Genomic DNA, 72,089 nt, shown 5'->3' on the forward strand with positions numbered 1-72,089 from the left:
TTAAAAATAAAAGTAAGAAAATAAATTTGTAGTTTACAAAATTAAGTTCTAACTTTGTTTGAATTCTATCTGATGGTGAAATAATGAATTATGATGAATGATCGTTTTAAATTACTTTAAGTACACAATATTTTCCAATTGCATAAATGTATAATACATGGTAATCAGAAAATATTATTATCTTTGTTCAATTTGCTGATAAAAGTATGAATCATGTGATGAATCAACAGATTTTTAAATAAATTTTAATTAATTGTTTTGTAATTCTGGAAATAAATACAAAAAATATTTATGTATATCTGCATAAATCTAATAAAGCCCTATACCACAGATTATTACACATATACAACAAATGACAGATGTCAAAACAGTAATATCGAACAGTATTTTGACCACTTTTCAATGATTGTGGTTTACAGAACCGAAGAAAACGTACAATTTTTAATAGGCAACGAGTGTGATATAAATTTGTACCTCATTCCAAACCACAACTATTTTTTATTGTTTGTTTTCTATAGCCATATAACTGAAACCAGCTGATTCATATCTGTATATTTTAAGAAATATGTTTTGAAGCAAGAGTCTTTAAATTATTTATTACACGTGAATTTAAACTTATAATTTCAAATAAATCCCTATAAAATTATAACACATTCTTAAGGGTACTGCTACACGTTCAATATATATTGATCGCGATCCATTGTAATGGATCACCCAAAATTATGTTATTCTGCGATTTATCAATACTGAATGCAACACGTTCAATAAGTATCGCCATACAGGTAGGTCTTTTCTGAAAGTAGAATTAGGTTTTTTTGACAGCGTTTCACTTCTAGGTATTCATTCATTGTTTGTTTCGTTGCTGGAAATATGAACTCAAGTTCTATGACAAAATTATAAACATATGCTTTGTTTATTCACAATTTGTATTAAAAAATTTAGAAAAATAAGAGAGAAATAAGAAGTGTTCTCAAAAATAAATATAAAAAGTAAAAGATCAAAAATCAAGGTGCTCTTAATTTATTCTCATTATTTTGAGAATGAAAAGCAAATGTGTTCCAAAACTAAACAACATTTTGTTTTACTACTAAATACTAGGAAATGTAATATATACTAGGAAAATATTTTCAAGCTAAAAGCAAGTTATAATATTTGATTCGGCTGTGCTGACTATTATATACCCACCACCAATATAATATGGACTGCGATTTTTGTGCTGGTTCACCAGATTTGGTTAAATTTATATTTTCTATTACTAGAAAATAACAATAATAAATTTCATCATGCTATATTTAAATCCCAAGATTTAAAATTTTTCTCTAGCATTGGGTCAAAGTCAAATTTTACAAAAAAAAATTAAATATTGAAAAAATTCAAATAAAAATAGATTTTATATCTATATACATATATAAAAATTAAATAGTCCATGTACGTAATGTCTTCACGTGAGAACGCTTGGAGCGATTTGGGTGATTTTTTTTTATTTGATTCGAAATTTTCAGAAGATGGTTTGTAAAGAAAAAAACTCGGGTAAAACTCGGAAATTCTTTTTTTTGTGAGTCCAGTCAACTGTAATAAAAAAGCTCTCTAAAATATGCAGTACAAATTTATATATTTTATTTGCAAATAAATAAGAACAGGCTGGTGTATGTGGGTTGGAGAAACTTGAAGAACTAATATTAGTAAATAGCTACCGGGCGAAGCCGGAGCGATCAACTAGTTTCATATAAAAGTTAACATAATTTTTCTTGATTCTAATAAATCCTTAGTGAGGAATAAAAATGCAAATCTTAAGGGTTGTACCTGTTTTGGTTATCGTTAGCACCGATTTGAAATTTAGCTTTTGGCCATACATTTTTAAAATTGAAAAGGATGGCTACCGATTCGAAACGGTTACAAAGCAACGGTAAAGCAAATTTGGATTACTTCGGTAATGATAATTACAGGAATTTCGGTAACGGTAATTACATCCTGAATTAAAACCATGTTTGTTTTCGATATTATCTTTTCCAAATCATTTATTTTCAACTGTTATTTCGGTCAAAATGGGTACCGAAAAAAAGTACGTGAAAAAGTAATTAAAACTTTTCAAAAAAATCCAATATGGAGTTTCAAAAAAATAGCAAAAGATCTGAAGGTTCATCGTCACACTGTTTCAAAAGCCATTAAACAGTATAAGAAAGACTTGAACACAGATCTGAATGCGGTAAAGAAGTTAGAAGAAAAAGAACGAGCGAAAAAATGTAGGCCAATTTTTATAAAAAAAATACGTCTGTTGTGTAATGGAGGATGAAACTTATGTACTGGCAGACTTTTCACAACTGCAAATGTTCAAGAACTTGGTCATTTGCAGTTGTTTCAAAAGATGCTAACATCAGGCACGATAAACACAGAAATATATATTAAGGAGTATCTAGAAAAACGGGTTTACCTATCTTAAAACCGCACAGAGTGCCATTTTTATATTTCTGGCCGGATTTGGATCATGCCACTATAGAAAAACGACATTGAGTGGTATTAAAACAATAATGTAAATTTTGTACCACGGGAGGCAAATCCACTCAACTGTCCAGAACTTCGGCCTGTGGAAAAGTATTGGGATCATATAACTAATAAAATAATTAATGAACAGATGAAAGATATCCTAGGATATGTCCGATTTTAAACGTAAGTGAACCTCGTCCAAAAAGGTAACGGAAGCAACTATGAAATCTTTAATGAGAGAATTTCCGAAAAAAGTGGATAATTCTATAAATACCGAGTAATATGTCACTATTTTAATGTTCAATGAATTTGTACAATATTTTTATAAAGTTACGTATTTTTGAGAATTTTTATATTAAATGGTTTATGTTTTATTAAACTTAATACAAGTATAAGTTTTTTCTGGATCACTCTTTGTAACATGTGGTTAAATTGAATTTGTTTTCCTTAAATTTTTTGTGAAATATTGCTATTTTGACTAAAACCTGAAACTTCAAATAAAATGTGCAACCTTTAAACGTTATCCCATATTGCTAAACATTGAAGCTGCTAAAAGCTCTAGAAATATAACATGCTAGTTTTGTTCGTTAAGATAAGATAAGATCATAGTTGTTAGAATAAAAATCAACTGAATCACCACTGTATTCTTGTACATTACCAGTGTTTTTGAAAGGTCGTAATGTATAAATAGAGTGACTTTTGAAATTGGTGTGTAAATTTAAATAAATGAAGAGTTGTTGCAAATTTTAAACGACTAAACTGTTTTTATTTGTCATTAAAAAAATACGGAATATTTAAAGGAAATAAACCACCGCTTTTAAAAGGTAAAAACGTAACAATATGTACATAATAAGTAATAGTATCTTCATTGGCATGTTCTTCTCCTTTAGAAACAATTTCACCTAGTCAAAAATAAAAACTTTTAGTTATACATATTTACATATGTATGTCAACGAAGAATTTGTTTACCTGTGGTACAGGGGATTGATGGAACCAATATTTAAAAATGGCTGATATCATCCAGGCCGTTTTGGAATTCTGATAATCCGTAGGACAACCAATTACACAGGTCAACAGGAAAAAAAGGCTTTACTAACCACTATATAGATTTGAACATCATGGTTACCTAAGTACAAAAATGGACAAATTTTTTAATTCTATTCTATTTAAAACCAGTTTTTTCTAAAATTGTGAATTTTTTTTAGATGTTTTTCCACATAATTTATGATAACTCAAAAGGTTTGTGATAAAGTAATAAATATAAACAATTTCTGCCGTTTTCGATTTTTCATGATTTTTTTAAAACAAAATAATTGGATATTTTTACATAAAAAATATATTTTTTGCTTCAATTTGTTATTATAACTCCGAATCTACTGAGCCGATTATAAAGCAATATATCTATATGTGAAAATTTGTACATAGCACGTGGAAAATGTTTTCGATATTCAATTAATCGAAAGAAGAACATTAACTACTCAATTTTATATATATCAAAAAAAAAAGGAAAATTTTGTGAAAATGAGCCAATTTACTTAATTGTTATTAAATTCGAAAGAAATCAATCGATTTTTATCCTCGATATCTCATTTTGTTGCTATTATAAGCGGCTTTGCGACAAAGTAATAAACCTGAACAAGTTCTGCCGTTTTCGATTTTTCATGAATTTTTTAAAACACAAAAATTTGCTATTTTCACGTAAAAAAAAATATATTTTTTGCTTTAATTTGTTATTATAACTCCGAAACTACTGAGCCGATTAAAATGCAATATTAAAGGTTATGTAACCAGATTAAAGGTTATGTAAAGTTAAACTTTTTTAAGTTTACTTCAATGGGGCTAACCCTTTTTGAGTTATCATAAATTATATGGAGAAACATTTAAAAAAATTAAAAATTTTAGAAAAAAAATTTAAAAACAAAAATTTTACCACTTTTTGTACTACTGGAACCACAATACATCAAAATTGTGTAGTGGTCCAAAAAGCCTCCAAAATTTTTTTCGATTTTGTTGCCCTGTATTATCAAAAGTTTAAGTCAATGTATTCCTGATGCATTTGGGCAGCAAAGGAACGTTATAAGCTGCTTCTCCGTCTTTGTACCGGGATCACATTTATCTTGCATTGCAACGTACGTTTCATCTGGTAAAAGTTTCCAGAATAAACCAGACTCATCAGCATAACTCCATTTATTAAATTTTCAGTTTTAGCTTAAATGGATCCACGAATTCAGGCTGCGATGAGAGATTTTCTCCGGATACTTTAAGAAGCCTAACTCCGTAACTTTTCTTAAATCGCTGAAAGCATCCGTCACTAATATTGAACACGGTTTCGTTTTCTTTAAGATTGGAATGTAATTCTTTAGTTTTTTCTTTTAACATTAGCCCACTTACAGCCCAATTCCTTTAACGCATTCGTATGAACCAACGGTAAATAGTTTTTTCCATAACTGGAAGTTCTGATGATTTGGTATGTGTTGTTTACACAATTTAAAATTGCGGAGGATACACACACATTTTTACACCCTACACCACCATAGTGGGGAGAGTATTATGCGTTTGTGCAAATGTTTGTAACGCCCAAAAATATTAGTCAACCCACCTTAATGTATACCGATCGACTTAGAATCACTTTCTGAGTCGATTATTTCTATAAAATTTGGTACATATCATTTTTTCGGCCCAACTACGAAGCCTATTGAAACTGGCTCAAATCGGTCCATTATTTCACCTAGCCCCCATACAAATGTCCTCCCGAAATTGGACTTTATCGGTCATATATGTTTAATTTATTTCTACACAAAATTCGCTCCAAATAAGTTTTATATATACAAAATTAATGTCACCAAATTTTGTTACGATCGGTCTGTAATTAGTCATAGCTCCCATATAGACCCGCTTCCGAAAATCACTTTAATGTGCATAAATCGCTTAAAAATTTTGGTATAAAAGAAAAATGTGTTTGCTCTTTTACTTAGTGTAGGGTATTATTATTACTTTCTTACTTGTTTATATAAGGAGATTCCCTAAACTTTAAGAATCGAATTTATGTATTTCATTGTTGTCTGCATGCTTAAAAACATATGCAGTAAAGCAAAATGTTTCACGTTATAGAGCCTTCTAAGTTTATTCACGTTGCAGAGTATTCAACGCAAACAAAAGCTTGTTCACGTTATCTCGTGCGCACTGGAAATATTGTTTGAATTTGAGAAGTTAATTTTAAAACAACCTGTTTTCAATACAAATTTAAATAATGTAACTATTTCAAAAACCATTATTATTATTCTAAAACCCATTTTCACTACATCTCACAGAGGGGCCAAAGGTGTTCATTTTTGTGGATTAATAGAGAAAACAAATTTCAAGTATCATGAAAACTGAAAGTACCCGCTTAACTTCACGTTATACTACATACAGCATAACAATCTTAAACTTTGTACTTACATCTGTACAAATTTATACAAAATTAGAATAAAAATTCAAAATTGTGGTCATTTATATATAAACAAATATGTTTGGACACCACAATTCCAAGAAAGAAACCCCCTTTGCATTACTCACCCCTTACATTTTTATCACTGCTTGTGTTGAGAGTGATTGTACCCGCTATTACTTCACCACTAAAATATGTGGCATTTGGTTTATTTAAATCAAATCTGCAGGTCGAAGGCATGTTTTAAGTTTGTTTTATTTATAAGTTCTTTAATAGTAATATGTATTTATTTATACAAAAATAATTGTTTTTAACTAATACATAGTTTATTTAATTTGTTGCTTTTTTATCAATTTAGTATTTACACAATTTAATTCTTCAAGACTCCTAAGTAAACTGACTGAATGTCCGACGATTAAACAATGTTTTTTTTCAAACAATAAAGTATGGTGGCTTGTATCGTAAGAATAAAAAATGTATCTACACATGAAATTTAAGAGTTTTATTTTATTAAAGAGAGCTTGTATTGGGTGATAATGACATCATCAATTTGTGTATTGGGTGAGAGCTTGCTGTTCTCAGTTTTGCTGTTGTTTACTTTTTGTGGTCTGTAAGCAGTTTGAAATGAAAGAGCTTTTTTCCGTATACATATTTTGTTTACATTGGCTGGGTGTTTTTTTTTGTTAAGTGTGGGAATCCCCTTCAACCAGCAGTAGCAGTAGTAATACTGTATGGGAATTATGTGCAATAAAAGCTGTATGCTTTCAATACTATATTTAAGATTTTGTAGTATGTATTGCAAACGTAAGTGTGTATGTTGGAAAACAGAATTTTTTAGTGAAAAAGAGCTTTTAACAAACACTTTTTTATTAAATTCACTAGTAAACAATATTTTTGCTTTTATAATTTTAAAACGTAATGAATCCCACAGTTGTTGTTTTTTTAATTAACGCATAAATTATTTTATTCTAATTACATTTGTTCAATTCTTGATTTTTAATTATAAATTATGGGGAATTTTGCAAAAAATGGTATTTTTACTATAATGACTCAAATTCTTATCAACTAAAAATATTACATTATTATTAGATTAAGCACTATCAACCACTTATAAATAAGTACAGCATGAACAATTAAGAAAAAAAATATTGTGAAAAAAGGTTTGATGAAAAAAAATGTTGGTGAACAATAATTGGGGTGAATTTTAATTCACTTAGATTATTTCGGATTGTCGAAATTGCACTATATTTATATATTTGTCCATATATGTATATCAATCCCGGGAATTCTTCGTAAAATTATTGTCGGGAATTCCCGAGAAAAACGGGAAATTTTAAATTAGATAAACTTTAATAGATTAAAATTTAACATCTATGTTTGATGAAGAGCTTGTTGCAAATTTAGAAATTTAAGGTAGCGTCACGCATTGTAAATATTTGCTCAAAAAAGCGTAACCACTTTTTTAGCACAAATTTGTTTGACGTGTTTGCTCTTACAATTGTTTTGTAAGATCAAACATTATCAAATAATCTAAAAATTATTTTTTTTTGTTTTGAATCATCCAAAGTAAAATAATTTTTTGGAATAAATAAAACAATTCAAATATATTTTATTAAGTGGTTATGTCTTTTTCGTCAAATATTTGTCATGTGTGACCCTACCGTTAGTCGATGTTTTAAACCCATGAAGGATGCAGTAGAATGGTGATTACAGTTTTTCGAAAAAAAAAAATATTGAACGAGTTTTGGGCGAATAATTTTTTTTTGGAACTGATATCGCCATCGTTTTTTTTTTATTTTTAAGTTTACTTGGATAGGATATATTTAAAAAATTTTAAATCATCGAATTTTTTTAACCAACCTACTAAAAAAAACTTAAAAATAAAAATACATTTTTTGGAAAAACTACTTCGCCGTCGTTTTTAGCGTACAATTTAACCTTGGAAAGATAATATTTAAAAAAAATTAAATCAGCCGATTTTTTTTATTACCTATTTAAAAAAACCTTAAAAATAAAAGTTGAGAATAAGAAAAAAATTAAATTTGGTCGTAGGGAACTTTTTTTCGGTCCACCCTGATACACATACATATAGGCAATTCCAAGATAATGACTACCACGACTGAAATCGCAGGAACCCTGGTAACTCTTTTTTCAAGATGATTTGAATAGGAGAAAACACTAAAATATTTGGATGCGTGTAACTTTTTATAGGAACAGCATGACTGTTAGGAAGTTGTTTTTATAGTATGCGAAATTTTATCGCGAATATAGGTGATATTTAAAAAAACAATTTCGAACCACCATAGGCCCGACATATCTAAAAAACTAAAAAAAGATGGAACAAATTTAAAAAAATAAATAAATAAACATAAATAACTCTTGACCTATATATATATATATATTTTTTTTTTGTAGATCTTCTCTAGGACTATTTATATTTTAAATATCAGCTCATTCGGATCATAAATAGATTTTTTGTGATTTTTTTAAAAAATGTGAGACCCAAGGTGGCGTGTAATCTTGCGAATTAAGCGTATTTTGGTGACCCCCACTGAAATTCTCCGGCAAATATTTTCGTAGTATATTTGAATCTTTAAATGTCCTTTATGAAAGGACTTTTTTCATTTTCTCGAGAAAAGGGTCAAACTGACCCCTAAGGAGAGGAGTTAGAGGGCTAAGATCTTCCACAAAAATGATCCCCATAAAATTCCACAATAAGAGTTCTCTTAGACATTAACTTACAACATTTTTTTCAGTTAGTATATTGCTCCCTTCGATCAAAAAATGAAAACATTGACCCACTGTAAAAAAAAATTCCGGTGGACTATAAGTTTATCCTTAAAAAATGATGTACTCAAAATGACCTTTCAGAATTATAGGGTCGCTATTCTGTTCCAATCAAAAAGTCTCAATTTGTTGGACAGTGTAATTAAAAAAATCATGGAATACTTTTTTCAAAAATATGACACAAAATGCTTTTTATTGAGTTTTAGCGAAGATAAAAAATTTTAAATTGAAATAAAATTTTATTTATGAATATTTTTTAATGACATTTTATAGTTTTATAGAGTTTTCTATTGAAAATGGAAAACTGGATACAAATTTAGTTTTTTTGGCTATAATATCCATATCAGAGTTGGAGTTATCGGAACCGTTTACAAAATAATTGAGAATATATTTAGCCATCTAAAATGGGTTACTATATTTTGATATCATCTATGCGATTTGAGAATTTTTGAACTAATATTGAATTTTACATACATGGATGGACCTTGTCCTCTCGGTATCAACAATTTTTAAATTTGTTTTCATTTAAAATGTTTAATTTAATGTTAGCTTTCAAAAAGTGTAAATTTCTTATCTTTAAAATTTTTGGATAACTGTGGACTCAGTCATAATTGTGCTCGATTTTATATATTTAATTTTATACATGTAATTTTCGGAAATTTAAAAATTTAACATATCCGAGGTTTCCTACTTTGGGGAATCCTGGACGCACACCAAGACTTCCGAATTAAAACCTGAAATTTGACAACACTTGCTCTTTGCGCATGTGAAATTTAATACAAACTGAACTAACTGTTTAGAAGTTACAGATTTATTTCCCTCTTTTTATACCCTACACCACCATAGTGAGGAGGATATTATGTGTTTGCGCAGATGTTTGTAACGCCCAAAAATTTTAGTCTAATATCCAACTAAAAGTATACCGATCGACTTAGAACCATTTTCTGAGACGATTAAACTATGTCCGTCCGTCTGTCCATGTAAACCTTGTGCGCAAAGTACAGGTCGCAATTTTGAAGATATTTCAATCAAATTTGGTACATATTATTTTTTCCGTCCAAGGACCAAGCCTAATGAAATTGGCTCGGTTCATTATTTCACCTAGCACCCATATAAATGTCCTCCCGAAATTGGTCTATAGCGGTCATAAATGTTTAATTTATGTATGTATCTTCACAAATTCCGCTCCAAATAAGTTTTATATACACAAAATTCATGTCACCGAATTTTGTTACGATCGGTTCATAATTAGTCATAGCTCCCATATACTCACAAAATTCAACATAAATAACTTTCATAGAGACATAAATAACATGATCTGATTTCATGGTGATCGGTCCATAATTGTTCATAGCTCCTATATAAGGCCCACTTCCGAAAATCACTCACGAATATAAATGATTGATATTTTAAAAGAAAAATGTTTTTGCTCATTTACTTAGTGTAGGGTATAATATGGTCGGGCTTGACCGACCATACTTACTTACTTGTTTTTTTCTGTAACACTGTGCGTCTGTTAATCTAGAAAAAGTACAATTCCACAAATTCATGGATACGTTATTATACATTGAACCAAAAGAAGTCTCAAATTCATAAAAATCAGGAAACAATATGTCGATATCGATCAAAAATTTAACACAGATTTGTTTCAAGTATGCATAATTAATATTACTGGATTTTGTGAGTAGTTATTGCTAATAGCCAACTTGGTTGAAGAGGTAAAAAGTGTTTTAAAACACATGCACTATGCATATTAGACTAATAATTTGAATTCATGAAACTAACAAGGTAAAATTTACCACTTATACATATCTGGTAAACCAGATGAATGTTTTTGTACAAAATGCACAAAAATCGATGCCCGTATTATATCGGTTTATATAAGATTCGGAACATTCGAATATAATGTTATTTATATAAACTATGATTTAAAATTTTATCACCAAATATTTTGCAAATTATTAATCGAAATTTTTTTTTTAAATGAAAAATTTTATTTATTCGAATAAAATATAATTTGTTTCACTATTATTCGAATAATTTTTGTTCGAATAACTAGTGTTGTAATTCTTTCAGAAATTGAGAAAAATTCAATTTAACATATGCTTTTTCTCAGTTTTATTTTGGCATGAATTATGTCTGCGTATGAGGAATATTAATTAATCATAGTAAGTATACTTGTTATATTCAGTGTTTAAAAAACTAGACTACAAGTAGCAGTAGCAGCGAAAAAACACAAGTAGTCTAGTTAAAAAATTAATAAAAACTCGGAGTCAATAATTACTACTACTACTGCTACCTTAACATTTTGGTAGCAGTAGTTGTAGTAATACTAATAAAAGAAAAATTTAAAAGTAGCAGAGTAATTTATTTTCTATTGCTACCTTAAAAAAGAAAAAGTTTTGATGTAGCAGTCATTAGTTTTTTATTAATTCTGATACTTTTAAAATTTAGTAGTAATAGAAGTAGCAGTTGAGGTAGTAGAAGAAGTAGCAGTTAAGTAGCAGTTGAAGTAGCAGCTTAGTAGCAGTTGAGGTAGCAATAAAATAAGTAAAAAATAAAAATCTTCAGCCAAAAAATTATATTATGTGTTGTTGTTGTGAATGTATATTTGTGTATGTTGGTCGTGTTGTAAACAAAAGTTCGGCTTTTTTGTTATACACACAGAAAACACGAACATCTGAGACGAATAAAATCGAATAATTCTTTCAAACTCTCTCAAAACAAAAACAACACACAGTGTTTAATTCTGTCAATTTTGGTGTTATGACTGAAGATTTTTTTTTTGACTACTATTATTGCTACCTTAACTGCTGCATCAACTGCTACCTTAAAAATTAAAACTCGATATAGAGCAGTAGCAATGATTTGTATTTTTATGCTACTACTCCATTTACAATTCATGTTTTATTACTACTGCTCTGTTAAGAGTTTTATATTTTGAAGGTAGCAGTAGTTTTAAAAAAACAAGAAAACGAAAAAAGACAAATGCTACTGCTACCGCTACATACACTTTTTGAAGCAGTAGTTGTAGCAACAGTTAAAAATTTGTTAGTTATCGTAGCTTTTTAAACACTGGTTATATTCACCTTCAAAAACAGATTGGGGTATATTGATTCTGTTATTCCGTTTGTAACACATTAGGGAACTACATTAGTATATATGTCCTCATAAGATTCTAAGCCGATCTAGTTATGTTCGTCCGTCTGTCTGTCTGTCTTCTTTTAAAAAACACCATAGGGCACAAACAAAATAAGCTAGCTTTGTGAAAATTTCGGCAAATACTCTCTGTTGATGAGGTTGGTTCTGTATTGAAAATGGGATATAATCCTAAGTACTCTAAGTACTCCAAAATTATATTTTTATGCTGGTAATAATCCGGAAGCATTTTGTGATTAGTCCCCAAACAAGACTCCCCTCAGAAAATTACTTGAACATTCATAATTGTCTCATAATATTTAATATTATGGTGAACTTGGACACAAACAAATTTTATAAGAACCTAAATCATTCTACAATTTTTTTTGAGGCTGGGTCCATAATTGACCCTATCAGAAACATATTTTATTGTCACATATTGATAATGGGTACACAAGATTCGTCACAACCGATTATAACTCTTATTTGTTCGTATTACAATTAACATAACTACAAGGCACTTGTTAGACAACTTGTGTACTTTTGTTATGTACATTATTTTCAAAACTAACTTCCTAAGCACGTTTCCTTTGCCCATTTATTTTAGCTTAAGATTTCAACATTTCTTAAAGTAGCTTTTTACTGACACATTTATAAATTTTATATAACATATAACTAGACCTTGAACCTTTTTTTTAATTTTTCACTCACCCGTAATATTGTTCAGTTGCTTTTTTATTTACCCTTTTCTTTTTTTTGCAATTGAAATTCTTACAAAACTTAATGAAAACATGCTTCAGGCCCTTAAGATGAAAATAAAACATCAAATGTCATTCATATTTGGACAGAAATTTCATTTTCTATTCAAGTATCTTGTTTTGTATGCATTTTTATTCCTATAGCATCCGTCGAGCTGAATGGCAGAGTAAGAAAATATAGAATGTAGAATTTGATCTTAATCACGCATGTGTGTTATAAACATAAAATTACTAAATAAAAAGTAGTTTGGGATGAGAGTTTGTGCTACATGTAGTTTTTGAATTGAAGACATGACCTACAAAATAAATTTTATTGTTGAGGGGGTAGCAACAAGCAATTGATACTAAATATAATTGAAATGGTGAGTAAGTTAAATTCCACTGAGTGGTAGGTTAAGAACGACTAGAGGGATGCTTTAAAAGGCAGCCAGTGATTTTAAATTATAATTTTTTAAGATTGTATCATGATTGGATGAAAAAAGTAAAATTTTTGTATAATTTCAAATTTCATTATGACTTCAATAATTATGAAGTTATAATGAAAATTACTACAGAAGCTCTTATATTGGATATTTTTGATGCTGTCTAGGTATAAAATAACTCTCAGCCACATAAAAATTAAATTCTGAAAATTTTAGCAAAGTCGGTTTTGAAATAATTAAAACTTTTTTCGATTTTAAGAAATGCTTAGTAGGGATTAAATGTGGAGATTTCAACGCTTGTACATATTATGGGTTAGCGTGAGGACCGATTTGAAATTTGCAGATTTCGAGGATATTTAGTTTTTGATCAATTAGCAAATTTCCTTGAAATCTGCCAATTTCAAATCGGTCGTCACAAAAATAAGATCTAAATTTTTGTAATAGTCATGTTTCAATAGAATTCAAAATTTTATCATAACAAACAAATTTCATGCATTTTATATTTTGAATAATTTTTAGTTTAGAGGTATAACTCTGAAGACATTTACAGATTTAGCACCAATTAAAAATGGGTTAATATCCCAGAAATTGTAAATTAACAACCTAAAGAAACAATGCGAAATTTATTTTTAGAAAATAGGCTACGAAACTAAAATTTCTCGAAATCAATTTGAAATTGGTGACCAATTAACCCAAAATAGTTACAACCGTTAAAATATTACATTCATTTTTTGAATTTTCGTTTGAAAATATAAAATTTGGTTCTTAAGCTATGAATGATATAGCATGTTTTTTTGGTATCATATCAGAAAACAAAGAATAATAACAAAAAGAGAAACGCTGTGAAAAAAAACCTAACTCTAAGTATGATGAAAGCTCAATAATGAACGTTTATATAGTGAAAAGCCACACAGATTTGTCAAACAAAAATTCAACAAATCATATGTCTGATACAACAACAAAATACATTGACTAGCATGTATTTTGTTGTTGCAAGAGTTAGGTTTTTGACAGTTATGTCTCGTTTCTATGTTACCCTATGAGTGTTTATATGAATAAAAAAATGTCAAAAATAAATATTCTTTTTTCAAATATACACAGGTTTTTAGATAAAAAATCATTTTATTTTTCAACATAGTCTCCTTTGAGCTCTATACAATTTGTCCAAGATTTTTCCAATTTTGTATCCCTTCCAAAAAATAAGATTTGTCAAGGTCATCAAAATAGGTCTTTGTTTGTGAGATGATTTCAGGTTTGTAAACAAGTAATAGTAACTCGGGAGGAATTTGAAGCCCAATCATTTGGCTTAACTTCCTCCATTGATTTTACCCTTTTGAAGGTAGTCAATGTGGATTATACTACTTTTCAAAAATGACAATTAAATAATTCATGGAATACTTTTTTGAAAAATATTACAAAAAATGGTTTTATTGAATTTTTGCATAGATACACATTTTTCCAATTGAAATTAAATTTTTATTTATGAATAGTTTATAGTGAAATTTCACAGTTATGCAGAATTTTCTATTTAAAATGGAAAAATAAAAACAAATTTTGAAATTTTTTATCAGTAATCCCGCAATTCCCAAAAAAGTGTTGAAAAATCCTAAAAATGGGAATTTTTAGTTTTTTTTTTACTATAATATTCATACAAGCGTCTGGGTTATCAGAACCCTTTGCAAAATAATTAAAAACCTATTGGGCCATCTAAAATCGGTTACTATATTTTGATATCGAATATGAGATTTGAGAATTTTTGCCCTAAAATTGAATTTTACATACAAAATTTACGTTTTTTGAATGGATCTGGTCCCCTCGGTATCAACAATTTTCAAATTCTTTTCATTTCAAATTTTTGACTAAAAGTTTGCTTTTCATAAAGTATAAATTCCTTATACATCCTCTTAGAAATTGTTTGCGATAACTTAAAAAGAAAAAAAGTACTTTTTTCCCAAAAAATTAGCGAAAAATCGCCTTTTTAAATTTTTTAAATTCGAATGCATTTAACTTTGAACTTAGTCATTATTTTTAAAAATTTTTTTCTATTTGACACACATATGTGTTGTTACTGCAATAAAGGACAATTGGAGAAAATCGGAAAATACTTGGATCCGCTGTTATGAAAAAACTGGTGTAGGGTGGTTAAAAATGTTGAAAATTTAATTTTCAAATGCGAATATCTCCTAAGCTATAACAGATAATTGATAGCTACAGATGATATAGATGTTTTATGTAGTGCTCAATGAAGACATTCTATATGTGTATTTTGAAATCGGAACACAAACGAAGAAATAAGATCGTTTTAAATATAATACAACCGAGGTGTCCTACTTTGAGGATCATTGGTCGCGCCCCTGTTGGTCCCATGAGGTCCAAGTTCAAAACTTAAACTCGACAACACTTTGTCTTTGTGCGTGTGAAACTTTATTCAAATCGGACTTACCGTTTAGAAGTTACATATTTATTACCCTCTATTTTTGTATATACCACTGTGCAGCGTGCATTCCAAAAAACGATTGTCATGACTTTATTGGCTGACAAACACACCCTCTCCTTCTTTGGCGCCGACTAACTCCGATAAACTCATTGTTTTGACTGCTGTTTGGTTTCTGGTGTATTGTGTTGGATCCACGTTTCGTCCACAGTTACGAAACGGCTCAAAATCTCTATTGCGGTTGAATAACGCCAAACATTCCTCAAAGTTGTCACATGATTACGTTTGTCAATTGTAAGCAAAGTCATCTTGTGGAAAGCTTTCTCATACCCAAGCGATAATTCAAAATTAAAACCACTAAGCCGTGTGAGATTTGTATGGCTTCCATAATCTCTCGTACTTTCAGTCTCCATATCATGAATTTTTTCTATTGTTTCGCGTATAGAGACCTCAACTAGGCGTCCACAATTTTAGGCATCTTCCCTGCTTTTATGGCCACAACAAAATTCAGTAAACCACTTTTTTACCATAGAAATTAATGGTGCTTTCAATGAATGTCAAACACAAACTTTATGACTCAGCTTGTTCAAACTTTGACAGGATTCAAATGACATTCCATTAAGTATGTTGACATTCCATGCATCTATCGTGAAGTCAATTGTCACTTTAGTGTCTCTAAGTAACCTAGAGTGTAGTCACTTTTAACGTTTATTTTGTTCAGCACTTTAGAAAGTGGTTACCAGAATTAATTTATTTGAGAGTTGTCGGATAGAGGTTTGTTGTATTGCAATTTCCCAGCAAAAGCTTTAGGTACTTACAAAATAAGCTGAAAAATAATGACAACATGACGAAAAGACTACTAATTGACTTGATGATGGTGGATAATGTTTTATTTTGTGGTTTACATTTGCTGGGTTTGACCCAAAACTCGAAACTTCAAATGAAATGAGCAACCTCTAAACGTTTTCCGATTTTGCTAAAATATTCAGCATTTGATTACTGTATAACCTAGAACAATTTTAGATCTTCCTAAAAGTGCAAACTTAGTGCCATCCAAGTCCATAAACTGAATTTTCTCGAAATCCGTTAATTTCAAATTGGTGCCCATGCTACCCCGAGAAAAATTTTTATATTTCATATTTAAATATCTATGGATAAACTAAATGCAAAACTATTTTTAATTCGATTTATTTTTGACATGTATTTTTGAATGAAATGTGCAAGCTCTAAAAGTAATGAGGGCCCCTACATTGGACCTTTTCCAATTTCGGTGCACCCAAGGTCTAAAATAGTTCGCAATCAAATGCAGAAAATTTTAGAAAAATCGGATACTGGGTTTTTAGATGACATAGAAAAATTTTAGAACTTAAGAGCAACGAAAATCGAAAATGTCCAATAGAAGAGCCACCTTCACTGTTTAAAAGGCGTAAAACCCCTTTTAAAGCTGCTCACTGCAATAAAGTCGTATAGGATGTCGAATATTCATACTTGGGCATTTATGTAGGGTATACTGTGTTAGTTTTTTCTTCAATGGCTACATCCCTGTAAAAAAATATATATTTATAGACAGGACTTTAAAGTTTTTCCATTACAATACCATTTCCTTCAACAAATACATCACTTTTATCACCACACTATCTGTTGCCATATTTTAGGGATCCAAGAAACAAAAAATAAAAAAATAGAATTTAATGTCCTGGTTGTAATAATTGGCAGGCGTTAAAGGAAATATATATTTTGGAAAAAAAAAAACCAAAAAATCGCCGTACATGTACCAATGAACTTTAACCGCATCGAGTGCCAAAAACAATTTAAAAACCCCAAAACAGACTTACAGCTATTTGGATACACAGTAGTTGCAAGTGATGTCATAGCAATGGCAATGCACAAAGCACATGTATATTCTATCTGTAATGCCAAAATAAAAATTGTTATGAATTTTATATTCAGTACAAAATAAAACTTGCAGGATACTAGATGCTCCACAGCACAGCACGAGTGAAAGTAAATGAAAATTTCATTTGAACAACTCAAATTCTATACTAAATAAGCAAACAAACTTTTTTTGTGTATGAAAAATAAAAATATAATATAAACAAAAGAAAAAAATAGTTAAACAAATAAAAAAAAATAAAAAATTATTATTGAAATGCCTTCAACTTGTAAATTTATTTTAAACAAACCAAATGCTGTATACTATAGTGGTGAAACTATAAGTGGCCAAGCCATTGTTAATATATCTTTTGTACAAGATGTAAGAAGTAAGTTTTGGTGGAAAAGTTAAAACCCAGGGAAATCAACAAAACCACTAATTATAATAATATCTCTCTAAATATATATTTTTATGTAATCGCTTTCCCAAGACGTGCGTATTTTTGTATTGGGTGAGGCCAAAATCAAGTGGTGCGAACATGCTGGTCGTCATACTACATATTATAAATCGCATGAAACTTATATTGACAACGGCACTAATTTGCGTATTGAGAATGTTCTACAACCGGGCACATACACCTATACTTTCGACATAACATTGCCACCATTATGTCCCACTTCCTGTGAATGTAAATACGGCTATATACGCTATGTACTGTCGCTGAAACTGAAAGGTCCCTTTGGTCTAGATAATTTTGTATTTAAAAAACCATTAACGGTTTTGCAGAAAGTTGATTTAAATTTACATCGTGATTCTAAGGTAAGTGAAGTGCAATTTGTTTCAATTGGTTGTGTGGTGTGTGTATGCAGATGTCTGCTTACATTGCAGACAATGGCTTTAAATAATTGAAAATAAATTTTTCATGGTATATGTTAATGCAGAGCTTAATAGTATTTTGTTCACAACAGTTGTTGGAATGTAAATATTTAACAATTTGCAGCTAATTTAGTGACATTGGTTTTAACAAAATTGTTTTGCAGCAAAAGTAAGCTGGTGAAACTTTAAAAACCATTAAAAATTGTGCAATATTAGTACATATTTTAATTTTAGTTATGCATAAGTAAATAGCATAGCCATTAAAATATATGAGCATTTACACAGCTATTTTGTTCCTTAATGGAAACTTATTAAATTGTCCCTTATTTTGCACTTTTTGGATTCCCAAATATTCAAAATAACGTATAGAGCTTCGAAATCTCGGTTTTTCGCGAACCGGTTATTTTAAAATTTTGATTTTCTGTTAACCGATTTATCTGGTTTATATCACTCGGTTAACCGGTTTTTAAAATTTGGGACTAAAATGAATAAATCTCAGGTTTTGGTGAATTGTTTATATTCATTGTGTATACAATTTTCGAATGCGAATATCTCCTAAGCTATAAGAGTTAAATGATAGTTAAGACAAGGTTTTTTTAGTGCTCGATGAGTATATTCTAAACATTTTTTTTCTTTTAAATCAGACAGCAAACGAAGAAAAAATATTGTATTAACTGTTTAACATACCGAGGTGCCCTACTTTGGGAATCCCTGACCGCGCTCTTGGTGGGCCCATGAGGTCCTAATTCAAAAATTTAATTCGACAATACCTCCTCTTCTCGCATGTCAATTTTCATTAAAATCGGACCAACCATTTAGAAGTTACAGATTTATTTCCCTCTTTTTTGTTCTACACCACTGCACAGCGCCCTCTAGCGTGAGTTTTAGGTAAAAATAAATAGTAAGATACCACAACTTTCCGGGATAATAAAAAGAAATAGGCATTTTTTTATCACATTTTTAATGATTTATTCTTGTTAATCAGCGTACCAAAATCACTAACTTCAAATGCGTGTAAAAAAAATCTAGCGATGAACTAAAACAAAGTCTTGAGGGTTTTGTTATCGATTTGCTTTTGGTTTTATCCCATTCCGATTCGAAAAGTTCGATTTTGTGTCACAGTGTAATTGATCAACCTATGAAAATTGTGTTTGGAAAGGGTTCTACGCCTACTAGGTGCCTACTTATGGGTTTACAAAGTTGTAATTTGTGAAAAAATCTATTTTATTTTATGTAATTTTTTATGTTTCCTTAAAGGCTTTTTTATGATTTAAAATTATTAGAGAATACATTAAAAAAATTGTTTTTATTTAATTTATTTTAAAATTTTTCGTAAATTATTGCTCACAATCCGTAAAAGAAGATACATATATCAAATGGGGTTTAACGGTTATATGTCATAAATTTATGAAATCATGTCTTATTTTAAAATTTGGCAGCAGGAAATTTTTGCATTATGTAAAGGAATAATCGTATTTTGAAAATACCTATTTTGAAAATATGTCAAATATAGAAGTTCATGTTTTTTTTTTAATTTCAATATTGGAAAAAATGGATAGTTGGAAAATATCGATTAACCTGGACAAAAACAAAGCAAACAATTTGTTTAGCCTTTTCTTAATAAATACTAGGGTAATCGAATTATTCGATTTTTCTCTTGTTCGAATAAAACGAATAATTCGAATAAGCGATTTCTTCTAATATTTCGCCAACTAAATAACAAATATTTTATTCCGTACCTATTTTCATTGGTTCAAGTCCTAAGTTAAAAATTTTGAAAGATTTGTTTTTAGAATTGTAACTTTTTGCAGTAATATTTATATATTTATAGAAGGAGCTATCGGAACACTAATATACAGTGAACAAAAGTCCCTTTGTCTTTAGTTATTTGTCGAATTTCAGAAACAATAAAATTTGTGTGAGTCATTATTACTTATTTAAATTTGAAATTATGAAAAAATTTAAGCAATTTAATAAATTTAAATATATATGAACATTTATTCGTTTTATTCGATTATTCTACATAAAATTGTTCGAATTATTCGTTATTCGATAATGGCCGTTTTTAAATTGTTCGAATAATTATTCGTAAGAAATTATTCGATTAATCGAACGATCATTAGTCGAATGAATACCCTAATAAATACTCAGATATATCAACATATCCGTTACCTAGTTTTCGAGATACTGTATCTGAAAGCGGACATGGTCTGTTTGAATATTCTGAACCAAATTTGAAATCTTCGTTTTTTTATTTGTTTATACTTGTTCTACAGGCGCCATTGTTCGAAGTGGAGGCATTTCGAATTCATTCTATATTCATGAATTTTACAACATACAATCTAAACGGTTATTTTTTATATAGGGTTTTTCAGTAAAAATGCGGTTTTTGATTTTATAAAAAAAACATGTATTTTTTGAGATAGTTGTGATTATTTTATTGGATTGCAAACAAGACATTTTCTGATTAACTAAGGACTAAGTTATCTATCAAATGGACACACGGATCTGATAACAAGGTATACGTATATGTAGGCTTTGAATATCTTTATTGTTTTCTTTGCCCTTTCTTGCTCGTTTTTTAAAACTTTATGTTTGAAATTCTTCTTCAATTATAGATGTTTTATAAGTAAAGATAATCAATTGAATTTATTATATTTTATTTCTTTAATTTTGGTAAATGGAACTTCGTTAAAAATATATTGGCTTTCAAATCGGTCGGAAGCATTTCCATAGTTTTTGATTGATTTATTTTATCGAATCTAAAGGGGTATAGACTACTTTTAATTGTAGGAATCGGTCTACTGCACTATGTAAATGTCAAGGAAAGTAGACGATACTATTTTATTTCTGTTTTGTGGCACAAAGGTGTCGCTCCAAAGAATGCTATGCTCAATATTATAAAATCTTGCAATTAGGGTTTTTATCCCGGGAATTCCCGGTACAAATTTCCAGAGAATTTTGCAAATTTTTCACTACCCGATTCCTGGGATTTTAGTCGAGATTCCCGGGAATTAAAAACTGACAAAACTACAAAGAAAACATTTTAGAACTCACAAAAAAAATGTGAAAACTGTTTTTCATTTATATCTCGGTAATAATAGACCGATTATTACTATTATTTATTTGGGCTTTTTCGAATGAACATTTTTAAAATGACATATGGAAAACTGCACGATCTAGAAATAAAGGTGACTAATCTTCAATGCCAAGATGTACCGGTGCGAATTATTCCAGAAACTTCTAGTAGAATAAAGGCCCCTACTTTTGATGGCACACCATTTGGTATTTTCAAGTATAGAATGCATTTTGACCTTGAAAGGAAACACAGCAACAGTACTTGTTTTTTTTTATTAAAAGCTGAATAAAACTGAATGAAGAAACAACATTTTAACTCAATTTGTAGTAGATTTGAATAAACAAAAATTTAATCATTCATAGTTTGAATAAATTCTATTATTAATTAACTGCAAAATTAATTAAATTTAAATGAAGCTAAAGAATTAGATACTGGGAATGGATTTATGGAATGAAAGGCTGACACTTTTTAATTATGCGTTAAGATTTTAGTGAATTTAACTTAAATTTAATTAATTAATACGAAGCTCTTTATATAATGATTATAACACTAAGTTTTTATATGAAATTTTGCTATAATATTCCTATTTTCAGTATTACTATATATTTCGGGAATAGCCGGGTACCCGGGAATTTAGAAACAAATTTTCCCGATACTCGGGAATCAAAAAGGTCGGGAAATTGAAAACCCTACTTGCAATACATTTGCCTGACATAACTTGCGAAAGGGTTAACTGTCAAACGAACTGTCCTACTGCATTCACTTTTTGACATTTAGGATCAGTATATTCTGGCAAATAATACGCTGGTACACTCAAAAATAACATGGCGAATGTAGGAATATTTCCGAGATATAGGCAAAAGTATATTTTTTTTAATAGGTCTTACAGCTAGAAGTCTAATAAGTTTCTTAAGTTAGTTACAATAACTTTGTCAATTTTTAACCGATTTAAACAAATTAAAGTTTGTTTTACTCAGAAGGACACTGGCTTTAAGATTATTGTTATTTAAAAAGAAGATCTTAAAAAAAAATTATCGTAATAGTTGAAAAAGTTAAAAAAAAATTAAAAATTGTAATGTTATTTGAAATATCTTCACATATTTATATTAACAGAATATAGAAAGTACATATAGTTGGAACGAACTCGTTCGACCATTTCAATGTTGTTAAAAATTTTAAATCGGTTAAATAATGACTGAGTTAAGAATGTTTAAATTTGCGGGTCCAAAAAAATATACTTTTGCCTATATCTTGAAAATTTGAGGGTGTATTTTAACTTTTAAAACCGGTTTTGTAATACACTCTGCTAGACCTACAACATGTACTAGGCCATTCGCCAAGTTAATGCAAAAAAAATTGTTTGTACCACAATGTAATTATAAATAGATTGATGCAAGAACAAGACTACCAAATTATCCAAATGTACTTTGAAAATCAGTTAATGATTCGCGTAACTTATTGACGACTGTTTTATCGAAAAATTGCGTTCAGCGATTTAACGGGTTTGTTAAAAATAGTAAGGCAAACTCTATGTGGCCACAACAAACTCCACAAACTCCATAACAACCAGAAAAATGCACCGTTTGGTGCTGTGGCATCATCGGACCTTATTTCTTCAGAAATGAAGCCGGAGCTTGCGTTGCCGTCAATGGATATCGTTACAGAACCATGATCAATGATTTTATGTTTGAAAATATGGATTTCATTTGGAGATAACTTGATTTCGAGAAATGGACCTTGTCAATTGGCCTCCAAGGTCGAGCTAATTGACATTTTCGATTATTTCTTCAGCAACAATTGAAGTCTTGGAGGCCAACATTGTTCCTGTTATTTGTGACATACCATCAATTCAATGCCAAAGTGGTCCAAAATTGGACGTCCAATTTTCGTAAAAAGTGACTGGTAAATATTTTTTGGAGCTAAAAATGCAAATAACTTGAAAAATTTCCTCCATGACTTGATATTTTTACACTAATCGATGTAGAATTTCAAGCACAAAGAAATATTGAACCACTTTTTTTGACTCAACTTTTTTTATATAAATCGTTGAAACTTTAAATTCAATTTCCCAAAAAAAAATTCTGGACATACGGGAAGATAACTTCGGGGCGACGGTAGGTTAACGAGCGAACCTTTTATTTTACACTTTATATCTAAATATTTTAAACTAACTTTTCAAATCAACCAAATTCCAGATAGAGCATGAAATTGCAATGTTTTGCAATGCCAAAAATTTTTATATATAATTACAAAATATTTTAAGCTAATAAAATTCCATTATTTTTAATTTTTTTTTCCCCAGCTAAACATTTCTGTGGATGACTCCTATACACCTTACACGAGTGGCAAAATTTTCTACAACGTCCAAATTCCCTTCGGTGCCTATGCACCTGGCCAAACAGTCAAATACACATACCACATAAATAATCAATCGATGACTGATGTAGACGGCTACACTTTAGAATTCTCACAAAAATTCCTATGCATTGCCAAATCAACGGATTTGCTGTTGCCGAAGAAAAAAGAATTCACCGATGAAAATATTATTTTGCGTATAACGTTCATTGAACCGTGCAAACATTTGTCTAGTCGCTTGTGGAAGGGACAATTTATTATACCTTCGGTGCCACCAAGTGAAGTTAATTGTAATTTCATACGTGTTGAATATCTAATGAAGGTGATAGCTCATGTCAGTGGTCACAAGGATTTCCCCATTTGCATACCGATTGTTATTGGCACTATACCACTGCAGGAGAGTTTGGTCAGGCAGCAGCAGCGACCAGCGACTTTGACACAGGAACGTGTGATGGCACTGAAGTCCAACAGTAGTAGTACAGCAGATTTAGCAAGTTCATCTTCGGCCACATCTTCAGCGATACCAACAGGTGATATTATAAATAAACGTCCTAAGTCTCCTAGTAGATCCTTGAAGACTCAAAGTAGTTTGACACCATCCGCTTCGGAAATTTCAATATCATCGTGTGATAGTCTGCAGGAGTTTTATGAAAATGGTCAGTAAACAAATTTTAATACAAAACACATGATTTAAAATTACAATTTCTTATTATTTTGGTTTATTTTAAAGATCAACCCTCATTTGAGGAGAGCGTACGCAGTGGTTCACCATTTATTGATAATGATGCCGATGAAAATCATCGTATCGACGATTTTAGACCATTGTATCCCATTTACAAGCAAACTATAGTTTAAAGTCAATTACATTTATGGGATGGCTGGATAAATTCACTAATGAAATGAAAATTATTACAAACAAATATACACAAGTCTTGACTTTATGGGTAAACTAGTATTTACTCCTGGTTTTATTGTAATATTAATACATTTTTAAATATTGCAGATTTTCCTACATCTACCAATCAATTTGATTAATTTGTTCAACTTGTTGCTATACTGGTTTTATGCCCAACGCTAGCGTACCAACTCAGTGCAGTGAATGAATGTAATCAAGATGTGCCATTTTTTTGCTCAAATCGCTTCCACTTTTATACAATTAAGAACACCAGTTTACAATTATGTTTTAGGTCCTAAATATAAGAGAAGGAAATAGTGTCGATTATTAAAATTTTAATGTTCCAGATTTTAAGAATATATATAAATTTACATGTGTAAATGTCAATCAAGCTAAAGAAATTAATCGAAAATTGGAAATTATTAGTTACAAAATGTATTTTTTGTTTATCATTCTATACCCTACAATGTTGTACAACGAGCTCAAAAATAATGGTTTAACAGTCACTAATAGGGATTAACCAAGGCCTTCGCGTATATAAATTATTTTTATCGAAATTTTGAATTTGTGCTGAGTGTTTAAAAATCCAAAATGGGAAACAGTTTGCTAGATGTACATATATATGTATGTATATTAGGGTGGCCCCAAAATTTAAGTTGCGGATGTTCCCACCTAAAATGAAAATTTGATTCATTCTAAGACTACGTTTTGAATTTTTTTCGTCCTGGGGTCAATATTTAATATATCAAAGGATAAAAAGGTCCTTTTTTGAGGTTTTTTACATTTTTTCCATATTTCTTCCAAAGGAAGTATATGTAAATTTGGTATCATATGAAAGGTCTTTGAGAGACGCATTCAATTGGTTAAGAGAAATTTAAAAAAAAAAAAATTTAATTAAAAAATTTTAAAAATTTTCGACAAAATTTTATTTTTTTTTAATTTTTTCATAGAATTTATTCAAATACATAGATGAAATTTCTTGATCATAAACATCATGTAATTTCACCGAAATGGTTTTTCTCGTTTTTTAAAATACAGTCCAGTTCAATGTTTATTCAAATTTGTTTAAACCCAATTTCATCCCTATCTGACAATCTCTGTATACTCAATTCATAGTATATGTAATGGGCATCAAAATAACTCAAATTTTATAAGCTTTCCATCGATGTATAATTTCGTATACTTTGTTTTTGTTACACTACGAATATTTAAATTTAAGCTAAAACATTTACTATACATCGCGCTATAATGATTATTTTAATGTTATTCCTTTGGAATGTTGTTGTTAATTTTAAGTAACATGTGAAAAACTGCTTATTACATATATTTTTACATTGTTTAGTATATTGTTTGCTAAATGAGAAATATTAATTAACAGTTAAAACTTAAAAATATAAATTCATAGAAAATATTTTAATATTAACATAATTATTTCATATATATTTATTTACAAATTCGTTTACATGAGTTTATTCTATTAGCAATATAAGAAGGTCGATTTTTTTCGATTACTGATAGCATGGATTGACTGACAAAATGTACAAATCGTTCTGTATTTTGTGAATGACATAGAAAGTCTAAAATTAGTAATATATTATTAAAATATCACGATTTTATACATAATAGCTTAACCAAAGATAAAATAATTTTCTAGTAAAAAGTTTAATTTTATTATCGCGATTTTTATGAGAATTTATAATATTTTACCTGGAATATCTATAATGTTGCTTGAGTCGTTGTATTTCATTAATTGTTCTGTTGAGTAAAATTGAATGCAAGGGGGCTCTGAGAAGGCTACCTCTTTCCAATCTATTAAATCCGTGTAGGAATGACAATTAAAATTGAGTGTTGGAATTGTGAATTGACGAAGTATATAATAAATAATAAGTATATAATAAATATGTTAAATGTCACAAATATGTAAATTTATAATACTTATAGTTGTACTTAAAAGAGTACATCTATCAACGTTTTATTAAATTTGTTTATCAAAAATGCTTATTATCTGTATTAAGATAGATTGCAATTTAAATAAACGCAAACAAAAAATATGTAGTATGAAAACTATTTTTGTTATAAAAATGATTTGTTATTACATTTATTATCTCCCAACCTACACAATCATGTCTGATATGCCCTTTGAATTTTTCTTTAATAAAATTAAAATAAATAAAATTGGTATTGTTGACAACAGTGTTCTAAAATGTGCTATGTTGCAATGTATTATTTCCAATCAAAATGTAAAATTTTATTTTTTTGGTTGTTATGCCCTTTTGATTTTAAGGTGACCATATATAAGATTTTTTGTAAAAATTAAAAAAAAAAAAAAAAAGAGAAAAAATTTTCTCTTAAAATTTTACTAGTTGTCAATGATTTTATACAAATTCTTCATTACTTTAAAAATAAACGACAAAAAACAACAACATTCAAAAGCAAATTATTATTATTATTATGGAATAATGTTTTAGCTTAAATTTAAATATTCGTAGTGTAGCAAAAGAAAAGTATACGAATTTATACATCGATGGAAAGCTTATAAAATTCGAGTTATTTTGATGCCCATTACATATACTATGAATTGAGTACAGAGATTGTCAGATAGGGATGAAATTAGGTTTAAACAAATTTGAATAAACATTGAACTGGATTGAATTTTAAAAAACGAGAAAAACCATTTCGGTGAAATTACATGATGTTTATGATCAAGAAATTTCATCTATGTATTTGAATAAATTCTATGAAAAAATTAAAAAAAACTAAAATTTTGTCGAAAATTTTTAAAATTTTTTAATTAAAATTTTTTTTTTTAAATTTCTTTTAACCAATTGAATGCGTCTCTCAAAGACCTTTCATATGATACCAAATTTACGTATACTTCCTTTGGAAGAAATATGGAAAAAATGTAAAAAACCTCAAAAAAGGACCTTTTTATCCTTTGATCCAGCTCGCCAAATATTGACCCCAGGACGAAAAAATTTCAAAACGTAGTCTTAGAATGAATCAAATTTTCATTTTAGGCGGGAACATCGATACCTTATTTTTTCTCCATACAAACGGGGCCACCCTAATGTATATCAAATCATTCATACCAGGCCCGGACCTTATTGTCAAAATAAAAAAAAAATTTCCAAAATTTGTATACCCTACACCACCGGGCCAGATATGAAGACACTCTGTGCTGTTTTAAGAAAGGTAAATGCCGTTTTTGTAGACATTCCGTAGTATATATTTCTGTGTTAATCGTGCCTGATGTTACAAATGATTGCCTTCTTTTGTCACAACTGCAAATGGCTTGCCACACAAGAAACTTCTTATGGAATTTTGTTTATTTTTTTGTCCTATATTGTTCTTAAACATTACCTCGTCCATCAGCCACATACAACCTAAATTTTTTGCTAGTTCTTTTGCTTCTTTACCGAATTGCGATTTGGAACTTTCTGAACTTTACACGAATTTAACCCAACATTAGCTTTGGTTCTTCGCACAAAAGAATCAGTGCATTCAACTTAACGAGCTGCTTTTCCGATAGATGTGTTCGGTGCTCTTCGAACGAGTTATTCGAATTCGTTTGTATTGCCAATATCTGTTAGACCTATTTTTTTCTGATCCATTCAATTTTTAAGTATTCCATATACTGTTTACTGGCTTTGGAAACTGAATGATGATGAACCTTCACATTTTTTGCTATTTTTAAGAAAGTCCATATTGGATTGATTTTTTTCAGTTATCATTTTGGTCGACATAACAGTTTAAAATTAATGATTTAGAAGGATAAGTTTTGGCTGGAATAGTGAGTAAAGTTTTTTTTTTGACTCACTGTTTAACATAAACAATTTTTCCAATTTTGAATACAGTTCTTCACAGACCCTCCAAATTTAACCCATTTTATGTTGAAATTATGGATTTAGTATGTTTGTTTAAAATCCTTTGTTGAGCTAACTTTTTGGACCAACCAATTTATTATCAGTACATGGTATTGGAATATTTTTAATGTGTGTATGCAGATTTAAGTTAAAGAATTTTAAAAGGGTGTGTTTGTATTTGAACTTTGTACATCGAACATCAAGCATTGAGCTATTGAAAGAACTAAATTATTTACACCATTTCTAAGGTAATATTTTTATTTTAATTGAAAATTGAATTATTTGTAATTATGAATGTACATTTTTATAAAGTTTTGCTGTTTTTTTTTTCTCAATATTCAAGACGTGGAATGGTCAAAGCCAATGAATAAATAATGTAAACTTTGGATATAAATTGTCTGTTGTGAATTTCATTGAAATCAGAAATAGCAATTTTCTGATGTTTTGGTAATAAGGCTTGTAACAGTTGTGTGGTATATATCGTGTTTTCTCCGACTCTAAATTATTTTCCAAATCATATCTCAATGTTTTTAAAATTATCATCTAATTAGTATTTTTTCCCAATTCTCTGTGTATTAATTTCTCATTTATTTAGAGCCTTTTAAAATATTCTTAAATATGCTTTAAAACTAATAAATACAATTTTTATGAAAATAAAACTAACACATTTTTATTTATATAAGATAACTTTAAAGGGAAAAGGTAAGCCTATTAAGAAGATTAGTAAGACGAATTAAAAAGGAGTGGTATAGAAAACAAGTAAGAGTGCTATATTCGGCTGTGCCGAATCTTATATACCCTTCACCAAATTATACTTCAAAATTTTAAATATTTTTAGGTAAAAAAAATTTAATTTTTTTCCAGATGTTTTCTTCATTTATGGGAAAAATTTTTTTCGATTGTTATTTTAAATTTTAAATTAATTTTTTTTGTAAATTTAAAATTTTTTTTTTTTAATTTTAAAATTTTTTTTTTTTTTTAATTTTTTTTTTGTGAAAAAAAAAAATTTGGGTTAAAAATTTTCCGATTTTGACCCATTGTAGGTCCATCTTACTATGGTCTTATATACGTCGTTGCAAATGTCTTTGAAATATCTATCATTAGATATCCATATTGTCTATATTAATGTCTTAGTAATCCAGATATAGGTAAAAAATCGAGGTTGTCTTGGTTTTTTCCTCATATCTCAGCCATTTGTGGACCGATTTTGCTGATTTTAAATAGCAAAATTCTCGAAAGCATGTCTGACATAATTATTGAAGATTTGGATCCCGAAGATATCTGGGGTCTTCAGAAAATTGATTTCAACAGACAGACGGACATGGCTTAATCGACTCCGCTATCTATAAGGATCCAGAATATATATACTTTATAGGGTCGGAAATGAAAAATGTAGAAATTACAAACTTATATATACCCTTCTCACGAAGGTGAAGGGTATAAAAATGTGTGTAATAAATCTGAAACTTCTAAACCCTTAGTCCGACTTGAAAGTAAATTCTCTGCTAGTTGTTAAGTTTTCCCTAATTGATTTGCCACGTAAAAAATATAAGGTATACATATATCAGTGCATAGGGGATTTTTCAAAACCATTTTTTCTATACCATTTTGCGATGTTTGAGAGTTCTCATGTGCTCCCACATTTTCGTGTGCTCATGGTCCTCTCCTTTATAAACTCCTCTTTGAGAGTTCTCTTTATATTGAAGAAGCTCTCAAGGCACACCGATGGACTTTACAGCAAGTCCAAAGCAAAACTAGGGAACAGTGATTTTACAAATTAAGACACGTAGTTTTACGTTCCCATTACAATAGGATCTTCACTACGTAACTAGGGCCTTGCACCACTAAGCTATTGCCTAATTAGCGACTCCTTCTTTCAGCAAAAGTTTATCGCAGAAAAGATATTAAGTATATTTGATGTCAATTTCGTGCACAGTGCAATCGATAAACGAAAACATAACATAAGTTATTCGATGTTGGCAGATGTACCCCTATGGCGAATGATCCCTCTTCTACCCTAAAACTTATTTGTGGAACAAATTTTAAAGATATCTATATAAATCAGGCAATGTCGATAAAGTCCTATTTCTGGAGGACATTTATATGGGACAATGTACCGATTTTTACCAGTTTCAATAAGTTTTGTCCTTGGGGTGAAGATTATACATGTGGCAGACGGGCGTCGTTATATCGACTCAGAAAATGGTTCTGAGTCGATGGCTATACTAACCCCTTGTGGACCAAGGCTTTAAATCGTTGAAAAAGTTTTATTTTTTTATGAAATATTGAAAATAAGTACTTGAGAGTTATTTACAAAATTTCAACTTTGTGGAGGACCTGCAAGGTACCAAAAGGGATCTATAAGGATTCGAAAGGGACCTGGTAGCGTTGGGTCAGCATCAGCCAAAAGATAAAAAACTCATCGATTTTTGTTTACATTTTATTTATATATTGATTAGTTTTGTAACTTTTATAAAATTTTCTATTACAAGTCTATTTTATGGTATTTTACGTAACAGTATTTTTTGTCATTACAACATAAATAAACATCACATTGAGAACATGAAATAATTCACCGTTATTCTGGGTAAGCGGGTTTGCCAATAGACAAAAAAATATATCATTCCGAAGATAATAGTGTACTTCAAAGTACATTTGGGCAAAAAGAGTCAAAATATGGTTTGTTTTCATTTTGTGCGCTTATTGTTATGGTGCTTATAAGTACCGTCGGTCGACAAAGGGTTATCTTGTGTGTTAATCTCCCTACTATGATAGTGTAGGGTATAAATATTTAAATGGAATATTACAATATAATTTCATTTATTAAATATCTTTACATATTTATACTTTTCAACAACTTCCCCGAAATGCACAAAATATAAACAATTAAATCTCCACTGGTGACTCTCTGGATGGCTTTTCTTCGATGCTCGACATTTCTGGTTGAGTTGACTTCGTTTTACGTTTACGTCGTTTTTGAGGAGGATTTGGTGGAGGACTGAGAGCCATAGCATTCGTCATAACAATATTATCAACATCATAGACCGGATAACGTGGAGTAAATTGAGCATTTTCACTAACAGTATTGGCATCGTCATCAGCTATATTAGTGGTCATAAACATGGCCTCTTCATAGGTGGGAGGAGCTAAATAAAAAAAATAAATTGTTTTTATTAGAACCATAAATAGCTAATTTTAATTAAAATACTTACGCAATTCATAGTCAACTTCCGTTTCTTCACTCAACAAATTGTGATCATCTCCCTCGGCCCGCTGCATGGCACATGCTGATGTTGTGGGCACATCATCAATGGCGGGCGGTTCTACCTCAATGGCTTGTGTAACTAATGGCACATTACCTATAGTTATTGGTATTACGGTTTTGGGATTTTGCATAAAATGATTCATGATGGCCTTTACACAAATCTCATAGGAAAGCCGCACCACTTTGCTCAAATGATCACAGGTGGGTGGTGTGGCTGGTACTCTTATGATTTCGGCAAAATCTCGGCAGGTATGGCGAGCCACTGGACCACAGTGTTTCTTAACCAAACAAAGTTTCTCGGAAATAGTGCGCATACAGGGTGTGTCTGATATGTAGGTGGCTCGCAGATTTAATGTAATCAAAAGTTTCTTAACATCAGCACTGGATTCATTATTGACATGAGAACTAACCAAAATCATTTGTCCCGGCACATAACCGGTTTGGGTGACATCCACTCTTAAGTGCACAGCTTTGGTATTGAAAAAGCAAAAGTTCTCAAAGGATTCATTACAGGCAGGACTCTAATAGTATAGAGAAATTTTAAGGTTTAAGAAGTATTTCATTTTATTTACAAGTGTTATATTTACCTTTAATAGAGCAGACTCTCTATTCAAATCTAGTAACTTCAATACCGTAAACCCCTTAGTATGTGTACGGTTCGAGGCACCCGATCTGATAAATGTCACCTTTACCATATATCTAATATGTCCAAAAGCACCTTCATATGATGAGGGACAATTTATGGGTATGGGACAGCTAAAAGTATATGTATGTGTACCCGAATCTATGGCAAAATTTTGTCCCTCCTCAGAGCCCACCAAATATGTAGTCGATGCTATATAATCTTCATGGCCATAGAAAATATGTCTCTTTTTTAAATTTGTTTTGTAAATGGGTTTCTTGCGGCCATGTCGTTCGCGCCATTGACATTGGGCATAACCATTAATTTGTAATTTAATGCCTGAAGGGATGATAAAAACAAGAAATAAATTGATTAGATGTTGTGTATAATATAGCACTTGATTGCAATTATAATATTACAAATATTTCCTTTTAAGAGCCATTTAATTATGCATGTTTTAATGGTTTGTTTTATTAGATCAAGTACACATTAAGTACACAGCGCAGTGTTATCAATGAATGAATTTAAGTGAAATGTATATAACTACATACTTAAATAGATATTTTATTCGCTGACTATTTTTTTAGTTATTTTTTTTTTATCAAAAAGATAAGATATAAAAATATGTGTGTATTTATTAATTTAATAGAGATTAATAAACAAAACATATCACTTTCCTAAATGTTTTTCTTGAGTTGTAGTATTTTATATTCAAGACAAATTTGTTATAGAACTTTATATGAACTTGTTTTTAATTTATAGGCAATTTATATTAAAGTTAAATATATACGACAATTTTAGTTATAGTTAATTTAGCTTGTGGTCAGTTTTATAAAATAAAAATTTTCTTAACATTTTTTTTCCAATTTTTAGCTTTTATTTTGAAACATTTGTACAATATAAATTCATTCACAGTATTAACCATTGTTATCTATGACCTTTTGCCATCTTTCTGGCAAGATATGGATTTCGAGCAAAAAGAACTGCTCATCTTTTGAGGCAACAAGCGAATCAAGCCAATATCGGATACTGTGTTCCAAAGTGAAGCATATTCCAGGGAGTGCGTTCTGCAATGATCGAAGCAAAAACACTATGACTGGCCTTGGTCTGGACTATAAAGAGGGTAAGGCAAAACTTCCTCTTTCATTCTTAATACTTTTTAACAGGTATTTCGCCAAGCGTTGTCATGACGAAATATTAAGGTTACATGTCTGGCAGCATATTCAGGGATTTTTTCTATCAATGTTAGCTTTAAAAGAATCAGTGGCATTCGGAACAGATTCTAAGTGATGGTATGGCCATATTTTAGCTAGGACCCTTTGCTCCCACCAAATACAGAGCCTTACCTTAGCGCTATGAATATTTGGCTTTGGTATCAATTCGGTTGGTTGGCCGGGCTTCATATTATCATTTATTATGCTTCGGGTTATCGTAGTGGATCCATTTTTCATTGCAAGTAATAATTCGGTGCAAATTTGATTTTCTTTGCATAATGGTCGTGTTAGATTTCATAAGATAATAATAGCTAGGACCCATGGATATTTGGCTTTGGTATCGATTCGGATGGATGGTCGGGCTTCACATACCATCTCCTACACTTCGGGTTATCGTAATGGATCCATTTTTCGTCGCAAGTAATGATTCAGTGTAAAAACTATTATCTTTTAAAGAGCATATAGCATCATTTCGGACACGCAAAATCGTCTTTCAAGGTCTCTCGGCTTCAATTCGTTTGTTAATCAATTTCCCAGCTTTTGGATGAATCCCGCTGCTTGCAAACGTGAAATTGCTGATAAAGCATCTTCCAATGATTTTGCATGTTCTTATTGAGTTTTATAACAATCTCCATGGAGGATTAGTGCCTCCAATTCTTGGTCTTCAAACTTTTTTAGCTCGCCTGGGTGATATTTGTCTTCAGAAGATGTTGAATCCTATGAAATATATTCACCATAAGCTTCGGTGAGCAATCGGTGTGCTTCAGCTGTACTTTTTTTTAAAGTTAGAAAAGTAAATCAAAACTTTGTTGGTACAAAATTAGACATTTTAGTAGCAAAAAAAACTTAGTTGTTTACACTATAATGTTAATAACTAAGTTAGAATAAATGATAGATATGTACACAGAGAATACAGATTCGTGATAGCAACCGAATTTGTTGCCAATCGAATGATTCGGTTGTACACATAGAATTTGTCGGTTCTATCAACAGAAAGACAATTGACAAAGGAGAATTTCGATTAAAGCAACCAAACTTTTGTTACCCCTTTTAAAATTCTATAGGCACAACTGTAAAATTCGGTCACTAAGGTAGAATCATTCGATTGGCAAAAAATTTGGCTGCTCTCACGAATCTGTTTTCTCTGTGTACCCTTCAAAATGACACATAAGTTATTAAAAACAAAAGCCGCCTTTAAAATATGCGCCATCTATTGTAAATCCTGAATTTTTGAGTCATGCACCTAATATATCCAAAACTAATAAAAAGACAATTCGGGTATTGTAGATAAGAATATAGTTCATCTGTCTATAAATTTAGAAATAGTCGTTTTTGTCTGAGTTAATCCAGAAATCCATTCGGCGAAGAGAAATTGGGGTGGGTTTCAACGGGACCCTAAACACAAGCTGGGTATAAATTGGGGACTGCATGACCTATGCCGAAACATTAAATTTTTTGTTCCATCTCGACCTTAGTCGATCGCCATCCAAATACGAAATACATTCGGTATCCTGCGATCGGGGTATTGATGGCATCTCTATGTGTGTCGTTCATTCTGTAGATAACTCAGTAGATTCTCTTCGTGTAGTCGAAGGTACTTACTGACAAGCCTCGGGGGAGACACCAATTAGTTTACGTTCAAACTAGCATGAGTCATCCAATGATATTCCAGGACGAACAGATGATGTTCCGTAGTTATTCAGTGATGTTGTGTATTTCTTCGAATGTTGTGGCGTGTCACCATAATGATGTCGTCCGCACATGAAATGGCTATAACTCCTTTTGGAGATACAGGGAAAGAGTTGATCCTTATTCTTTTGACGACCATTTATTTTCGAATGAAACGATTTACATTTTTGCTTTATTTTTGTGAATATTAGTAGTTATGAGAAAATGAGAAAAATATTGGATGGCAAATCTTATAGAGAAGTTTGTCGATTGGTTGATTGTTCAAACAAAGTGATTCACAATGCAATTAATTATAAAGAAAAGTCTGTTGCCGAGACAGCGCATAGAGGAATGTTCGACCACTCAATTTCAAAAATCAAATGATGCAGTTTTGTAGAGGATGTTAAGCAAAAATTTACTTTAAATATCCGCAATTCAGTGGTTTATATATGAATAATTATCCTGATAATACCATTTACCTTTAACATATTTGAAAAATATAGCATTTCTCCATAAAGAAAAAAATATGGAGATATCATAATCCGTTAAGAAAGCGGAAGAAAATCTATAAGTCTCTAAAAATAATTTTATTTTTGATTTTCCATGGAAAAAAGTAATGTAGCACCACTTTCCTCCAAGCTGTTCTTTTAATAAAATAAAAGATCTCGGAAGTTTTCGGAACATTATGAAAACTTAAAATATTTTGTCGAATAATAAACGAATGTAAAAAGAAATCGGTCACACATGAATTCTTTTTTTGTTTCAGAAAATGTATGTACCTATTTCCTAGACATTTGCTTGGATAGGAAAAATTTAATGCGAAAAATCCATTAAGATGCAAACAAAATATGTTTACTTTTATTAGTCTTTTTTCCCACCATTTGTGAGTGTTGGTGTTTGTCTAAGCTGTTTTATTTTTACAAGTAAATTTTGAGTGTCTGTAATTCTCATTCGCACTATAGTATTATTTGTATATTATCTTTAACTTTCCTAAACCGAATAACAATAAATTTCAGTGAATTTATCAATAATATTTTAATTGGGAATTTAGTGCCTCAAAACTAAAACCTATTCAAATACAATTTTGTATTTATAAAAATAAATTTTAATAATAATAATATGATTACTTTGGATTTTTGATTTCATTGGATCATAATATGATTTAATTGGGTCATAAATATGATTACTTTGGGTCATGTTATGATTGATTATATCATAATATGATTGTTTCAAATTATGTTATGATTGATTTGTATCATAATATGATTATTTCAGAACATATTATGATATTTCATGAAACCAATAATGATCATAATATGTTTTGGACTACAAGCATAAACAGTGATGTTAACTTTTTAATTTCGATTACCGTACAGCCCTAAAAGAGTTACCGTTTTTTAGGTAAAATTACCGTATCCAAAGTCTTGTACAAAAATGATAATATATTCTTATTGAAACAGGTTTATTTTTATTATTCAATATATCGAGGGCCTATATTCAAAACTATCTATCTTAAAAAACACAACTTTTCAGGAAAGCCAAAAAACTGTTTTTTCGTTTATTACTTGAGTTATTAAAATTCGGTATGCTACAATTATTATAGTAAAATTCATGTTCAGCATTCAAAAATTAGTAAGAAAACATGAGTTGCAAGGGGAAATTATTCCAAAAAAATATTTGAAACGATAGAGGCTTTGCATTCGGAAAAAATTAATTGTATAAGATATAAATGAAAATAAAGCAGCAAAAAACAATATGTTTGTAAGAAATTCACACCATAGATGAGGGCTGTTTTATTGAACATTTTACCATCAAAAAGTAATTTTCGTGAATATTAAAGATAGAGGGTTTTGAATATAGGACCAAGTTTGTAAAACAGCAGAATGCCATTTTTATCAACATCTTTTATTTGACTTATAAGCATAAATTCCTTATCAATTTCATTAAATTCATCCATTTGAACAGCTTCTGGGAAATGCAAAAAATAATATTTTTGCAATCAGTTTTTAATACTAATTTTTATATTGAAATATCCATACTTGAAAGATTACTTTACCGCCTAGATATATTTTGTCTAGCGGTAGTTGGTTATCATCATCCTCTAAATTTTATGATTATTTTAATGAGAAATGTGTATATCATATGTTAGGTGAAGCGCCCAAGCTCTTTGTATCCAATTGTAGATTATAAACGAAAAGCACAAGAATTTTTAAGAACAAATTCAATTATTTATTTCTTATACTTTTACGTTAAAATTCCTGAAATGCACATTAATTAATAAACTTATTTATTATTTTTCGTATGGAAACCAAGAGCTGAACTTCTTTATGATATTTCAAACACGATCTATCTGTATTTTATAATAAAAATGGCTTTTTATATGATTTAAAAATGATTCATTAAAATACCGCGTGGAAATATAAAATAATGCAATCCAAATATTTGCGAATGGGAATTAAGCGATAAGTAATAACTAAACAATAATAACGATAATCGATAATTAGTAATACATATTAGCGATTAGACCGTGACGCTAACACCCCCTGGTGTTTCCGCCCGGGACTGTAGATTCATAGGTCGGTTCAGATCCGGTTCGAAGGACCAGCATGTTAGGTGAAGCGACCAAGCTCTTTGTATCCAATTGTAGATTATAAACGAAAAGCACATTATGGAAATATAATTCTTAAAAATTTAAACTTTTTAAAATTACCGTACAAATGTAGAAATTACCTGCCTACCGTACGAAGGTCTAAATTTCCGTACAATACGGTAATTACCGTACGGTTAACATCACTGAGCATAAATCTGATCATAATATGTTGCTCTTAGTTTATAGTTACCACAACCATGTTTTCTCTCTGCGTGTAGATGAAGGGCTCTGGATAATGTGCAACTGACATTTTTTGTTTTGTTTTCTCAGCCGCAAAAGTCACAGTCAGTTAAACTCTAAAAATGTATTCTGATTTGAAAATTTCACCAACATTCAGGAAAAGAAATTGTAATTTTAACAAACTATTTAAAACCTTATATTAACTGCTAAAGTTTTATTTAAAAAATGTATTAAAATATATCTCACAAAAAGTTGTCAGCGACCCAATTAGACATCTAAAATTCATAATATTATACGCCTTACCATGAGTGTTAAGTGTATATATAAGTTTGTCATTCCTTTTGTAATTTACAAATTTTTCATTTGCGACCACAGTAAGTATGTTTAGCCCCAAATAAATTACATAAATAATTGATACATCAATATATCCACCGTAGTCCAACTCGGGTAAATCGGCTCAACCTCAATTTTTTACCAAATTTTATTTTCCTCATTTTTTTTAAGAAAAAAATAGTTTACCAGTTTTTTTTTTTATTTATCTTAAAGTATACTTTTCTGAAGGGTATATAAGATTCGGCACAGCGGAATATTGTTTTTTCTATAATCATTATATTCTTTGTGAACTTTTGCTTAAGTACTTATATTTGTACAATTATCTATATATGTACCTTTAAACTTTTTCGGTTTGTTTAATGTTATTACAACTTTTCCCGTTAATAGCTGGCCGGTAAAATAGGTGCCATATTCATTTTGATCGAATGATATAACACAATTATTGGCCATTTTTTTTACTTTAATAATTACGATTTTACTATTTATTGAAAACACTATTTAACAAATTAACATATTTTATTGATTTGTTGTGCCGCGTTAGTGCATTTTAATAAATGCTTTACAAACGAGTTAAAACAATTAACTGAAATACTCAGTTTTAGGTTTGAGCAACGGCTGACTTTGGTTTGTGTGTACACAAGTTGTTGTCATAAATATTTGTTTAAGATAAGACTAATAAATTTGTTGTTATTTAGAGTTATTTAAGGTTAATTTGTTTATTTTCTTATTTCATGTGTTGCTCACTCTCTCTGTGTTGCTCTTTGCAGGTATTGTTCTGTTATCAGCGAACTGATAACGTTTTTGTATCTGATAGATAGTTGTAGATAGTGACTAGACAGTACTGTCGTATTACATACACAATATGTATTTGTTAGATTTTTATTTATTTATTTTAATTTTGAGAAATTTAAAGATTTATAGAGTTCTTGCTAGGTGAGTCATTTTAATGCAATAGGTTTTAATTTATTTTTATAATTAATAATATTTGACAATCGAAAAGTACCATTTATTAGGAACATACAATTAAGTTCTATTAGTCATAATTATAACATTTGCTTTATTTATGTTTTAGGAGTGGATATTTAAAATTGTTTACTATTTAAACTTATTTTCTAACTTAATTTTAGTTGTAGCTTTCAGTGACATTTTGAAAAGTGAAATTTTGTTGTTAAATTCGTTTTTTATAAACGGCACAAGTTTATTAAAAAATGACTCAAATATTTACAAAAATATTATTTGGTGGCTGTGACAGCAATCCCAATTTAAATTTCTTAATAATAATGATGTTTACAAGAGATATTGGACTGAAGATTTTTAAGGAAGCTTGTATCGTGGCAGAAAATACATAACAATCCGTTAAGTGTTAACGAATATGAACGTCAGAATATAATTTACATAGTTAATAATGAAAATATTGTAAAAATATTTTTGGTTGACGAAAAAATAGTTTTTGAGTGATGACAAACAAATTTTTTTTTTAAACTTTTTTATATTTCGTACATTTTTGACATTTGGATACAATTATAATAAATTATCTACGAGTTGTTAAGTTTTCCCTAATTAATTTGCCACGTAGAAAACATAAGGTAGGCGTGTTATATATCAATGGATAGAGGATTTTGTCTACTTTTGAATATATGTATATAACTTTTGATAATTGAAAAATTCATGGAATACTTTTTTGAAAAATATGACAAAAAATGCTTTTTATTGAGTTTTTGCACAGATACAAATTCTTCAAATTGAAATAAAATTGTTATTTATGAATATTTTTTAATGAAATTTGACATTTATATAGATTTTTTTTATTGAAAATGGAAAAATAAAAAATAATTTTGAAATTTGTAATCTGGAATCCCGCACTTCCCATAAAAGTATTGAAAAATTGGATATTTTCGTTTTTTGGCTTAATATCTATACCAGGGGCGGAGTTATCGGAACCCTTTACAAAAGAACTAAGAACATATTGGGCCATCCAAAATAGGTTACTATATTTTGATATCCACTATGCGATTTGAGAATTTTTGCCCTAAATTTGAATTTTACATAAAAAATAGTTTTTTGAATGGACCTGGTTTTTTTTCATTTCAAATATTTGATGTAAAGTTAGCTTTTCAAAAAGTACAAATTCATTATACATCCTTTTAGAAATTTTTTAGATTACTAAAAGTACTTTTTTCTCAAAAAAATAGCGAAAAATCGCCTTATTTAATTTTTTTAAATTCAAATGCATGTGTCCAACGTTACATGCATTTGACGTTAAACAATTCTTCCTTTATTTGCTATATATATCTGTTGTTAATGTTATAAAGGAAAAATACAGAAAATCGGGAAATATTTTGAACCGCGGTCATCAAAAAACTGGAGTAGAGTGGGTAAAACAGTTGAAAATTTAATTTTCAAATGCGAATATCTGCTAAGCTATAAGAGATAATTGATAGCTATATAGGTTTTATATAGTGCTCGATAAGAAGATTCTATATTTGTAATTTTTTTTTTAAATCGGAATACAAACGAAGAAATAGGATAATTTTTAAAATTGACCATACTCGAGGTGTCCTACTTTAGGGACCTCTGGCCCAGCTCCAGGTATGTTCATGAGGTCCAGATTCAAAACTTGATAACACTTCCCCTTTACGCATGTGAAATTTCACTCAAATCGGACTAAGGGTTTATAAGTAACAGATTTATTTCCCTCTTTTTTTTCTCATACCACTGTGCATCGTTCACCTAACATAATCATTAGGGAGAATTTTCAATATTTACCCCTATACGTCAAATTTTGATTTTTTCATAATTGAAAAAATGTTCTACTGAGTGTACCTTATATTGCTGTGTCCTGATTTGATACCAAAAAAATAATAAATTTCAAATCCCAATGTTTTTTTTTAAACGAAAAACACACTTTTTTTTTTGGCATTTTTATACCCACCATCAAAATTTTGTCATTCGGTTTGTAACACATGGAAATATTCATCGTAGACCCACATAAGTATACATATATATTATGGGTTCTTATAAATTTCTAAGGCGATCTAGCTATATTCGTCCGTCTTTCAGTCTGTTAAAGGCACGATAAGGACTACAGGGAAGGACTTAGAAGGATGAAAGTTTCCTCATATATTTTTTATACCATTCACCTTCGTGAGTTTGTCATTCCGTTTGTAATTTCCACAATATAATTTTCCGACCCTATAAAGTATATATATTCTGGATCCATATAGAAAGCGAAGTCGATTAAGCCTTGTCCGCCTGTCTGTCCGTCTGTTTGTTCAAATCAACATTCCGAAGCCCCAAAATAACTTACATACACGATTCATACATCAATATCTCCGGTATTCTTCCGGCTCAGTTGCTATCGAGAAAATCCAAAATGGCTGAGATATAAGGAAAAAACCAGGACAACCTCGATTTTTGACATATTTACTTAAGTCATTTATATAGATAATATGGATATCTAATGATAGATATTTCGAAGAACTTTGCAAAATATTTTTTAACCCGAATTTTTTTTTACCAAAAGTTTTTTTTAAATATTAAAAAAAAATTTAAAAAACCCAAAAAAAAAATAATTTAAAATTTCAAAGAAACAATTTTTTTTAAATTAAAAACAACAATTCAAAAAAAGTTTTTTTCAAAAAATTATAAAAAAAAATTTTAACCTTAATTTTTTTTTACGAAAAGATTTTTTTCGCTAAATTTAAGAAAAAAAATATTTTAAAATTTACAAAAAAATTTTTTTTTAATTTAAAAAAACAATTAAAAAATTTTCTTTTTTTTAAATTTAAAAAACAATTAAAAAATTTTCTTTTTTTTAAATTTAAAAAAACAATTAAAAAAAATTTTTTTTTCCAAAAAATTAAAAAAAACAACTTTGGAAAAGTTTTAAAATTTTTATTTTGAAGAAAATTATAAGGATCGATCTATGATTTCTCCCAGTATCCATAAAGTTATTCAGAAAAATTAAGTTTGAAATAAAAAGAAACAACAAAACGATATTGACGTATCCGAACTTTATATAAAGTCCGCATACGTCAGTCACTTAAATAAGCACGAATCTCTTTTTATTCATCGTTATAATTCAATAATTCAATATTCAACACAAATAATGTTCATGTACATTATTTGTGTACATGAACGGTATCCTGGCAGTATCCTGGGACCTTTTTTTATATTTGATGTATTCGTCTGACATGCCAACTAACAATCGCACTCATACATCAACATTTGCTGATGATACTGCTATTCTAAGCATTCATGAAAACCCTCAAGAAGCGTTCCGTCACTTACAAAACCACATATTTGAATTAGAAAAATGGTTAAAACAATGGAAAATTAAAGTCAACGAGCAAAAATGTACACACATTACATTTACATTGCGTAGAGAATCATGCCCCCCTATTCATATCAATAACCAAACAATAATTCAACAATCGGAAGTGAAATACCTCGGAATACATCTCGATCGTCGTCTTACATGGAAAAGTCATATAGATGCAAAGTTGACTCAAATGAAATTGAAATCAATTCAAATTAATTGGCTTATTGGCAGAAACTCCACGCTTAGTTTAGATTGTAAACTTCTACTTTATAACATGATCATAAAACCGATATGGTGTTATGGCATACAGTTATGGGGCACGGCCTCAGCGTCAAATGTAGAAAAGATCCAAAGACGCCAAAACAAGTTTCTAAGAATGATCACAGTTGCCCCCTGGTATATCAAAAACGCGAATATACACAAAGATCTAAACGTGACCATTGTAAAAACTGAAATCTCGAAAAACGTACAAAAATATTTAAAAAAACTTGAAGTTCACCCAAACCCGCTGGCCCGCAACATAACAGATAACCGTGGCCACACTCGATTAAGAAGGAGGGACACAGCAGACCTAATCTAGAAGGAAGAATGCCAATTTAACCAAAACAACCATGAACACAAAATTTTTTCGTCCGGCACTGGCTGGACTAATTAAATAATAATATTAGATATAAGATTTGAACCACTTATTGTTAGTTCATTAAATAATGAAGATACAATAAATAAATGATGAAAAAAAAAATGTACATAGAAATCGTCTCACCGAATTTTTTGAAGATCGGCCAGTTATTAGTGATAGAGCCCATATAAAGTCCACTTCACTATTATATTGGGGGTGGGTATTTATATAAGATTCGGCACAGCCGATTATAACATTCTCGCTTGTTCTTGGTGAAGTCTAAAACGTGTGCTATTTTTGGTCGCGTTCGTGATCTCATGTTTATTGCTAATATATTGGAAATGGAAAAACACACATTTTCCACTAAATACTATCCAAAAATTTAAAAAAAATAAAAAAAATAAAGTGAAAACAATAACAGCCAGCTTTCACTTTAAAGGTTTACGAATGTCGCGTTCTTGACCTTGCAATTGCGTATCTACTCTATGAGTCACAATTTATCACATCTTTGGGGCAAGACGACGATATACAACTATTTTAATATAATTCAGATTTGTGTCTTTGAATTCTATTAAGCAAGATAAATAAAAATTTAATTATAGGAAATATTATAGAAAATATATAACTACATACTAACAAATTTATACTCAAAATCCAATTAAACATTTCTTTTAAAACTTATATATTTGTAACATAGGGCACACAAAAAGCCACCTCTACCTACTTAACTTCATGTGTAGACTTTTAGTTTAGAATGTTACAAGTTCACAATAAATAAAAGTACAAAATAAAGCAAAAATTAATTTTTTATCTCATAAATTTTCAACTAAATATACTCAAAGTGTGTTTCGTATGCCAAATCGTTTCTCGAAATTACCCATACGAAACTGTTAAGAGCAGTTCAATTATTATCACAATAACGATAAGAATATCTGCGACAACTAAAAATATCTATCTACCTTTTTGTATTTGACTAAATTTCGCATTGAACTGTTTACGTTTACTTGTTGTTTGAAAAACACTTTAACTGTTTAATATATTTTTGTGAAATATTTATTTGCTTGTATTTTGTGACTCTCGTAAAAACAAAATTTAATAACTTTAAAGCATTTAAAAATCAAAACAAACTCTAAGTACTAAATGAACCTTTGAAACAATAACTATCTAAAAATTTAAAGCGTTTAAAACGGCTTTGAAATGGTTGTGACGTGTGATATACAATTTGAAAATAATCCAGAAGCCACATTCTATGCTGGCCAGGTGATAACGGGTAAAGTTACCTTACAGGCTGATAAAATAAAACAAGTTAAAGGTAAAGTACAAATGAAGTGACTCATAGCTGAAAGCAAATACTTAATTTGCCTTAAAACAATTTTTTTTGACGTCACATATAATTAATGTTTGGAAATGTGTTTACAGCCGTTACTTTAAAAATAAATGGCTCGGCGAAAACCAGATGGTCAGAGAAAGGTTCACAAAATAATAGTGATACCACATATTGGGGCCAAGTGGACTATATGAATACGGTGACATGCTTATTAGCACCAAATGCTACTGGTATTTAAGTGATTTAAATTTTGTTACATTTTTGATAAAATAATAGTATTTGTTTGTTTGTTTTAGATCAAGCGGTTTTAATAGAACCCGGTATTCATACTTTTAGTTTTGCCTGCCATATACCTGCTAACTGCCCTTCATCCTATGAGAGTATTCATGGCCATATACGTTATATCATACAGGTTTCACTAGCACGTCCTTGGAAATTTGATCAGACTTTCACTAGGGGCTTTACTGTACTCACAATAATGAATTTAAATTACGACAGTCCTTTGTTAAAGGTAAGTGAAAATATTTTTTTGGACAATCTTATCGTAGGTCTCGTTTATAAATTAAAGATTATGAATATGTGTACTTCAATATCATTGTACGAGACATTTGTACGCATATAGAGTGGAATAGATTTTGTAAAAATAAGAGTAAAATAATTTGGTATTTATGTTACTATAAAATAAAAACATTTGAAGCCATGTTGCAAAATGGAGTAATGCCACCAATTATTGGTCTTCAAATTTGTTTGTCTGTCCTGGGCGATATTTGTCTTCCCTGTCAAAATCACCACTATTAAACCAGAATTTTAAGATTATTGTGATGTCGGATAGCCAAAGGGCACGATTGTCTACATTTACATCTCTAAAAGGCAGTCGTTGATAATATGATGGTTACTTAGTAGAGTATCCAAAACCGAAAATCGGTCAACCGGTTTTTTCATCTTTGTAAACTCGATCGATTTCGGTTTTCGTTATATTTTCGGTTTTCGTTATATTTTCGGTTTGTTAAGAAACCGGTTTTAATAAAATATATTTTCTAAAGCTCATTTAAACATATTTGTAGCATTTAACAATATTTCGTTAAAGATATAAAGTAATTGCATAAAAATAGAGCCTTAAGAATTAAACAATTTTTCATATTGAATATAAATTTAATATAAACCGGTTAAACGGTTTTTTTCAGAAGACACTAACCGAAACCGGTTAACGGTTTTTTAAAAGACAAAAATCATAAACGGTTTTTTCAAAAAACACTTTTTCGGTTAATCTGGAAACCATTTTAAGCACTTATAGGACCGGAACCATACTCTGAAACCGTTCCAGATAAAGCTATAGATATTCCACATACAGGAATATCGCTTTGCGGATGGTAGGCAAGCATGCAAGTTGCCTTGAAATCTCCTTTAACGACCATTGGCTTAGCTGCAAGGATAGGGAAAAAGAGGAAACGATTTTCCACCTGCAAATGCTCAGCCCTCAGTGTTAAAATGCACAGATTCCTGGGCAACAACATATTAACCATCCTTAGGGTTGGTCTAGACTTAATGACCTACTGGGTCTAATAATATCTACGTTGTAGGATACATTATAATGTAAATGATTCCCTTATGTTAGGATATGCTTTGTGAAGTACATCGTAGGAGATTTGATGTCTGATTTCTCAATAAACTAAATAATTGGCTTCATTAGAAGCCTGGGCCTATTGTGATGATGTTATGGACGGCTTCACCAGTATCCCTAACAGTTTGTAGAGTAACAATAATCTACATATGAATATTTAAGGAATTACACATATTTACAAATGTACCAGGATTCTTAGAAAATTGTTGGTGCCAGAGCTAGAGTTAATCTTACAAGGCGGATCTTACAAACCAAGACAAACCATTCCAATGCTTTTTAGTGCTTACAGTTAACTAGTTATATATATTTGGAAATTAAAATTTCAGTATTCAAAGCAATATCTTTTACGAGTCCAAAAATAAAAAAAATTAAATTCCAAAATTGACAACAATTTTTATTTTCTCACGCCTAAACCCGCAGCGAGTCTTCCCAAAAAAAGTTTGAATTATCTTGCAATTATAATTTTCAAGATATTTAGAAATAACTACATTCTTTGTATGGTACGGGACTCACCTCCTGTTTCGATCCAATCGATTTTTGGTTAAATGTCATGCAATCATAAAAACTTTAATTGCGTAAAGTTTGAAGACTTTTAGAATAATATTACCGAAAATAACAATTTACTTTGTACTATAATTGCCACTCCCACTAATCCAATACCGCACATTTTCAGTCAAACTATGTAAAATGATAAGAGATCTATTCGGACAAAGTTTGAAGAATCTCGCAACTGTAGGTCTCATGATATTGAAAATAACTATTTATATTGTTTGGGAGCTGACTGAACCCCTGCACAGTGGGGCAGAATAAAATTTTTTTGGAAAAAATCTAAACCGCTGGTTCGATCGTCATAAAATTTGACGTGGAAATAACCAAGGAGTATTGGAGGCCCTAAAAATGATCCACTGGCGGCGCTATGGGGGCTCAAAGTAGGGTACCTTCGGCATGTAAAATTTTTAAACACGTGCCATTTTTATACCCATCACCATCGTGAGAAGGGTATATATTAGTTTGTCACTCCGTTTATAATTTCCACAATATAATTTTCCCACCCTATAATGTATATATATTCTGGATCCTTATAGATAGCTAAGTCGATGAAGCCATGTCCGTCTGTCTGTCTGGTGAAATCAACTTTTCGAAGCCCCCACATAACTTACATAAACGATTCATACATCAATATCTCTTAAATTCTTCCGGATCGGCTGCTATTTAAAATCGAGAAAATCGGTCCACAAATGGCTGAGCTATAAGGAAAAAACCAGGGAAACCTCGATTTTTGACCTATTTTTTTACATATATCTGGATTACTAAGTCATTAATATAGACAATATGGATATCTAGTTAAAGATATTTCAAAGACCTTTGCAACGACGTATATAAGACCATAGTAAGTTGGACCTACAATGGGTCAAAATCGGAAAATTTTTCGGAATTTTTTTTTCGCTAAATAAAAAGAAAAAAAAAATTAATTTAAAAATTAAAACAATTACAAAAATTTTTTTTCCAAAAAATTAAAAAAACAACTTTCGAAAAAAAAAAAAAAAAAAAAAAAACATTTTGTTTACCTAAAAGTATTAAAAAAATTTTATTTGAAGTATAATTTGAATATAAGATTCGGCACAGCCGAATGTTAGCTCTCTTACTTGTTTGTTTTCATCCGATTGTTATACTTGAGGAGCCGCAAAAAAAAGGTACTTTTTCGAAATTTTTTACAAATTGATTATTTGGTATTTTTATAATATTTGTGTTGAAAACTTCTAGAAAAAATAAAATTTTAAAAACAATTCGAAAAAAGTTTTTTCCAAAAAATTAAAAAAATTAACAAAATGTACTTTTTCGAATTTTTTTACAAATTGATTTTTTGGTATTTTTATAATATTTGTGTTGCAAACGTCTAGAAAAAATCAATTTCCCAAAATTTTTAAATTTGAAAATCTGAGGCTCCTCATTTTTGGAAAGCGCTCAGCTGGTTCTTGAAAAAAATCCTATTTATCTCTTATAATTTCCAAGATATAGGCATTTCAAATTTGAAATTTTAGAATTTTACCATACCTCGGTCCGCCTTTTTAAAAATATATGGCGTACTTTCTTTGTTAGTTAGACAACTAAACTACCAATTATATACAAAAGATTTCAGAGCGGTATCTATTATCCAAATAATAATAAAAGATTTTCAATTTAAAAATTAAAAATTAAAAATAGGAACAATTTTAAAGATAATTCGACAAAATTTGGCAAAAGCTTTTATATTGCCCTAAGAACTAAGCCTATTTAATTTGGTTAGAATCGGTGTATTATTTCTCCTATCCCCCATCCAACTGCACTATTTGAAAATAGTTAAGCTCTTAAAAATATGTTAATTACTAGCTTGACCCGTTGCGCTTCGCTACCCCTGTCGAAGTAAAATAAAAAAATGTGAAAAGATTTTATAAGCAAATAAATTAATATAATTAATACCGGAATTTCTTGATTGTGATTAATTGCATACTATGCCGTTGAAGGTATTAAAAATATCCTGTGATTTTAAAAAATCTTGAAGCTTTTTTTAAGACATTCGCCTATTTTTAGTCAGACTCCTTATAATGATATGAAAGCTATTTATTATAATAGTTAAAGTAATGCTTCAAATGAGTTATTTTGTTACCATTGTAGATAAAATATATAATTATTCGAATATCAAGTAAATCTAATTGTAAGAGTCTTTAAACTTTGTGTAAATTACGTTGATGACAGTGTCCTGTTATGCCAGAAATTAAGAAGGGGTGCCACACACCGTGTTCCCATCCGTCCCAATTTTGGATAAACTTCATGTACTGGTAAGAAATGGATTCGTATAAAGTTTGAAGGCTGTCGCAATAATAGTTCCGCAGATATTTGAAAATACTATATACTTTGCATGGGAAGTTACACGCCCACTTATCCACTCCAGCCCATTTTCAGCTATTCTATGTAAAATGATAAGAGAGCTATTCGGACAAAGTTATTTGAAAATAACTATTTACTTTGTATGGGAGGTGTCACACCCCCTATTCCGATCCATCCCATTTTTAGTTAAACTTCAAACAGTGATACGAAATTGATTCGTGTAAAGTTTGAAGATAGTCTCAACTTTAGTTCTGCAGATATTCGAAAATAACTATTTACTTTGTATGGGTGGTACAAATTTTGCCCTCTTTTGTCCCTTTGTGGTCCAAGCTAAGAAAAACTATATAGTCTATTATTGCTTCCTAGTAATGGAATATCTATGTTCCAAATTTCAATCAAATCGGTGCAGCCGTTTACTCCTGACTGTTTAAGAACTAAAGGTACCAATTTTACCGGTTTTCCCCCTTTAAATCTATTTTTGGTCCAAGTATTAAAAAAAGATATAGCCTATTGAGGCTTCGAAGTAAGGATCTATCTATGTTCCAAATTTAAATAAAATCGGTTCAGCCGTTTAGGCGTGATGCTCAAACAAACCAACAAACAAACTTACAAAGACATTTATATATTTATATAGATATATGTAGATATAGATAAACATATCCAAATCAAATTCAGCACAAATAAGTTTTATATAAGCTAAACTCGTTTTACAAAATTTAGTACTGATCGGTTCACAATGTTCCATAGCTCCCATATAAGCACCATTTTCGAAATTTTATTTGATGTGCATAAATCTCTGAAATATATTAGTATCCAAATAAAATTCAAACCACCAAATTTTGTGACGATCAGTCCATAACTAGTCGTAGCTCTCATATAAGGATCACTTCCGATTAATCAATTTATCGAGCATAAATATTTTGAAAATGTTGGTATTCAAATAAGATTCGAAACAAATATGTTTATAATCATATTAAAACCAGTAAGAAAGTATGATACCCTACACTGAGTAGTAGGGTATCATACTTTCTTACTTGTTTTAATTTGATTTTTTTCAACATTTATTTAAATTTGTTTTGAAATATTGCCACTTTGACACAAAACGTAATCCGATTTTACTCAAATTTTCAGACCTTAGGGGCATAGCAAAACAGTTTATATAAGGCCCACCCTAATACGCACGTATATTTTATAAAGGGTATTTACCATTAAATTGTTATGTGATTACTTGTGGTTAATATGATTTTAGCTGATAAAGAATTTTACTACAGCTCTCAATTGCTCAATTTCATTGCAGAGAATTCTCTTAAAAAACGTTAAGAGCATTTTTATACTTATCGTTAACAAGATAAGATCAAGCGTAAATATGTATGTAGGGGAACTCTTTCTGTTTGTTCACAATTTTATCAATTCAATTGTTCAAACAAATATCAATACAGTATTTCAAAATTAGTTGAACAAAACGGAACAAATATAAATAATAGCAATTAAAAGCAAGAACTGAAACAGTAAAAATAATAAGTTGTTAAAAATAAGAAAATGGTTGTAAATTGCCTCATAGAATTTGAAAATAATGGAAGTGACACATATTTGGCGGGTCAAGTGGTGCGCGGAAAGGTTACTTTAACAGCAGATGTACAGAAACAAGTTAAAGGTATATTTGATGCGACAAAATTATACGAATGAGTCATCATCATTATATACCAAAGCCAAGTAAATTTAGTTTGATTTTCTATATTTTTGTTAGCGGTTACTTTGAAAATAAAAGGTCTTGCTCACACAAGTTGGTCTGAAGATGAAGGCATGGGTGATGATAAAAAGTCAGTTGATTATACGGGTCATATTGATTATATAAAATCGAAAACACAATTATTTGTATCTAACAAAGGGTGTAAGTGTTTCAATGTTTTATTTATTATCCCTTTAAAATGTAAGCTATTATTATTTTAGCTTCCACTGATACTGAGTTTGTGATCATAGAACCCGGTGTGCATTGTTTTCCTTTTACTTGTCACATACCCCCTCATAGTCCCTCATCAGTTGAGGGTTTCTCTGGTTATATACGCTACTGGGTTCAAATTACTTTGAAACGTCCCTGGAAATTTGATCAGATTTATACCAAAGGTTTTACTGTGGTTAATATAAAGGATTTAAATTATGATGGAGAGTTGAAGGTATGAAGGTCATTATCCATCTATATTCAATGTATTTTAAGCTAAAAAATTTGTTTAAAAACAAAATATTATTATAGATTAATAATTTGTATTTATTTTTCATTATTTTAGCTACCTGTTAATACCGATATTACCAAAGTTTTCTGCTGCGGTCCTTTCAAAAGTGATCCCTTACAATTACATGTACAATTGCCACAAACTGGTTATGTGCCGGGCCAACTTATTCCTGTTAGTATTTTAGTTACAAACGATACCAAAGCTCGGATTAATGAAATTTGTGTACGCCTGGTTATGGTGGTTAATCTGTTCAGTACACATCCGCTGCATAAGAGTAAATCAGAAACGAGAACTGTTTCTAAACTGATAGGCGATCCAGTGTTAAGACATTGTAAAAAACATTTCAACTATTTGCTGCCTATACCTGCCACCCCACCCACCTGCTATACTTTATGCAGCATCATACAAATTGCTTATCGCGTCGAGGTGGAGGCCAAAATGCAGGGTATGATGTTTACCAATCAATGTATTCACACACCCGTTACCATTGGCAATGTACCGCTACAAATGGATGGTATGGTGGTGCAACAGCAGCCCATGTTTAGACAATTTGATATAACGGAAAATTATGGCAGTGGTGTGGGCATAATAGAAAATAATAATGATCTTTCTACTAGCAATAGGAATATGGAACCTTGGTCTGCTATGGGTAATATCCGTAAGTAAAAGTGATTTTTATAAATTATTCATATTATTATTATTGTGTACTTTTATTTTCCTTAGCCGCTCCTGTCTACATGGAAGCTACTCATATGCCTCAGGGTAAACTTTCTGAGGAATCTGCTCATGATTATGGTGAAAAAAATTTTTCCCCCAAATATCCTGTGTTTAATATACCAAGTCCTACTAGCCTTCAGCCCTCGAATGGAGATGAAACAGATGGTCCTGTGTGCCCGCCGACGGTCACAGATCCCGATAAAACTACTTGGCTGTAAAATAAAATCCCCTGTTTTGTTAATATTTTTACATTTATAATAAAAAGTTGTTCCCTTCCCAGGAGCAAGATATTAAAGTTATATTATTATTAATTTAATAAGTAACAAGTAAGAAAGTATGGTCGGTCAAGCCCGACCATATAATACCCTACACCAAGTAAATGAGTAAAAATATTTTTCTTTTAAAATATCAATAATTTATATTCGTGAGTGATTTTCGGAAGTGGGCCTTATATGGAAACTATGACTAATTATGGACCGAACGTAACAACATTTGGTGACATGAATTTTGTATATATAAAACTTATTTGGACCGAAATTTGTGTAGATACATATATAAATTAAACATTTATTTTCAATAGGCTTGGTCCTTGGGCCGAAAACATAATATGTACCAAATTTGATCGAAATATCTTCAAAATTGCGACCTGTATTCTACCTTAAGATGGGTGCTAGACTAATATTTTTGGGCGTTATAAACATCTGCACAAACACATAATACCCTCTCCACTATGTTTGTTTAGGGTATAAAAGTATACAAAAAAAATTTGTACAATTTTTAATTTATATGGTGAATTTTGTGGAACTTTTTTCGAAAAAGTTTAATAACTTTTGGAAGTATAAACTGATTTTAATAAGTAAGGAGTGAGATCGAAAAATTCTTAACATACATATATGTTTATAAAAAAGAAACCACTAAACTTACAGCTTTAATTTTTTTTTTATTTGATTGAAATTATTATTACAATTTACAAAAAAAATTATTTTTATAGTTTTAATCACTAGTGATGAAATTTTGAACCTTTTTCGGAAACCCTTCCATTAACGTTTTTATAGTGCTTTCTGTCACTTTGCTCGAACATGTAGTCCATCTCCGTTTAAAATCTACCACACTTTTGGACACCTTTTTTGTACTCTTCAATTCTCTTTTAACAAGAGCCCAATATCTCTCCACTGGCCTTAGCTCCGGGCAGTTTGGAGGATTTGCCTCTCTTGGTACAAATACCACATTATTGTTCTTGTACCACTCAAGGGCTTGTTTGCCATAGTGACAGGATGCCAAGTCAGGCCAAAAATAAGTGGACACATTATGAAGTCTTATGAATGGAAGCAGCCTTTTTTGTAAACATTCCTTGATGTAAATTTCGGTATTTATAGAGCCCGTTGTAACAAATGAGTGGCTTCTTTTGCCGCAACTGCATATTGCTTGCCATACCAAGAACTTTCTGGGAAATTTTGTCTGCTTTTGGGTCCTAAACTTTTCTTCAACATTCCCTCGAGCATCAGCAACATAAAATTTTTGACCTGGAAGTTGCGAAAAATCTGCCAGAACATACGTTTCGTCATCCATTATGCAGCAAGAATATTTTTTTATAAAACTTGACTTCAATTTCCGTGCTCTGTTTTTGGCCTCTAAATTTTTAGTAGCGTTCCTGTCAGGAACTTTTTGAGCCTTGTATGTTTTTAAACCTGCATTAGCTTTAACTTTTCGTACCAAATAGTCCGAGCACTGAGCTAACCGGGCTGCTTTCCTACCGGATGTGTTGGGAGCTCTTTTGAAAATGCGTTCTATTTTTTTGGCTTTAGAAACATCATGTGGACCATTCCTTCTACCTGAACCAGGTTTTCTATCAACTGACAAGTTCTCCCGGTACTGTTTAATAACATTGGAAACAGTTTGACGGCAGACCTTTGTATGCTTGGCCAACTTTTTGTAAGACCAAGTTGGGTTTTGTTGAAAATATTTAATAATTTCAGTACGCACTTTTTTCTGGTCACTCATTTTAATCAGATTAACAAAAAAATTAATATAATTGACATTACACATAATAACTGACATGTTTTTCAAAGGTAACTTGATCAAAAAAAAATTCAAATAATACTTGGGTTAAAAAATGTAATGAAAAACGTGTGTTAAGAATTTTTCGATCTCACTCCTTAATGTCTTGTTTTTGTCTATACAAAATTGTATTTAAAAGAGTTTACAAAGAAAAATAGGTTTCATAGAATAAAATTAAAATAACTATTGTTGAATTTGAAAAATTACGAAAAAAAAATGAAAAAGAAAGCGAAACTATTTATAAAAACTTAAATAAATTCTAGGAATATAGATCTTCTACATACATTTTATGAAAGCTTAATTCTTTACCTAACTATAATTGTTTAAAATTGGTCTAAAAATGTGTGAGTTAGAGGTACTAAAGTACTACGACGTACCCTTTTTCAAAATAACTCAAAATTTTAAGGGTTTTTCAAAATCTTTGAAAACGGTTTTAGTACCTAATGGAGTTTTAGGCTTACAAACTCCATTAGGTTGTTTTTCAAGTTCTGACAAAAAGTGTCAATTTGTAGCAGAGTGTAATTGATAAATATTTATTGTAACAATTAATGACGTTTTTTGTCAAGATAAAGTTGTCTGAGCAAAAGCACTAACAGGTTTGTCATAACAAAGCAATAATACTAATAAATGGGGACTATACCTGATAATTTTTTATATTGACAACCATTTTGACGTTTATCATGTTAAACATTTATCAGTTGTAGACATGAGGTAACAACACTCATAACAAAACTATTTAGAAAGAAGTGGTTGGGAAGTTTTGCCTCACCCGCTTCATAGTCCATCCCCTGCCCAAAAAGCTCTTAAATGATTAGACCTAAGCTTTCTTTTAAGAAAAAAATACTACTTTGAAAAAAAAGTCAACAAAGTTTTTAAAATTTTTATGTTTTTTTGAGTTACAAAAAATTTATTTTGATAGATATCCAACTCGCATCCCACTATTAAATAGGTGTTTCAGGAAAATATCTAAGATTTCTTTTGAAAAAAGGTCCCATTTTGAAAAAAATGTCAAAAATCTTTTTGATTTCGGAAAAAAAGAATGTCGATAATTTTTTATTTTTTTTTTAAGAAAGATTGAAGAAACTATTTGGGACACATTTTACTAAGAACAATAGGTAATAAGTTACATGGATGGGAAAAGCTCCTGCTTGGCCAAAATGTCAAATTTTGACCCCATCTAACTTAAAGAGATCTTGACCGATCTTGTTGAAAAATTGTGTCTGAATTACTATAGAATATAACTGACATTGGTGCAATTTCATCCCGATCAGAAGGCATCGATTTCAAAAATTGGTTCACTTGAAATGTAATCCCCCATATTTCGAAGAAAAAAATCAAACTACTGGATTTTGTGACGATTAGTCTATAATTCGTCATAGTTCCTATATAAGCTAAACTTCGGAGAATAACTACAAGACAAAAGGTTTTTAATATTGTTGTTTAGAAAGAATTTTAGAAGAAATTTAATTAAAACATATAAAAAAGTTTCAATATAAATATTTAATATGATTTAATTGCATAACATATATAATTAATTTCTAAAATAGTATGATTTTATTACTCATATTTTTTGTTTTTTGTTTTATACTTCCAAACAAAAATACATCAAATCATATATCTGATACAACAACAGAATAAATTGACTATTTAATATTTTGTTATTAAAGGAGTTAAGACAATAGACTTAAGATTTTTATTTTTTACAAAATGCACAAAACTCGATGCCCCTATTATGTCAATTTAAAAAAGAATATTACACTTTCACTTGTTATTTATATTAACTACGTTTTAAAATTTTAGTTATTAAAGGAGTTAGGTTTTTGACAACAGACTTAGGATTTTTTTTGTACAAAATGCACCAAAATCGATGCCCGTATTATGTCAGTTTACTTAAGAATATAACACTTTCACATGTTATTTATATTAACTATGTTTTAAAATTTTAGCTCCAAAATAAATTTATTAGAGTATTTGCTTATTTTGTAAATTATCAATCGCATAATTTGTTATTCTAAATTGAAACCATTTTTTATTCGAATAAAAAATATTTTTTTTCACGATTATTCGAATAACTATTGTTGTCATTCTTCCAGAAATTGAGAAAAATTCCATTTAATAATTGCTTTTTTCTCTGTTTTATGCTGGCATGAATAATGTCTGCGTATGAGGAATATTAATTAATCATGATAAGTATACTCAAAAAATTAAAGATTTTAATAAATTTTTTTTTCTTTTTTTAATTTGTCATTTCGTTTGTAACACATCAAAATATTTGTCGCAGACCCACATTAGTATATTTATTGTGGGCCCTCATAAGATTCTAAGAAAATCTAGCTATGTTCGTCCGTCAGTCTGTCTTTCTTTTAAAAACACGATAGGACCCAAACGAAGGGAGCTCGTTTTGTGAAATTTTCCACAAATATACCCTTTTGATAAGGTTTGTTTGTTTTCACCTAGCCTCCATATAAATGTCGCCTTGGAATATTATTTGAGTGGTCATAAATAAATTAGCTCTAACTACTCCGAAATTAGTACCCATTAGGATATTCATTCGACTAATGATCGTTCGATTAATCGAATAATTATTCGAACAATTTAAAAATGGCCACTTTCGAATAACGAATAGTTCGAACAATTTTATGTAGAATAATCGAATAAAACGAATAAATGTTCATATATATTTAAATTTATTAAATTGCTTAAAATTTTTCATAATTTCAAATTTAAATATGTAATAATGACTTATATAAATTGTATTGTTTCTGAAATTTGACAAATAACTAAAGACAAAGGGACTTTCGATCACTGTAGATGAGTGTTCCGATAGCTCCTTCTATAAATATATAAATATTACTGCAAGAAGTTACAATTCTAAAAACAAATCTTTCAAATTTTTAACTTAGGACTTGAACCAATGAAAATAAAAAGTACGGAATAAAATATTTGTTATTTAATATCAAAATATTAACTTGTCTAACATGGTAATAAACTTTTTTTCTTTGTGTAATTTTCATAAATAAATTGTGTAATTTTCATTTATTGCATCATCATGCTAAATCTAGCTGATATTATTGATTTTTGAACACTAATTTTTTTAATTAGTCTTGAATCCAGTGTATTACAGTTGTATTACAATAGAATTCGCTAGCAAATACATATAATTTTACATGTTTTTTATTTAAAAAATATTTAATTCTTTCAAATATTTTTCAAATTTTAAATATAATTATATTTGAATTCAAGTCAAATTACAATATAATAGCTCTGTTCAATAACTAAAAGTTGTTACTAGTTCAAGAGCGTATAAATTTTAGATAGTATTCACTCGTTGCAAACTATTCTATTTTGAACTCGTAATAGCAGCTTATATTTCATATGTTTTGTGTTATTGTTTATTTATTTACAATTTTATTTTTGTGGTAAAAAAAATTAAAAAAAATAATTTGCAATAAAATTGAAGAAAATGTGAGTATATATACATTTTAAAAGGAATAAAATAAGAAAATTGTGTGTATAAAACAATTGTTACTGGAAAATCGTTCAGTTACTTTTTACTATTTTTGAGAATTTAAGAGAGTAATTTTGTAAATTTTGATTTTATTCTCTCGTTGCAAGTATTTACTGGGAAAGTAAATGAACAGACCTAATATTTAAATACTTGAATTTTTAGGGCTTTATAGCTTATTGGGAAACTAATAATTCGCTCGCTTATTCTTTTTGTATCATTAAATTCTACAAAATAAAAATATGTATTAGAATTAAATAAAAATTGCAATTTCAGTTCATCTTAATAAACAAAGAATAACAAGAAGGGAATCCTCTCAATTTTTCTACAACAACAACTTCTCTCTCTTCTCACATACAAGTAGTATGTGAATCATAGTAGAAAAATAGAAGGTAGTTTCATTCTCTCTTTATTTTTTAAAATTCTACGTCTGACATGCTTAAGGATTTTGACGTTTTCGTTAAAATAGTAATACCATATTAATTAAAAATTTTCCCATATATTCTTTGAAGTTTGTGAAAAAATTAATACATAATTTTCATTAATTTGAAAAATATTAAAAAAAAATATAAAAAATATTTACTATCAAATTGGGATCAAAGGTAAGATTTTCATTTTCAAATATTTCAAAGCTAATTTGTGAACATTATTTTAAGATTTAACAAACATGAGTTGCATTTTCCCCAACTGCGAAAATATCAAATATTTTTGCAAAAATTCAAATGTAAATTTTTTTAAAGTCCCTTCATTACCTAACAAACGACAACAGTGGCTGGATGTATGTAAAACTTGCGAAGAAGATTTGCCAAAAGAGCCAATGGTGTGCTCCGACCATTTCCTTAAAAGCAATATTTCAGTTAATACATTAACTTCCAATACAACATACTTAATACATTTTTATTTAAATACTAAATTATAAATTACACATTTTTTGTAAAAAAATTCTCTAAAATAAAAATCATTTTTAGGAATGTGGCAACGCTTTTTATAATGCTCACAAAATAAGGAAACTTCAAAAAACCTTATTTGAAAAAAAAAAATTTGATTGAAACTACCTTCTATATTTTTATCATGGAATCAACCTAGAAGTAAAATAGTTGAATTTAAAGAGTTATAAAACTGAATGTCAAAAAATACATATTATGTATATATTTTACCATAGTAGAAAAATAGAAGGTAGTTTCATTCTCTCTTTATTTTTTAAAATTCTACGTCTGACATGCTTAAGGATTTTGACGTTTTCGTTAAAATAGTAATGCCATATCAATTTTAAATTTTCCCTTTGGGAATACATAATTTTCATTAATTTGAATTATTAATTATTAAAAAAATAGAAAAAATATTTACCCAACAACAACAGTTTATGGATATATGTAAAGCTTGCGAAGAAGATTTGCCAAAACAGCCAATGGTGTGCTCCGACCATTTAGTTGAAAGTAATATCCCAATGAACACAAGGTAACTTCAAAATACTATTTATTATGTAAACATATTTTGGGATATATATCACCGATTATTACCGATCATAATCCATTAACTATGCACACTGGAGTAGAATCGAAATTATTTGAAAATAAATCTCGTATTTCTAAACGGCGTACCCAAGGAATATTCGAGTTTAAGATTTGAAAATGAACCCCACAAATACTTCAATGGCGGCGCTATGGGACCCAAAGTAGGGCACCTTCGACATGTAAATTTGTTAAACGCGTGCCATTTTTTGTTTTCCATCCGTTTTCCATTGAAAATACATTCTTCCGTGTGCTACTTGTCTCCTATAATTAAACCTCCATTTAAAAGATATAAAATATTTACATAGTAATAAAAAAATGAAGAAAATGCATACATATAAAAATAGTCAACGTGTTTTAATAAGTAATCGAACGTTAGGAATTGAATCAATAACTCCCAACACAACATAATACATTTTTATTTAAATAATAAATTAAATTACACATTTTTTGTAAAAAAATTCTCGAAAATCATAATAATTTTTTGGAATGTGGCAACGCTTTTTATAATGCTCACAAAAAAAGGAAACTTCAAAAAACCTTATTTTAAAAAAAAAATTTTGATTGAAACTACCTTCTATATTTTTATCATGATGTGAATTATACACACTTGAGATAGAGATTTGACTTCAAAACTTTTTCTTGAAAATTGCAATAAAATTTCAATTCTAACACACTTTTTCAAAGTCACATAATATTCTTTTATTTTTTTCCACACATATAAACCATTCAAATAACCGAAACATGTATGTATATTTTGCACAAACTAAAAATTTTTTTTTTTTTTAATTATTTTGACTTTTAATTTTTGGGTGTTGAAATTAAAACTGAAAAAAACACACTTGTAAAATTTGGTATTGAAAATTAATAAAAAATTCAAATAGATTTAATTTTTGCAGAAATTATGGAATAAAAAGCAGAAAAATCTAATTATATAATCTTTCAAGTTCAAATATACATTAAATAATTTGAGAATTGTTTGAATTTTTTAAATTTAATTGTAATACAATTTTGTTATAATTTTTAAGGTCGCTTTTTGTTTGAGGAGTGTGGTGAAAGTGGTTTGAAAACTAATACATTTAAACAAAATGTTACCAATACATGCATAGAGTTAGGTTTTTTTATGACAGCGTATCACTTCTTGTTATTATTCTTTGTTAATAAATATTAATATATGACATCCAATCAAAAGTTTTTCGTTCACCAAATTATAATTATACTTTAAAATTTTTTTTTTTAAATATTTTTAGGTAAACTCAATTTAAAATTTTTTTCAAATAGTTTTTCAAAATTTTCTTAAAAATTTTATTAAAAATGTTTTTTCCAAATTTTTTTTTTTAATTTAAAAAAAAAATTTTGGAAAATGACAAACAAATTTTTTTTAGGAGAAGAAATTCGGGTTAACAAATATTTTTTCCGATTTTGACCCCTTAGTATAGCCTTATATAAATCGTTTCAATGGAATTTGAAATATCTATCATTAGATATCCATATTGTCTATATTAATGACTCAGTAATCCAGATATAGATAAAAAATAAACCAGAAATCGAGGTTGTACCGGTTTTTTCCTTATATCTCAGCCATTTGTGGGTCGATTTTGTCAATAACTGAGCCGGAAAAATTCCCGATATATTGATGTATGAATCATGTATGTAAGTTATTTGGGGGCTACGGAAAGATGATTTCAACAGACAGACAGACGGACATGGCTATATCGACTTCTCTATCTATAACGATCCAGAATATATATACTTTGTGGGGTGACGATGAGTGATGTTCATGTAGCACAGAAAAATCATTAATTGATTCAAAAATATTTTTTGATAACGAGATATATTAAAAGTGATATTGCTTACCCTGATGTGTGGTTTTCCACACATGTCTAATTTCCATTTGTTTTGCATAGAGATGCCAAACGGGGAATCCCGTTCCTGAAAATCCCGGGGTTTTCGGGATTTCTTAAACCCCGAAGCCCGGGATTTTTTAATTTTAAATCCCGGGATTTTCATAAATAAATAGGGGAAATTGTCATTTTTGTGTGCGTTTTTTATGCATTTTGACATTCTACATGCTCGAATATCGCAAAGTGATGTTCAGCAAAGATGTTAAGCTCGACTCCTGCTACTACATAGTTAATAAAGGAAAGCGGTATTTTTTTGTTTTCCTAGAGTGGGGCTCTGGAAAATCAATTCTTCACATTTTTTGTAATTTATCTAACAAAACTCAATTTAAATCCTCTTCAAACGAAATTGATTTTATCTCAGATGAGGAGCTCGAACAAAGTGAAAATATTTCGATTGCTCAAAGGCTTAAAGATATTATTAATAAATGTAATAAACCCAAATAACAATAACGAAACCAAGTTATAATGTAGATTTGCAACTTGCAAAAGAAATAGAGCACTTTATTTCTGAAGGAACAATTAAAATTAATAAAAATGAATTGCTAAATAAAAAATTTACTTTCCGCTTCTTTCTTATAATTTTCGGGATTTTAGATTTCTTTACCAAATCCCGATCCCCGAGATTTTCTAAAATCAGTCCCGATTAGCATCTCTAGTTCTGCACTATTTACAATGTACTGTTTCTGCCAAAAACTGTATTTACTGATTACCTAAATGTTTGTGTAAAATGTATTCAAAAATAAATATATTGTTGAAAATTAACATGATTTTGAATCCAAAAAAATTATGCTGCTAGTGTAAAATACATTTATTCTATATGTGTGGAAAACAACACAAGAGGGTAATCAACGTAATTTTGGTTTGAGGGTGAGATGAAGGTTATAAAAAATAAACTGTAAATATGGTAGTTCACAATGAAAGTGAAAATCCAACAAAAAAACATACAATCAGAAGTGGTTTTGTGAATCATAGTTGAAATCATATATATCTATTCCGATCATAATAATATTGACACAACTGCAATGGAAATACCATTTAAAATGACGTTAAAATGTACTTAAGATAATTTTGTTAATAAATTTTATATTTCAGCTGTGTTAGCTAACACATTCTATTGTGTTCAATGTATTAACAATTTGTCATAAAAATGTTTAATTATTATTTTATTTGATTAACATTGATAGTGATAAAATGCACTTCTCTTCAATGAAAGTGCAAACTATCAAAATTGATTTCTCTCTAGAATAAAAACAATGGTATTGAACCACTGTGTTGCTCCATTTAATTTTATCAAAGCATTTTCAAATACATTGCTCTGTTAGAGCTTATCATTTACTTAAAAAAAGTATACAAAAAAAAAAAGAAAAATCTCTTCAATTTAGTAACTAAATTATTGTTGTTTTCAGAGTTGAATTAAACTAAATAAAAATTCTTTTGTTTTTACTGATTAAAAGGTGTTGCTCAGTTATTGTTTTTTTTACTTTTTATTAAGCATATTTTACTTTTGTTTGATAAACAGAGTAACGAGTACTGAATTTTATTTTAATAATCAAGAAGAGAGAGAGTTTTGGTAGCAGTTTAATTGATTCCATTAAAACAAAAATATGGTAGTTAGTTTAGTATTTATAATTTAGTGGGTCGGGCACAATGGTCGTAACGTGCGATATAGAGTTTGATCAAAATAAATCGGGTTGCTATTTTGCCGGGCAATTGGTGAGCGGTACCATTGTACTCAAATGTGATAAAGCCAAGGATGTCAAGGGTATGTAGTGAATTTTTTGCACAATTTTTTAAATTTTATTGATGGGTATTAAATATGTTTAATATAAGTCTTAGATGTATTATTTATTTTATTATTTATATGTAGTGTTATCTGGCGCAAAACAAAATAATGTTTATTTAATAATACAAAAATAAATTAGTCATATTAGTGGAATGGCGTAATTAAATATTTAAGAAATTTATGGAAATTTTACTTAGTACATGTACTAAATATTTCTATAGTACATTTATAGGAATTTATGATAATAATGTTAATTTAAATAAAGAAATATAAATAAACATGTCTAGGTAGAGTAAGACACATGGATAAGATTAAATATGTGTAAAAAAATACTTTGTTTTTGTAAATTTGATTATAAAATTTTTGTAGCATATTTTTGCAAAAATCCCAAATAGATTAGAAAACTTTATTATTAAATTTAGCAATGAAATATTTATAATTACAGCTATACAGTTACAATTATCTGGCTATGCTCATGTCTTATGGAGTGAAAAAAGTTTCAATACTCGTCGTATGTACCAAGGACGAGAAGATTATTTGTCCTCAACCACATATTTGATGGGTTCGGAAAACAGTAAGTAATTATTATATTTATAATTTGTATAAATTTTAAATAATTTTCTTTTAGGTTCAAGAACTACTATTGCCACTGGAATCCATAATTTTACATTCGCCTGTCAGTTACCTCAAAATTGTCCCTCATCATTTGAGGGTCTACATGGTCACATACGTTACACGGTGAAAGTAGCTTTGATAAGACCCTGGAAATTTGATCAGACTTATAAAAGGGGTTTTACGGTGCTAAGAATGACAGATTTAAATTTTGAGTCACCGCAGATAAGGGTAAGATAATAGGACACACGTTTTCACATATTTGATAAGATAGCTCCAAGATTAAATGGTCGAAAGAAAATATAAAGATACAGGACGTAATTTTCCCTAGAATTGTTTTTTGGATTATAAAAATATGTTCTGTAAAGTATTAGGATAATATAGTAATATCAACAAGCTTTGGATTGGATTTGTATGCTGAATGTTTCGAAGAATTTAGATAAAAATACCAAACAGAGCGATGCTAAATAAATATTCATACACACTGTTTATACCCTACACCACCATAGTGGGGAGGATATTATGCGTTTGTGCAGATGTGTGTAACGCCCAAAAATATTGGTCTAACACTCACCTCAAAGTATACCGATCGACTTAGAATCACTTTCTGAGTCAATTAAACGATGTCCGTCCGTCTGGCTGGTTGGCTGGCTGTCCATGTAAACCTTGTGCGCAGAGTACAGGTCGCAATTTTGAAGATATTTCGATAAAATTTGGTACCTATAATTTTTTCGGCCCAAGGACGAAGCGTATTGAAACTGGCTGAAATCGGTCCATTATTTCACCTAGCCCCCATACAAATGTCCTCTCGAAATTGGACTTTATCGGTCATAAATCTTTAATTTATATATGTATCTACACACATTTCGCTCCAAATAAGTTTTATATACACAAAATTCATGTCACCAAATTTTGTTACGATCGGTCCATAATTAGTCATAGCTCCCATATAGACCCGCTTCCGAAAATCACTTTGACGTGCTTAAATCTCTTAAAAATGTTGGTATATACACAAAATTGAACACAAATAACTTCCATATAAACATAAATCACACGACCTAATTTTATGGTCATCGGTCCATAATTGGTCATAGCTCCCATATAAGGCCCACTTACGAAAATCACGAATATAAATTATTGATATTTTAAAAGAAAAATATTTTTACTCATTTACTAGAAAGTACGAAACTGAAACAAACCATTTTCAACCAAAATACTTGTGATATTTGTACTCAGTTTTTAATTTAAAATTAACAAAAATTAGTCCAATGAAAAATAAGTAAGTGTGTTATATTCAGAGTATTAAATAATTAACTAATTCAATTTGAGCTAAACCCAGTGAAATCTTAATTCGGAATTCAAAAATATGAGCCATTCGTTGCATAAATACATTCACAACCATGATACAACAACATAAGGTACATCCAGTAGAAAATAAATTCTCAATTATACAATTCTTGTAACGTCAAACAAAAGAAAATATAAAAAAATATGAAAAAAATCAAAATCTAAGTTTGACGTTATAGGGCTAAATATTGAAAACTCTCCCTAGTGATTCTACCTTCTACAATTATTGTATCATGATTCACAACATCTAATACTTTAGCTTCATTTCAAGGTTTTTATTCAAATAGAATTCATTCATAATGGAAATAATTCATAACAGAATTCACTCAACCTCAAATATAAGTAACTTATATGTAATTTTGAATGGTAGATATCCGTAATTTATTTTCTAACATAGTTATTGGGCATTATAGTGTAAACTACAAAGTTTTTTCTTAATTCGAAAATATCCAATTTTGTGCCAATGATTCGTCATATGTGGGAAGTTTTGCTTTACTTCTTTAACTTGAAGAAAACGGCCGCTGAAGCATACCGATTGCTCACCAAAGTTTATGGTAAATGTGTTTTATCGGTACCAAGATTTGAAGGCATTACACCATAAAGATTGTTGTCAAATTCAACAAGAGCTTGCAAAATCATTGGGGGATACTCAAGCAAAAATTCAAAATGTTTGCGAGCAGCAGGATTCACCCAAAAGGAGAGAAATTGCCTACCATACGAATTGAAGTCGAGATTTCATGAAAGCCGATTTTGAGTGTCCGAAATGATACTTGAACGCTATAAAATAACAGCATATTTGTACCGAATCATCACTTGCGATGAAAAATGGATCCATTACTATAACCAAGCGTAAGAGATCGTAAGGTAATTCTCTGTATTTGGTGGGATCAAATCCGAGATGATGAAATCTGGCCGGACCATCACAGGGAACCTGTACCGAATGCAACTGATTCCTTTGAAGTAGTAACGTTCTCTCTGGGATAGGCTTCACTTCAGAACAGAGTATCCGAAATTGACTTGATTCGTTCTTGGCTTCAAAAGATAAGCAGTTCTTTTGGCACGGAATCCATATGTTGTCAGAATGATGGGTAAATGTCATAGATTACAATGGCCACTACTTTCAATAAATTTATATTGTAAAAATGTTTCAAAATAAATGCTTAACATTTTTAAAAAATCCCGCATTATTAAATCATACTTCAAATAATTCCGGTTGATTCAAATCTAAAATTATTTGAATTGAAATGTTTTTCATCATTGAATTTGATTCAATGAGTTCATTTGTTTTGAAACAAATTTACTTAGGCCTGTTTGTAATAAATTTGCATTGAATAATTTTAAACATTCAACATACTTATATTATAAAATTATTTTGTAATGGTTTCGAATTAAAGAAAACTTAAATGATTCAATAAGGAATTAATTTTATAAAGAATAAATTCAATATGTTTGGTGTACTTAGGTATTAAGACAACGAATTAATTCGTGCTGAATAGCTTAATGCAATTATTAAGAGGATATTATATTTAATTTGTTTTTAAAATTAAATTCAGAAATAATTCTTTCGAATCTTTGGTTATATTCGATGTAGAGTTTCATATTTGTAAACTTGACCGGTTTCGGTTTTTGTAAGACAGCTAACCAGTTTTATGAAACATATTTTCAAAAGCTCATTTAAACATATTTTTGAAAAATTATTATACCATTTTTTAAAATATTGATTAATATTTCGTGAAATACATAAAATTATTGCCTTAAGAATTCCAAAAATTTTAAATTAGCGTATTTTTCATATTGACTAAAAAAAATTCAATACAAACCGTTTAACCGGTTTTTTTGAAGACAAAAACCGAAACGGGATAATCAGTTTTTTTAAAAGATAAAAATCAAAACCGGTTTTTCAAAAACACACATTTTCGGTTAAACCTGATCCCGGTTTTTTAAATTTGCCGGTTTTTTGGACACTCTAGTTCGATACCATCAGTTTTGGTAATTTTTTCTGATCAAAAAATAGTATTTCGAGATTATTTGGAATATCAATGGAAGATCAACGAAAGAGAGGTTCTTGTGATTTATTTTTGCCGAATTTTTCAAAGATAGTGCTATTGTATAGGAACCTATATTCCATAGAGTCATATTCCAGGAAGAAATTTGTATGGGGCTAGGAGAAAACGTTAATTAACATTAAAATAGAATTAACTTCGTCTTATTGATCCTTTCTGAATTTGATACCACGATTTACTTGTCTTATGTAGGGAGATTATTGAGTCTTAAATCGAATTTCGGAATGAGGCCTGAAATGGAATCTAGGTCATACAAACGTTGCAAAGTAATACTAATTTGAAATTTATGAGTGATTTTCGAAAAAACTGCCTTATATAGAACTTGAATCAGTTATGATCCGAACTGTACATTATTTGATAAAGTGATTAATTTCTTATTTATGTCCAATTTCATCAAGATATTAATTATTATAAGACAAATATGAATGTTCAAGTAACTTTACAGCAGGGAAAGGCAAAACATGGGCGCCGCGTTTTTCATTTACTCTTCTCTTACGTACGTGTACACACGCATTGTGGAGAAATAAACAACTTTTAATCAGTCTAGCTTGAGAACTCAAACAAGCAGGTTGTGTATCGTTTTTTTATCGCACAATTTAAGAATCAGCGTTGCCAGTGAAAAAAAAATGTCCCAACTTTTGAAGATGTATGATGAACAATATGAGATTTTACATTTTTAATTGGGGAAAAGAGACGAAAGTTTACTGGCAACACCGATTCGAGGTGAGAGCGGAGAGAGTGTATAACTAATACAGTCGTAAAATGCAATAGTATAGGTTGCCTTTCCCTGCTTTACAGTATAATTTAAAATTACTTTAAATATTATTTTTAAATTTGAGGCAAATTTTAACATTATTTCCGCATAATAAAAATTTTTATGACTGCTCAAAAAATATTCCGATGGAACATTTGTATGGTGGATAGGTTAAATAATGCACCGATATTTCCCATTTTAAATGAAAAACATACCTTTTTGGGCCCTATCGTGTTTTCAATAGGCAGACAGGCGGGCGGACATATATAAATCATCTTAGAATCTTATCAGGACCCAGCATATATACATATTAGGATATTCGAATTATTCGATTTTTCTCTTGTTCGAATAAAACGAATAATTCGAATAAGAGATTTTAACTTGTTCGAATAATTCGATCACAAAGTCCATCATTAAATTTTCAACAGAAATATTCTGATCAGATTAACTGCCGAACAATCTACAAAACAGTTGACTAGCAAAACCTTTGTTTCCGTTTCGGAGCTATGCTTTAAAAAATTTTATCTAGTTGGACATGATCTTGAATTCAAATACAATATAAACGTATTAAGAACTTTTTTATGTCGTTCATTAATTCGGATTTTAAATTGAGTAACTAATTATTTAGTAAATTAATTATTCACTATTTCTTAATTATTTATAACAAGTTGTATTATACATCAAAATCTATCAACGTTCCCGAATCGTTGCTTGATAAAGTGGTCTTGCGGAATTACGCAATAAAAGGAATCTGTCCAAAGTTTGATCTCATTGTCAGTGAACGTGGCTAATTTAATACGAAAAAAGTTTATTACCATGTTAGACAAAGATGTTCAACGATGTTCAAAATCATGTAGAAGACGAAGTCCATGCTTTTCTTGCAAAATCATGTAGAAGACGAACTGAATGCTTTTCATTCAATTTATTAAATATTTTGCAACACTTACGTACGCGGTTAATAATATCACTTATATAAATATGTATATTTTACGATCATGACCTTCATCTATTTCAATGTAATCATTATAAATGACATCCTCAATATCACTTTCGACGACCGTTTCAAAATCACATTCAACACCACTTTAATATTTCGCCAGCTAAATAAAAAATATTTTATTCCGTACCTTTTATTTTCATTGGTTCAAGTCCTAAGTTAAAAAGTTTGAAAGATTTGTTTCTGGAATTGTAACTTCTTGCAGTATTATTTATATATTTATAGAAGGAGCTATCGGAACACTCGCCTACAGTGATCGAAAGTCCTTTTGTCTTTAGTTATTTGTCGAATTTCAGAAACAATAACATTTTTGTGAGTCATTAGCTATGTTCAATAACTAAAATTTGTTACTAGTTAGTAACAATTGTTACTGGAAAAGCGTTCATTAACTCAAAAACTTGCAAGTAGAGAAAAAATCAAGAGCGTATAAATGTGTTATTGTTTATTTATTTAAAATTTTCAATAAAATTAAAGAAAATGTAAATATTTATACATTTTAAAAGGAATAAAATAAGAAAATTGTGTGTATAAAACAATTGTTACTGGAAAAGCGTTCATTTACTTTTTACTAGTTTTGAGAATTTAAGAGAGTAATTTTGTAAATTTTGATTTTATTCTCTCGTTGCAAGTATTTAGTAGGAAAGTAAATGAAATTATGAAAAATTATAAGCAATAATAATTTACTGCCTGTTTCTCTAAATGCGAACGAACATATTCTTTCGTATTTTATATTGAAAACAACAAAAAAAATTTTAAATTTATTTGTTGTTTTCAATTTAAAACACGAAAGTAAACGTTCGCTCGCATTTAGAGAAACAGGCAGTTAATAAAATTAATTATATATGAACATTTATTCGTCTTATTCGATTATTTTACATAAAATTGTTCGAATTATTCGTTATTCGAAAATTGCCATTTTTAAATTGTTCGAATAATTATTCGTAAGAAATTATTCGATTAATCGAACGATCATTAGTCGAATGAATACCCTAATACATATACATTTCGGTTCTACGACCAATATTTCGATATGTTACTAACGGAATTACAAAATCTATATACATACATATTTGATGGTATGACCGATTTGAAATTGGCAGATTTCGAGGAGATTTGATTTTGTTCACAAATTTATTTCTTAAAAAAAATTTCGCAGCCTATTTTCTAATATCTAATTTAAAATTTTTAGAACACTTTTAACAATTTTATATATGAGACAAAGTTCTCCATAACAGTACATATAAAAACTATTAAAAATATACTATAAAACACATACAATTTATTAGTCAAAAAATATTTGTGTGTTCTGTTGAACAAAATAATATATGTATGTGTTTATACTTGGCCTTCATTAGCACATGAAAACCTAAAGTCATAAATAAAATTTTTAAAACAATTTTGCACATTTTTTATAGCAATTGAACCATTAAAATAATAAACTACAAATTAAACAACCAAAGTAATTATTACAACTATTCTTTTAATACCATGAGAAAAATATTTTTTTCCAAAATTTAACCCCTTAAAGGACGAAAACAAAACTTCATAATTTTGAAAAATCAATGTAAATCTTTGTGAATTTAATGTGTAATAAGATAATTTATATGTATTCGCTTCGAACATAATTTTTGTCTTCGGTTTATAATGGTTTAAAAATGTTAAAGTAAAAAAGTATATAATTTTTGTAAGAGTCGCGGTTTCAATAGAGTACAAACACGTATATTAATAAAAAATTCCTTCTGTTTTATATTAACTTTGCTGTATTGGACAGTTTTAACTTTAGATATAAAAGTTTTAACAATGTCCAAGAAATTCAAAGAAATAATCTGAAATTAATTTTTTTTAAAAAACTATCCTCGAAATCTATCAGCATGCTAACCCATAATATATTGAATTTTGAATCCTATTTATTATTTATTAGAATCGAAATTATTTTTTTCATTTTTTTGAAATTTCTTTTAAAACTAATTTGAAAATGTAAAATTTGAGATTCGAGAAATGTATGCAATTTTATGATTTTTTTGGGTATCAAATTTTAATGGGTTCACCATGTCAGAATATTTTTTATATTTTAACATCTATGGATAAAAGAAACAAAAAAAATTTTAGTTGGATTTTTTTCAACATATAATTTGAAATCTGCAACCTCTAAAATTTTATACGATTTTTGTTAAAAATCAAAAAAGTGTGCATCTATGAACAATATTTCGACATATTAGAAACAGGATGACAAAATCTTTTTGATGGTGGCAATAAAAAGTTATTAACTAAATTATGAGACTTACTTTCAAAACCGTTTCGAAATTTTAAACATAAATTAAACAAATTTTAAACATATCACTCCTTTCAGATCCCTTCCAACAGCGAAGCATATCGCACATTCTGTTGTGGCCCCTGTACCACTGAACCCCTAAAAATGGAACTTAAAATTCCCCAAGCTGGCTACGTGCCCGGTCAAAGTATACCCGTACAAGCTTTAATCATTAACAACAGCAACATTGCAGTGTCCGAAGTTAAATTTGCTCTAGTCATGCTTGTGCGCTACATAAGTGAAAATCCCTCACATCAAAGTGTACAACGTATCAGTGTAAGTAAAGTGAAGAGTGATGGCGTGCTAAGATATTGCACCAGATCCTTAAGAGATGAAATTCATGTACCGGCCACACCACCCACTTGCCTGCAAACTTGTGGTGTCATACAAATTGTTTATCAAGTTGAAATGGAGGTGAAAATGAAAAGTTATCACAAAAGTCAAGTGGTAACCATACCCGTTATTATAGGCAATGTACCATTAGCCAACAATACCAGCAGTATGGAGGTGATACAGCAGCAACCATCTGGTAATAATGGCATGTATAGGGAAAGACCGATAGATTTGCCTTTGGAATTAGAACAAGAAATGAGCTCAGCTCCTAATTTGGAATTAATAACACCAAATTGCCGTAAGTTATTTATTTTATATGGAAATTACTCAAGATTCTTATTAAATTTAAATAAAATTTTAGCTCCCCCCTCCTATGAAGAGTCTTATCACACGGTACGCAGCAATATCAATGAAGATGAACAGCATGCTTTTGGTCCCTGTGAATTTGCTCCTTTATATCCGGTTTACAATATACCCAGTCCCACATTTGAAGGGCCTTTTAAGCCTTTAGGCTTTGATAACAAAAGCTTTGAGCCCTAAGAGCTTTTTCAACTCTTAATATTTAGATTTGTAATGTTTTTGTTGTTTCTTTTTATATTTTAACATATAGGTTGTTGTTTATGATAATAATGAAAATATTATGGTATTTTATTGTATTGTATATTATTTACTAACTTCGAATTATGGCATATTATTTGTGGAAATTAAGTGGATGGTACATAAGTGGATGTTAATTTATATGAATGCATGCTACAAGTACCACAAAATGAATTGTAGATTGTGGAACATTAGAGTTATAGCACACAGTTTGAGAGTCATTGTGTATTGCTTTGTGTACATTAGTTTGAAAGGGGGTTGTACATTTGCTAAATGGTTTAGGC

General features: G+C 29.5%; 5 protein-coding genes across 6 annotated transcripts in view; 3 read left to right on the forward strand and 2 right to left on the reverse strand.

Annotated features, from left to right (window-relative positions):
• LOC135948829 (arrestin domain-containing protein 3-like) overlaps positions 1-6,207 on the reverse strand; it is an 11,959-nt gene extending 5,752 nt beyond the window's left edge. The window contains exon 1 of the mRNA XM_065498283.1: positions 6,043-6,207. Coding sequence (XP_065354355.1) covers positions 6,043-6,154 — 112 coding nt within the window. The 5' untranslated portion in view covers positions 6,155-6,207. The remainder of the gene's footprint in view (positions 1-6,042) is intronic.
• Positions 6,208-17,576: 11,369 nt separating this feature from the next.
• LOC135948830 (arrestin domain-containing protein 3-like) lies at positions 17,577-24,550 on the forward strand. The gene is made up of 4 exons (XM_065498284.1): positions 17,577-17,714; positions 17,817-18,145; positions 23,584-24,292; positions 24,367-24,550. Exons 1-4 carry the CDS (start codon positions 17,603-17,605, stop codon positions 24,489-24,491), a joined length of 1,275 nt encoding a protein of 424 aa, XP_065354356.1. The 5' UTR covers positions 17,577-17,602; the 3' UTR covers positions 24,492-24,550.
• A 6,647-nt stretch (positions 24,551-31,197) lies between these two features.
• Positions 31,198-38,890, reverse strand: LOC135951488 (arrestin domain-containing protein 17). The gene is made up of 4 exons (XM_065501148.1): positions 38,662-38,890; positions 32,247-32,620; positions 31,607-32,180; positions 31,198-31,540 (listed from the first exon to the last, which is right to left on the reverse strand). The coding sequence occupies exons 1-4, from the start codon at positions 38,774-38,776 to the stop codon at positions 31,281-31,283; spliced, it is 1,323 nt and encodes a 440-aa protein (XP_065357220.1). The 5' UTR covers positions 38,777-38,890; the 3' UTR covers positions 31,198-31,280.
• A 5,434-nt stretch (positions 38,891-44,324) lies between these two features.
• LOC135951579 (arrestin domain-containing protein 17-like) lies at positions 44,325-52,347 on the forward strand. 2 transcript variants are annotated; one of them, XM_065501269.1, is made up of 5 exons: positions 44,325-44,578; positions 44,686-44,823; positions 44,890-45,104; positions 51,368-51,971; positions 52,037-52,345. In XM_065501269.1, the coding sequence occupies exons 1-5, from the start codon at positions 44,464-44,466 to the stop codon at positions 52,246-52,248; spliced, it is 1,284 nt and encodes a 427-aa protein (XP_065357341.1). In that variant the 5' UTR covers positions 44,325-44,463; the 3' UTR covers positions 52,249-52,345. The 2 variants fall into 2 exon arrangements, with proteins under 2 accessions (XP_065357341.1, XP_065357332.1); XM_065501260.1 differs by lacking the exons at positions 44,325-44,578; positions 44,686-44,823; positions 44,890-45,104 and adding exons at positions 50,574-50,736; positions 50,830-50,973; positions 51,033-51,256 and having other exon boundaries at positions 52,037-52,347.
• Positions 52,348-62,608: 10,261 nt separating this feature from the next.
• Positions 62,609-71,869, forward strand: LOC135948831 (arrestin domain-containing protein 17-like). Its single transcript, XM_065498285.1, has 5 exons — positions 62,609-62,770; positions 63,237-63,365; positions 63,420-63,634; positions 70,915-71,506; positions 71,570-71,869. The coding sequence occupies exons 1-5, from the start codon at positions 62,656-62,658 to the stop codon at positions 71,746-71,748; spliced, it is 1,230 nt and encodes a 409-aa protein (XP_065354357.1). The 5' UTR covers positions 62,609-62,655; the 3' UTR covers positions 71,749-71,869.
• Positions 71,870-72,089: the final 220 nt, after the last annotated feature.

Source organism: Calliphora vicina, chromosome 1, assembly GCF_958450345.1.
Source record: "Calliphora vicina chromosome 1, idCalVici1.1, whole genome shotgun sequence".
Lineage (NCBI taxonomy): Eukaryota > Metazoa > Arthropoda > Insecta > Diptera > Calliphoridae > Calliphora > Calliphora vicina.

What these genes read in the sequence shown, in the direction of transcription:
- LOC135948831 (XM_065498285.1), top strand. Translation starts at nt 62,656, where the DNA reads ATGGTCGTAACGTGCGATATAGAGTTTGATCAAAATAAATCGGGTTGC. An exon ending in TAAAGCCAAGGATGTCAAGG is followed by an intron (nt 62,771 to 63,236) that starts GTATGTAGTGAA and finishes TTATAATTACAG; the next exon opens with CTATACAGTTACAATTATCT. An exon ending in TTTGATGGGTTCGGAAAACA is followed by an intron (nt 63,366 to 63,419) that starts GTAAGTAATTAT and finishes ATTTTCTTTTAG; the next exon opens with GTTCAAGAACTACTATTGCC.
- LOC135951488 (XM_065501148.1), bottom strand. Translation starts at nt 38,776, where the DNA reads ATGGCCAATAATTGTGTTATATCATTCGATCAAAATGAATATGGCACC. An exon ending in CAAACCGAAAAAGTTTAAAG is followed by an intron (nt 32,621 to 38,661) that starts GTACATATATAG and finishes TCATCCCTTCAG; the next exon opens with GCATTAAATTACAAATTAAT. An exon ending in GAGAGTCTGCTCTATTAAAG is followed by an intron (nt 32,181 to 32,246) that starts GTAAATATAACA and finishes CTATACTATTAG; the next exon opens with AGTCCTGCCTGTAATGAATC.
- LOC135948830 (XM_065498284.1), top strand. Translation starts at nt 17,603, where the DNA reads ATGCCTTCAACTTGTAAATTTATTTTAAACAAACCAAATGCTGTATAC. An exon ending in TTTTGTACAAGATGTAAGAA is followed by an intron (nt 17,715 to 17,816) that starts GTAAGTTTTGGT and finishes CGCTTTCCCAAG; the next exon opens with ACGTGCGTATTTTTGTATTG. An exon ending in GCAGGAGTTTTATGAAAATG is followed by an intron (nt 24,293 to 24,366) that starts GTCAGTAAACAA and finishes TTTATTTTAAAG; the next exon opens with ATCAACCCTCATTTGAGGAG.
- LOC135951579 (XM_065501260.1), top strand. Translation starts at nt 50,622, where the DNA reads ATGGTTGTAAATTGCCTCATAGAATTTGAAAATAATGGAAGTGACACA. An exon ending in TGTACAGAAACAAGTTAAAG is followed by an intron (nt 50,737 to 50,829) that starts GTATATTTGATG and finishes TATTTTTGTTAG; the next exon opens with CGGTTACTTTGAAAATAAAA. An exon ending in ATTATGATGGAGAGTTGAAG is followed by an intron (nt 51,257 to 51,367) that starts GTATGAAGGTCA and finishes TCATTATTTTAG; the next exon opens with CTACCTGTTAATACCGATAT.